The following is a 72,089-nucleotide window of genomic DNA, read 5'->3' on the forward strand; positions in this document are numbered from 1 at the left end:
AGTCCAATCATCATTCTTCTTTGAAGAGAAAACAGAAGCAAAACTAGGAGTATAGTCTCCTTGTCAGTACCATGATCCCACCTACCCTAACAGTAGTCCTGTCCCTTCTCTTGACCCTAACAGAGCTAAAACAATGACAATGAAAATTAAAACGCAACATTTTTGTTGTCCGTAGCATTCATCAATAGTTTTTGCTCCTTCTGACCTTTAGAACTTCTGATAGAATTTTTTCACAATTCTCACATATTCCTTTCTTTCTTAAAACCCTGCACTTGTTTCTTGAACTCTAGGAAGATAAGGTTCTGTGATCATCCCTGAACACATGACTTTGTCCCTACACTGCACCTTCACACACACACACACACACACACACACACACACACAACCAGACAACTTACCTTTGCCTTCTCAAGTAAGGGAGACTCACTATTCTAATGACCTAAGGGTCTGCTTGTTTGAATGTCTGCCCAATGGCCATTAGCTATTTGATCCCAAAGCAGCTAGAAAGCCAAATTTCACTTACTAGAGTATTTTATCTTTATTGATATGCATTATGATTGCACCTCTGTAGAGGTAATGCTCCAGAAACATTACGTATGTTCATATAAGATCCATGAGCCATTTCAGATTATAAAAAACGTACTACTTTTATGGAATTCAAACCAGTTCATTAACTTTGCATTGCATAAAACTATCAGGTTAGGATTTTTAATTGAACAGGTTTGAACTTTCCTGGTGGCTACTTTTCCATTCTATAATAAAATGTTACCTTATCATCTAAGAATACACAGACTTGCACATGCACAACCCTGCACAATTAGAAGCAGGGAGCCTATTCCCATAATGAGCTCATGTGAATAAGGCACCTTTGGGGAAGACATTACCTACTCTTGGTCACTTCAGGAGAGCAATTCATTTCACATCACCTGAGCCCATGTTTGATTCCTCTTTGAATGCTGTAGCATTGAGTACTATATTGTACCAACATTTGCCAACACAAGTGACTTTAAAAGGTTTTTTCATGAGTTGATCACACTACATTTTAAGAAATCTGTAATAGCCTCTGGTAGGGTAAAACTACCACTTAACTAAATGGTTAACTTTCTTTTTTAATATATCTATTTCCTTAAAAGGAAGCAGGAAATAATAGATTGCCTTTGAAGACTTCCTTTTGATAATTTCTACCCTAAGTGAACATCGGGAGTGAGCCATTTTTTAAAAGCAAACCCAATTTTATAATAAACATATTATTAGACATGCTATACATTTTACATGAAACATTTTGTCAGACCCTCTGTATCCCAGTGCTAAACTCCCTTGCATATATGTTTTGTATAGATTATGTATGTTTATGAAACCCTATTGCCTCAGGGACACAAGAATGCAAGACAGAAATTGAAATTTTTTGTATCAGAATGGTAACTGTGATGCAGTGCTATTGGCCTCCTTGCTGCACCTTACAAAAAACATTCTGTCAAGTGCCTGAACATTACATTGGCTGTCCCCCCGACACCTGAAATTCTCTCCTCTTGAAATCCACATCTTAGCTTCCCTAAATTCATTCAAATATCAGCTTTTCAAGAAGCTTTTTGCTGAACCTTCAAGAAATTTTTTGCTAAACCTCCTTAATGTTGGTATTTTCCTGTTCAGCTTTTCTCCAAGTTATCCCTTATATATCTTGTATGTAAATAACTGTTAACATGTTATCTCTTGCATGAAAATATTAGAACTTTAAGGGAAGGGATCTTTTTTTTCCTTTTCTTTGAATCATCAGAGCTTAGGATTTGTACCATGGTATTGCTTAATAGACTGCTCTGAATGATAATTAAAACTGTAGTGCTGATATAATAACTGGAACACTCCCCACTCACCATTTTACCTTTTCAAAACTTCTGTGGCTGTAACAAACAAGAGATGAGATGAGCAAAAGGAAAATGAAAGTGCAATTCCCCTCTTCCTTCTCAGTCAGTAGCCAGAATGTAATTTCTATATGATTACTAGATTTCTTTAAGCTGTTCATAATTTCTGAGTTCATAATAAGTTAAGGGCTATTCCTTTATATCAAATCATGGCCAGTCATAACTGTTACGCATTTCTTTCTGTTATCAGTTTGAGAACACAATACTTTTAACAGAGAAGGGTCATAAATGATTGTGACACACACCAAAAAACAAGATTGATGTTTGAATATCCCTATGATATTGTCCTTGTGATGGAGGCTCTGACCTATAGTCATGAGAATGCCTTATGGTTCTGACTTTTTGTAAATAACTCATAAACTATTTAAAGTAGAAGACATTAAGTAACCAGACTTATTTTATGTAAACAATCTTGGTGAAGGTAAGTGCACTCAGACAGAGTTCATTGTCATCATTATTTCTTTTCTTTTTAAACTCTTTGTTTCTAGTGTGCAATAGGTTAGAGGTGTCAATTAAGGTCAAGTCATATCCTCTAAACAGGATAATGAAGAAAATGAGAAAAAAAATCAATGTATTCAAATTCCAGTGTTGGAGAGTTCAATTAGAGTGAATACTTCTTCCCTTACTTTTTGCTTTCCAACTTATATCTGCAAACAGCCAGAGTGCATCACCTACTGGTAAAGCATGCATGCATGCATGCATGCATGCATGCATGTATGTATATATGTATATATATAATGTATGTATATATATGTATGTGTGTGTATAAGTACATGTGTATGGGTATGTATGTATATCTCTACAATCTCTCTCTCTCTCTTTCAATCTTTCCCTCCCTCCCTCCCTTTGTGTCTCTCACCTTTTCACATGTCCCTTGAAGTAGAATATATAATCTCCTTTAGGACAGGTACTGTTTCACTTTTGTCTTTGTATCCTGAGTCATTACCACAATGCCTAACAAATAGAATGTGATTAATAAATGAATATTCATCCATCATTGATTGACTGATCAAAATTAGGATCACAATGAAAATTATCCAAAAAGAATGGATTCCCTGCGAAGAATACCCTGGTTCCTACATACTTGATCTAGCTTCCTTCAGAGCTTTGCTGAAGACTGGCTTCTTCCATTACTCTTTTCACAACTACCCCTACCTGAATCTGGTTACCACAGTCATTTGAATATATTCTCAACATTTTTGTATATATGATGACAGCCCAATTACCTACAGGTCAATCCTTCAGCAACCTTACAATACATTTCCAGGAAATAAATGAAGAACAATATCCTCTGAGCATCCAAAACACCAGTATCATAAAGCACTTAATTCAATGTATGAGTTTTAAGAAGTTTGGTAACTTCATTCCAAGGACCACAGAAGCAGAAACTTTTATTTGGGATATAGAACACAGGCAGATATAATATGAAAAGAGACATTGAAAAGACACAGTGATAATAGAAATGACAGCTGCACCTGATTTTGAGGCAGAAAACTTAAAAGCATTCAGATGGCTGTACAATTAATTAAACAAATATCTATTAAAAGTTTACGTACTACAAACAGGACTAGACACTGGAATTATAGAATTTTAATTAGTAGAGACTTTAATAATCGTTTAGTCCAACTCTTACTCAAAGAATGAATGTCGTCCATAAAACATCTGGCAAAGGTCATTCAACTTGTTTGAAGAATTTCAGTAATGAGGAGCTCACTCCTTTCTTAAGCAAATAATCTTATTTCTGGATTTCCTTAAAATTTGCATTTCCTTAAAACAAAGAGTCCAGGGGCAATTGAACAATCAGATGAAGGCCCATAGAAGCAGAAGGTTCTTCTGTGGTTAAAGGGTATACAAAAGAAATGGATGAGATTTCATTACAGCATGCCACTTTAAAGGCATTTTCTTGGGATTTTTCTCAGTCTGGAGACTCTGCATCAAAGAATTCTCCTTAGTATTACTCTAATTGCCAAGAGATTTTTCTCAGTACTAAGTAAAAATGTGCCTCCCTATAACATTCCCATTTAGTAAATTACTTTTGTCTTCTTGCAATTAAAATAGTGAAAATGATTATTAGATTCAATAAGTAACAGGATATGAAATAAGCATCTAAAAACCATACACTCCATATAACACAAATAAAGCCAGGAAAGAAGAGATACAAAAAGAAACTGCATTCAAAAAGTTAAAGAACATATAAAATATCTGTAGGTCAAGCAACCAAGAATATTTGCATTACGACAGCTATAAAACACTTTACAGAAATAAAGACAGGCTTTAAAAGTTGAAAGGTAGTAGTTGTTCATGGTTGGGTCATACTAATGTAACAAAAATTAAAATGCTCCTTAAATTAATTTACAGGTTCTTTAACATAGCAATGAAGCTCCAACAGGTTACTTTAACAGAATAAAAAAAAAATCAATAAAATTCACCTGGAGGAAAAAAATATCAAAAATCTCAAGGGAAATCTTTTTTTTTTTTTAAGTGAGAAAGAAAGGTAGTCAAACTGTATTATAAAGCAATAAACATAAAAATATTTCAGTACTGGTAAAAATAGATTAGTGGATTGCATGGATTGTATGAACTTCAAAAGACCCAGAATCAAATGACCACTGTAATACCTAGCATTTACATAACACTTTAACATTTTTAAAGCATGTCACATGTACCAATTCTTTTGATCTTCTTAACATCATAATCTAGGTCAGGGGTGGGGAGCTTGTAGCCTCAAGACCACCTGTGGTCTTCTAGGTCCTTGGGTGTGACCTTCTGACTGAGTCCAAGTTTTACAGAACAAATTCTTTTATTGAGGGGACTTGTTCTGTGAAGTTTAGATTCAGTCAAAGGGCCATGCTTGAGCACCTAGAGGGCCACTATGGCCTCAAAGCTGCAGGTTCTCCATCCCTGATCTAGATGCTGTTTTTTTGATACCAATTTTGCAGATAAAGAAACAGAAGTGTAGCAATGATTTAACACACTGAGGAGATTCCTTTAATATGGAGACTCCAAGATGAGGAAAATCCTAAGATAATTCCTTTAAAGTGGCATGCCATAATGAAACCTCATCCATTTCTCTTGTATACTTTCTAACCATGAAAGAATCCTCTGCTCCCTATAGTCTTTTGTCTGACTGTTCTGTTGTCTGTTGCTCCTGGACCCTTTATTTTAAGGAAATACACAAAACATGTTTACTCCTTCATTCCTCTCTAGACTTTCCATATTTCTTTCTCCACTATTCCCTATGAACCTTCTCACTCTGGAGCATCCTTCTACCACAATCCTATCTCTGCCTGGAAGAGCTCTCCACCCCTGCAGGTTTTTCCTCTAATTGGTCAGTCCAGTCATGGTCAGGTCTTCATTCCTGTTTGGACTCCTCTCCTGCATCTCCAGACTTCTTTCTCCAAAATTCTCTTATGTAAGTACCTTACTTCCCCCTCCTTTCTAGCTTTCTTTCAAGTGTTGTTGCCTTATTCCCACTAGAAAGAAAGCTCCCTAATGGCAGGAATAAAAACACACATGCATTCATACATGTATGTGAGTATGTATGCATTCATTCCTAATATAATGTCTGGCGCATATTACATGCTTAATAAGGTCTTGTTGACTCCACTTGAGAAATGTACATGATTTGTCTAAGATCACAGAGCTGATGCATAACTGAGGTAGCATTTGAATTCAGGACCTTTCTGATTCCAAGTCATATACTCTATGCCATTTACCTGCAAGAAAACTGTTAGGGGAAAAGAAAACTCAACAACTTCAAATACTGGGATAAAGATAATTCAAGAAAATTTTTTTGGAAAAATGGAAAGCATTGTCATAAAAACACACCAATATATCATACCATATACCAAAATAAGGTCCTAAGGTCCAAATATAGAAAAGATCTAAATATATAAAGTCATGTCAAAAATATCTTAGAGAAGTCAGGGAGATAGTGGATTCTACAACTACAGATAAGACTTCTTAACCAAACAAGGATTGTAGAGAATCACAGCACCCTATGTATATATTTGATGATGTAAAACTGGACAGTTTCTTCATAAACAAAATAAATGGTGCTAAAAATTAAGAAGGGAAAAGTTAACTGGAAAAAATCTTTACTGTAAATTTCTATGAAAAAGTTGGTAACTAAAATAAATAGATAATGCATATAAATAGCTGATTTGTACATAATTGCTTACATGTTGTTCTCCCAGATTAGACTATGAGCTCCTTGAGGGCAGGGACTGTATTTTGCCTTTCTTTGTATTTCCATTGTTTAGCACAGGGCCTGAAACACAAAAGGTTCCTCATAAATGTTATTGTCTGACTGAACTGTAAGAGGAAATGCATAGTGAAAGGATATGAGCCAACAGATAACAAAAGGAGAAAGGTAAGCTATAAACAATCACATGGAAAAGACATTCCAACTCATAAGTACGAAAAATACAAATTAAAATAACTCTCATTTCAGTGTACACCTAGCAGATTAGAAAATAAAACAGAAGGAAAATGACAAGTGTTGGATGAGGCTCTATAGGGCAAAAATGCTTATGCAGAGCTATCACAAAGTCCAAACATTCTGAATGTAATTCAGAATTACACCCCAAAGTCACAAAATTGTGAATAAAGCGTTGATCTAGTCATGTCACTACTTGGCTTATACCACAAAGAGCTGAAAGTAAAGAAAAGGAAGAATCTATAGGTACAAAAATACTCAAAACAGCACTTTTTGCTAAAACAGACATCTAGGAAGAAAGCTGACGATTAGAAAGTGGCAGAACAAATTACAGAACATACATGTAATGGAATTGTTTTATCATTTTTTTTTATAAAATGCATTTTTTGTAAGAAATTTTGAAAGGAACAAAACCAGAGAAATCTAGGAGGATTTGCACGAACTGATACAATGTGAAGTAAGTAAAACTAAGAGAATGGTTTGTACAATGACTAAAACACTTTAAAAAAACCAGTAAAATACTTTTAAATGAATACTAACATAATGATCATTTATAATTCTGCAATACTAATGATAGATAAATCAGGTTTCCTACCTCTTGGCAGAAAGAAAATTTACTAGGGATTCAGAATGAGACACACATTTGCAGACACATTTACCATATGAATGTGTTGTGTCTGGATATACTTAATGAGTACAAGGAAAGACTTTTATTTAGTGTTTTGTTTTGTTGTTGTTTTTTTTTTCTGAAGTAGGGAGTTAGCAATATTTGTGGGAAAGAATGATATTGATAGTGAATATGATAGTGAAATGAAGAAAAAGGAAAAGAACATTAATGAACCTTTAAATAGGAATTTTTGGAAGGTGATAAAAAAGAGGGTTGTTTTAGAACTACCAAGTTATATTTAAAAAAACAAAACTGTATTAAATTTACAGTTTCACATATAATCCCCCTTTTTTGTTCTTTGCTAATTGGAATGTTGATGTTCATTGATATTTATTAATCATATTACAGAAAAGAAAACTTATTTTGAAAATATCTAGGAGTAAGGAAAGACCTAATGGAAGAGGTAGAAATTAGCCTTTAGTCTTAAAATGTGCTAAGAGTTCAGAGAAGTAGAAAATGAGGCAAAACAGAACCAGGCATAGGGGCACAGTCTGTGAAAAAACATAAAATCATGTACGCAGAACAGCACACAAGCCTTTTTTGGCTGGAATAAACATTGAGCAAAGGGGTAATCATATGAAATCAATCTAGAAAAATCAATTAAAATCAAATTGTCAAGGACTTTGAATGCCAAAGAGATAACTTTGTATTTTTTCCTAGAGGAAATAAGGAACCAATGATGTTTCCTGAAAAGATGGGTGGCATGTTTGCAACCATGATTTGAAAATATTATTTCAGCAGTTGTGTACATGATTCACTGGAGTGCTAAGAGACTCAAGGAAAATGGATCAATTATTAGGTTATTTCAATAGTCCAAGTAAAATCTGATTACACAAACCAAGATGGTGAGTGGAGAGAAGAGGATAGATGTGATTGATTTTTGGCAAGAGATGTAACAAAATGTATGATTCTCAGATTGTGAACCTTCAGTTATTGGAAAGGTGGTGGTATCCGTAAGAGAATTAGTAAAATCAGGAAGATAGATGGATTTGGAGTGGGGGTGGGGAAAGATTCCACAATAATAATACGGGTAGTGGAAAATTGTTGAAGTAGAAGTAGCCACAAGGGGCCAGTATTACAGTCACCTACAGCTAGGACAAAGAGAGCTCATTACATGGACCATATTACGTTATTCCATAAGTGGGTAGAAATCTAGTCCTGTTATCGCCATAGACAGAGTTATAGCATGCTTCCAATCTTTGGAAATAGGCAAGCCCATTCCATTACTTTAGAATATATTATTAAAACATAGTCACATATTTAAATGTTTCAAATCAATTTAACTACTAATGTGGCAATGCTATTAACATGCAACGGTGTTTCCCAAATGTGTAGGTGCTTCAGTAACAAATGTTATGGCAAAAGGAAAAGAGGGGAAATGCAAAAAGAAGAGAAAGTAGGAAAAAAAGAAGGGAAGGAGAAGATCAGTAATCTGATAGAAGGAAAAATGTGAAGAGTAAAGGAGTCCAGAACAGGATAGTTTCTGCCTAACTCTCTGAGTATATTTTTCATTATTCCCATCCGCATGCTCTTTATTCCAAACAAATTGCCTTAATCTTCTCTGAACTCAGCCTCCTATCTCCTGCCCTCTGTGCATAGGCTGTTCATCGTGCTTATAATCCATACTCCTCTCCGTATTTCTGCATCTGTGGACTCTTAGCTTCCTTTAAGGGTCAGACCAAGTTCTACTTTCTATGAGAAGTCTTTCCTGATTTCCCCTGGATGTTAATGTTTTCACCTTCCTCAAAATACCTTGTCCTTATTTGTCCTTGGAAATATTGTCTTCCTCAACCTTGTATATTTGAATCTTCTGTAGAGCTATTTTTTTTGTTTTGTCTATTTCCAGAACCAAAAGATTGCTCTGTGCGTTTGTGTGTGTGTGTGTGTGTATGTGTGTGTAACAGGAGTTGATCTTGTCAATTCAGTTGATAAAGTCACACCTGATAAGGTTTTAATGTATAAAGAAAATGTGTGCACCTTGATTCCTTTCTTAAATATGGAAACTTCTCTGACTGAGTTAAGAAAGGAACAAATTCATTAGAAGAAAAATTTGCCCATGTTTCAGAGGGCTTTAAACAGGTAAACCCTAAAGAAGTAGAATTAGTCCAGGCTCAGTTTACCAAAAGAGGATTCAGGAGAGAGAGAATGGAATCTCTCTTGCTTCCCTCTGCCCCACATCAGTCATGCAGCTTTGAATGCGAACACTAGGAAATCCTACATCTACTGGTGAACAGAGGTACACACTCTAAATGGGCATGGGATCAGATATACAGATAATCAAGAAAGGCAGCAGCTTCAAAAATTGTGATTCGGGTAAATATGGCAGGCAGCTAGGTGGTGCATTAGATAAAAAACTGGATCTAGAATCAGAAAGACGAGAGTTCAAATTAGTCCTCCGACACTTACCAGCTGCGTGATTCTGGTCAAGTCACTTAACATGCTTGTTTTAATCCACTGGAGAAGGAAATGGCAAACGACTCCAATATCTTGGTCAAGAAAACCTGAAATGAGTTTATGAAGACTCAGACACACTTGAAATGGCTGGAAAACAACGAATAGACACCAGATACTGATGCGAAAGAACAGAAGACCCGAGGAGCCCTTGCTGAGCAATTCTCCTAGCAGAGCCCTGGTACACAAGATATTCCCTTGAGAGGACAATACTAGCAGAGAAGGGACCTAGGCCATAAGGTATCATGACATGTAAGGTCCCTTTTTTTATCCAGCATATGCAGCTTAGTACCACTATGTAGTACTTTAGGTTTTGGCCCTATTTTTCCCACAAACACATTTGTGTCTTGTGGAACAGTGCCACATAGATTTATGGGAGGAAAGACTGTTCTTCCTATACCATTTTAGTAAGGACGTTGGCTAAAAGTTTAGCAATGTATTTACCATTTTGGTACTTGTATCCTGGTTGATTGTTAATAATGAATATACTTGTAGGGGCTCATGCACTAGGAATACAAATGTATTAAGAAATTATGTGTGTTAAGAATGCTAATAAACAGGATAATCTCCTTAGAACCCAAGATAACAACAATCCCTTGGGGATCTAGCCTGTGAATGTAAGTACAAGTTAGAGAAACCTAAGGACTTCTATTCCTGTGTATATATAGATTCACTGCAGCATACCATATTTCTGTACATGTGTAGTAGGAACTTTGTATACAGTAAATACTAAGTGTGATGAATGGATATAGAGGAGCAGAAAAGAACAGAGGAGAGAGAGAGAAACAAAGCAGCATGGTCAAGAAAAACTCCTATAAGTTGTCAATAACCTAATTCAGACCAAAAAAAAAAAATGGTTCCTAACATGGAATCATTTATGTTTTCACTTTTAATCACTTTGATTTAACAAATATTGGTTATTCATTCACTTTATGCCAGTCATTGTACTAGGTGCAGAGGATAGAAAGACAAAAATAATTGTCCTTAGTATTAAGAATTTTACTTTCTATGGCAAGGAATAATACATGTACACAAGTACGAAATTAAGAAGTCTATACAGAGGTTCTCAAAATGGGTAGTACTGCCCCCTGTTGGGTGCTGGAATAATCTGGGGGGCAGTAGTAGTTTCACTGCAATTAGAGGGCATTGAAGAAAAATAAAGGGGCAGTGGAAACCTACGGAAAGAAGAAAAGAAAATTTTGAAAAACCATTCATACATGTTTCATCTGTTGCATAACAAAGTTAGTCAGTGGTTACATTATTTTCCAAATTAATACAGGAAGTACAAGTTATAACCAATCAATGGTCAAGTCCAGCAACCCACCTTAAGAAGCAAGTTTTGGCAGTTGAGCGTGTTGAGCATTGTCAGGAAGTCCAGCATGCGCTGACAGGAATAAGTTCATGTAATGACTTGTCTATAATATGATACTATATGGTTACATGAAGCAATATTGTGTCATCAAAATGTTACTGCGGAAAAAAAAAACACAAACCTGCAATAAACTATTAAATTTAAGATGTATCATCTAAACATACACACACACACATATGTATATAATATTTAAATGACATAATTTAAAAAAAAAATTAAAGGGTTAAAGAAAGCAAATTTCTGGAGAGGGCATTGAGTAATTTGTTTTGAAAGGGGTGGTAGGCTAAATTAAATTTGGGAACTCTGGTCTATTCTTTCTACATGAGTTCTATCATGATGAAAGGAAAGGATTCAAATGCTCCCTCAGCTATACACGGGCTTTATGAATATCCTCAGTGCTCTTGGCAGCCCCTTAAAAGTTTATATTTCAGAGAAGTTACCCACTTGCACAAGTAGAGGGACTTTCTTTGTCTAGGAATACCCTACAAAAAAGAAAACCCCCAGTCCAGGATCTACCCCTGACCCTATCCCCACAGAAAGTAATAGTAGAGGTAAAAATGACTTATGTAGGAGGTAACCCCTGAACTAAGTTTAAAGGGAGTCATGAATTCTGTGAGGAAAGAGAGAGAGGGTTGTAGGCATGAAGGAGTAGAAAGAATGAAAGTGGAACGTCAAGTGTATGTGATATGGCTAGCTGGCCAGTTTAACTAAAATGGAAGGGTATATGAAGGATGGGAATATATAAAAAGATCAGAAAGATGGATGAGAGTCAAATTGTAGAAGGTTTTAAATGACAGAGAAATTTGTATTTTATCCTAGAGCTAATAGGGAATGGTGTATATGTAAATATGAGGGAGAAAAAGATAGAGAGTTAGACAATCATGTCTGTGCTTTAGGAGTATCACTGGCAGCTATATAGAAGATAATTTGGAGGTTATTGCAAGAGTCTCAGTGTGAGGTAATCAGGGCCTGAGTGAGGATAGAGACTGTAGGAATATAGAGAATTGAATGGATTAGAGGACTTTAAGACTTGGTGATGGTTTTTTAAAAGAAGGTGTGGGAGAAGGGAAAATCAAGCATGGGTGATAATATACAGGTAGGATAATATGTAGATAAATATGGGTGAATATGTAAACGGGCAATAGAAATTGGGATGTTTGGGAGAAAGATGAGTTTAGGATGAAAAATAATGACTTATGCTTTTGATATAGTGAGTTTGAAATGCCTGTGGAGAATCTGGGCCGTTGGTATTACAAGACTAGAATTCAGGGTAGAAATTGGAACTATATATATATATATATATATATACATATATATATATATATGTATATACACACACACATATATATGTGTATATATACATATATACACACATACGTGTGTGTATATGTACATATGTATACATATGCATATATACATACATAGATAAATATATGTGTGTGTATGTATGTATGCATGTATCTGCTGAGTCCTCTTTATAGTTGATAAATATTTAGGAGATAGCGATATCACTATGGAAGAGAATATGAACCTAAAAGATTGAGCTACTCAGAAAGTAGCTTGGCATATGCCAACACTTTGTTGGCATGAAGAGGAAGAGGAAGAGGAGAAGAGTGGTGAGGATGATGAAATACTATTATAGGAAAAGAGACTAAAGAATGTTCAGATAGGAAAAAAACAAAGAGAAAGTAGAGTCACAAAATCCAAGGGAAGATTGATTATCTGGGAGGAAGAGGTGGTTGACAGAGCAAAAGCTTCAGATCAAAAAAGGAAGGAAATTAAGAAAAGTCCATCAAATATAACTGTTAATAGATGATTTGCAACTTTGGAAAGAACAGTGTCAATATGTTAGTTGGGTCATAAACCAGAATACAAAAGGTTAAGTAGTGAATAGGATGGACACAGACAGAGAAAAAGAACGTAAACAATCCATTATAGGTATTTGGCTATAAGAGAAAGGAACATAAGATAATAATTTGAGAAATGTCAGAGGTAAGTGAAAGGTGTTAAGAATTGCACAGAACTGGACATGTTTGATAAAGTCACTAGATAAGGAGAGACTAAAGGAGGAGATGAGTTTGTGAAGGGATTAATCTTAAGAAGAAGGCATGTATCTTCTTCAGTGCCTAGAGCAAATGAGGAGAGAATGGTGGATGATGAAGATGAATTTTGAATTGTAGAATAATAAAGAAGTGGGAGTTCAAGTTGGATGGAATTTATTTTCTGAGTTAAAAAAAAGGAGAAAAGACTGCTGAAATAGGAGATAGAGGTAGTGTAGGAGATCTGAAGAAAAGATAATGTTTGGAATAACATGTGTGTTGTTGTTGAGGCATTTTTTAAGTTGTGTACAATTCTTTGTGACCCTGTCTGGGAGTTTTCTTGACAAATATACTAGAGAGGTTTGCCATTTCCTTCTCCAGCTCATTTTACAAATGAGGAACTGGGACAAATAAGGTTAATTGACTTACCACGGTCACACGGCTACTAAGTGTTCAAGGCCAGATTTGAACTCATGAAGAGGAGTCTCCCTCACTCAAGGGTAGGTACTCTCTCCAGCTATGCCATCTACCTCCCCTGATCTCTGTGTATAGTATAATAGAACATCAGTCAGAGGGGGGGGAAACGGATGATGGTGAGGACCCAGTTCAAAGTAACCAACCCAATAATAGAGATGAAAAGGCTATATGGCTTTTTCATGAAAACAGAGAAAAGCAGGAAATGAGAAAGCATACAAAGGAAGAAATACAAAAAAAAGAAAAAACCCTGAATAGTTTCATACTGCTCTTTAATGTTGTTGGAGCAAAGAAATGCAAGAATCCTTCAGTCCTTCCCTAATCTTATATTTAAAAAATGAAAAAATCAAAATTATTACTAAATTTTGATAATGTAAATACTAGAACATAACTGATTTGAACATTCTAGAGATTTTTTAAAAAATGAAAGCATATTTAATGAGGTAAAAGATGGTAAAATGAAATTCTTTACCACCTTTTGGGAACATACACAACAGACATGTGGGTGCATTTCATATCCACATAATGAGTGAAAAATTCAATCGATCGTGTGCCACTGAGGTATTTTAGTTGTACAAGTGCAAAATTCTAGTACTTGGACATATCCTGATAATTGCCTAGATCATTTTTATTATCCAAATATCTGATATAATAGAGACATAAGGTTTTTTTTTTAACTTTTTAAACTTGGGAACAGCCTCAAAGAATGACATAACACAAATCTGTAAATTTATCAATTGCTGTTACATTTTCTATAAAATAACTAAATCATTCTACTCAGAAATTTTTCCCTTTTATTTTTGCAAAAAAAAAATGACAAACTCCAACACAGCCAAATCTACTCTTTCTTAAATTTTACTCATGAATAGCCAGTGCTTTCCCAAAAACTAAACATCTGTGTCAACACTGAAAAGAAAATCTAAGTCGTTGGTCGACATAAAGATGATTATAAAATTCAGGCTAAAATGTTGATGCTTCCAAATTTCTGAATATCTGGCTTTTTAGACAAATTTTTAAAACATCTGGATGATTGGTATCCTGTAAAACAAATATTCATTTTTCCCTCAGTATCTGGCACTATATAAACATGGTAAGTAAATAAGACTTTCTGCTTAATTATGTCACTTTTTTTTGCTTTCTAAACATTTCAGTAGTAGATCATATATCACCATGCATGTATCATCAATTCAATTCCCATATTGCCTTTATACAATAGAAAGGTAGAAAAAGTCCTCCTGAATTACCTACTTGTTCCCAACACAGAATGTTGGTCAACATTAGGTCTGAAACAGAAAGTAGTAGGCACGTTTTTTAAGATATCTATGACTCTTTAAGCAAGGCAAGACAAAAGTTAGAGGAATGAGTATTATGACAAGTCTAGATGAGAGAAGAGATGGTAAAGATGCCTTTAGTTCTCTGTCTCTATAGGTTTAAGAGAAATAGAGAGGAAAGAAAGACCATACCCAAGAAACTGAGGAACTGTTGCTAGGTAACAATGCAGAAGAGAAGATGGACTGAGTAGTTGGTAGCACTGCTATTTTTTTTTTCTTTTGTACCTTCAGTTATAGGATGCAAAGTTGACTAGACTGCAATATCTACTATCTCATTAGTTTCTAAGGGAAAATTACATAATTTGTTTCCTGTTATAATTTAATTTCTAGGTACTATACAGTTTTTTATTTAAAAGTATCATGAGGACTGATCCTGGGGGGAAAAATTATAACATAACTGATAGGTCTAGTTCCTCTAGTCTTCCATTCCTTGACTTTTTCTCTTCTCAGTAGCATTCTCTTACCTCTATCCCTTCAGGTGCCTGTGATCCTCATGCTCTGTATAACTCTATTCTCTAACAATGTCTGGGCCCAAAAAAATTAATTAATTTCCAATAAATATAAATTACTGAGCAACTCTAACGAGTCACTCACAACAAGGGCACTTAAGTTTTAACAGAGGACAAATTTTTTATAGAGAGAAAAGAAGGGAGGAAGGATTGGCTAGAAGAAGGAAGGAAGGAAGGAAGGAAGGAAGGAAGGAAGGAAGGAAGGAAGGAAGGAAGGAAGGAAGGAAGGGAGGGAGGGAAGGAAGAAGGGAGGAAGGGGGGAGGGAAAGAAAATTTAAAAATAAAGAATAACTAGCATTTGCATATCATGTGAAGATTTGCAAAACCTTTGAATATATTATCTCACAGACAAAATTATCTTGTATTTATATAACTATTTTGCACATGATTATATATGGGCATGTTTTCTTCTCCCATTAGGATGTAAACTATTTAATGGTAGAAACTATGCTATTTTTTTCTTTGAATTACCACTGCCTAGCAGGACCTGGAACTTAGGAGATGTTTAATAAATGGTTATTGATTCATTGCTTAAGAGAATGCACAAAGAGAGAAAGAAAAGGAGCACCCCAAAATTGGACAGTTCTGTCCCTAGTGAAGCACTGGCCCTTCTTTTCAGTTTGAGCTGAAAACATCTACAGAGTCAGAAAAGCATTGAACAGCACACGCACAACAAAGATGTAACTAGAATGAAATTTCTGCCACTCATGACCAAAATAATAATAAAGGAAAGGGAAAAAATCCTTCCTACATTAATACCAAGTAAATAATACATTATAGTGCAATATTATTTTTGAATGTGTAAACATATATTGTATGCCACAGAATGGAGCCTTGAAGTGTTCTGAATCTATATGCCTAGAGTATGAGATTGGAAAGCCAGAAAGCATATTACATTTTTTTGGCTGGGAACTGATCTACTTCTCTCTTTCATACAGTGCACGCTGTTTTATGCTGGCACAATGTTGGCATTTAAAAAACATTAAGTAATAAGAATAATATTTTACGTGTGGAATAGCTACTTCTATTGACAGCTCTGTCAATATGCACTGTATCAGCTGTCATCAAAGCTTTCAATTAATGGAAATGTTTCCTTTGTCCATTGAGATGCAGATTTTCAGATAGCATGTGGGGAGATGCACACATAAATCTAGCTAGAAGCCATTATGTGAATTGAATGTACATGTGGAATCTCCTGGAGATGTAGTTAAGACAGAGGAAAGCGATTGAGGTGATGTGGTAATTTAAAAATAATTCAATTTCAGAATCACCTTTGAAAGGGAATCATTTATGGGAAGAAAGGTGAGGCTAATTACTGCCTACTACCTTCCACCACATGACTACCAGCACCACCACTGACATCACTACTACTACCACCATCACTGCTGCTGCCACCATCATCACCACCTGCTCTATTTCCCACCCCTGGCTTTTTTGTGCTCGAGCATTCTTCTCTGTTTTAGTTAAAATACTGACAAGGAAACTACCAGCCTTATGTTAGGAACTGCACATGGAATTTGTAATGTTAAGCCTAACAGCTGATCATATGATAGAGAAGTAGAAGAGGACAAAAAAACTATGCCATTAACCATGCAAATTTGTGCCACATCTGTACTAAATTGTCATTTGCATGAATACAGCTAAGCCAAGCAGGATTACTGTCATTAGAGCTTTGCTGTTTGCACTGCTATATCGTACTTAAGGCTGTGTGGGTGTTTCCATTTATAATGCCGTCCCCCCTTCTTTTTCAGGGGTTTATAATTTGGCAGTAATAATTTGCTTTTGGATGAAACATTACTACAAGTTCTCAGTGGGGGAGCAATTTTTAATTACAAAATTGGATTCAAATTGGTTCAGCCATATTTTAGAAGGAGGAAAGCATTTCTACTCTTTTAACAAAGAAATCATGGTGTGGGCTCTTTTCTTCTTTTTCCCTGGATGGACTTTGGAGGAATTTAGTATTTGGCTTTTTTTACAGTTCAAAATGCAAAAGTAGGAAAACTGACTTTGGCACAATGATTTTAATTTGTTAATTGTGTTTTATCTAATATAAGAATCTCAATGCCATTTTAAAAAACACATCCTAGTACTTGAAAAACTTTCCAAGAAAGTCATTTGAAGTAAATATTTTGCCAACAGCTTGCATCATAACAGCTTTTCATGAAACACACACACACACACAGATCTTCGCCACAGGTCTTAGCCTCAAAGATATACTGTGTTAGGGATCAGCACTGAAAAATAGCTTTAATCAGTGTTACATAGTCAGGGAGGGTTGGCAAACAGCTGCAGCAGTTGGAGCAGGCTGGCAAGACGCTGCAGGGAGTAGAGGGGCAAAGGCTTTGGGCTAAAGGTGAGAAAAAGAGACAGAGCTGCATATAACAGGATCTCCCAACCTGCAGCTGCATTTCCAAGGCAAAGAACCCGATTCACATGGCGGACTGTTAAGTCATGCATTGGTCCTCTTAGCTACCTACCAGTATAAGCATGACCTCCCTCAGGAACAATCTTTAAAGAAATAATGTCATCTGCATGTGCATTCTTTCACTCTCCTGTGTATTTTCCTGCTATAAATGGAAATTGGACCAATGGTGATCAATATCATTTGTATTTATAAGGGTTCTTTTTCATTCTTCTATAAAAGGATGCTCATGAGTTATCTTTTTATGTTAAATGGTTTGTTGAGAACTCTAATGCTGGAGTCATACATGTACAAATGTATACAAGCATAGGGTGAATCTTTTAGTCAAAAAGAATCAGTACACCATTCACCAGCTTTATAAATAATGAAAATTCTCATTTGAAATGTTTGGGAGCCCTTAGAATAAAGAATATTAATAGAAAAAGAATAATCATTCTTCATAAAACTTTTTTTAATACCAAAAATTCTAATCACTCCTGTCCATTTCACTGAATCCTTTGCCTTTCGAAGGTTGAAGTCAAAAGAGTTGTACATTTTATCTCAAGTTTTTAATTTGAGATAGGATTACTCAAACTCATGGCAGACTAGATAGAATGAGCACTCATTGGACTAGGAAGCAAGAGGCTAGAACTGTAGTTCCAGATTTTCCACTAACTAGCTATGTGATAATTGAACAGTGCTACCACCTATCTGACCCTCAGTCTTCTCACATTTAAAATGAAAATATTGAACTGATGCTTTGTGAGGTCTTGTCTAACTCTATGATGTTATGGATTGATACCATAGCAATTGCTATTATCCTAACACCATCTAGATGGAATTAAGTTCCATGGAGATTTTAAAAATGAAATTGTATAGAAGGGAATTCTCTTGAGATTTACAAGATTTCATGCCCAATCTAATCACTTAGATCACTAGAGACTTCTTTCGTTGTATAATTCAGGTGAACTCCAAGGATGATTTATGATGGAGTCCAAATTTCTTGGGAATTTTTTACTGACAATTTCTATTCTTTCAAAAAAAAAAAAAAAAAAAAGGTCACAAATACTTCTGATCACCCATAAGCTCACCTCACTTAACCAGCTCTTCCAGAAGTGATATTATACATTGATTCACCAAATAGTCGTGGAGTGCTAGGTATAAAGTTATACTCAGAAACTTCTGATGTAAGACACAGAGTAAGGTGCACCAATGACACAGCAGAGCTTAAATTAAGTGTTATGGGAATGCAGAGAGACAATGAAGAACTCAAGCTCTTATGCGTGAGGTATCATACTCAGCACTTCTCAAATAGTATCTCATTTGATCCTCATGATGACTCTGGGAGGAAGGTGCTTTTAATATTCTCATTTTGCATTTCCAAAACCAGAGGCAAACTGAAGTTAAGTGACTAGCCCAGGGTCACACAGCAATTAGTAACTGCCTGAGGCTGGATTTGTACTGAGATGTTCCTGCCTCCTGGACCAGCATTTTAATCATTGAACCACACTCTCAGCTGAGGCCGTTAGGCAAGACATAATGGGAAAAAAAACCTTGCTATTTTGAGCCATGCATTGAATGGTGGTTGGCATTATTACCAATGAAGATGAAAGACAAGGAAATTGAAGATGAGAAAACAGCATGAAAAATAGCATGCATATAGAGAAATCAGACTGTGAAGTAATTGATAAGTAACGCAAAACAGTGGCAGTGAACTCATGTAGGAGACATTAGGGGTGATAACACTGGAAAGTTAGTTTGGTGCCAAATTGTCATAGGCTGTGAATATCTCAATAAGTAAGGTAAAATTTTTGGATTTTATTTAACATAAGTAAAGAGGAAAAGTGTCTTAGAAGGAGAATGTTACAATAACAACATTGGTTTAGGAAAAGTTCAAAATGCCTAAGGTTCTGGGTTGGGGTTGGGGTATGGGGTCAGGTGGAGAGGACAGTGAGAGAATGATAGACACTGAACTAGATTAGAGGCTATTTCAAAAGTCCACAGATAAGGCAGTAAAGGCCTGATCCAGGGCAGAGGTATTAAGAATGTAAGGACGACAGAGATCTAGAGACACTTTGCTATGAGATCTCTGACTGTCCTTGTTATTGTCAGTATTTCAACAATTTATTTAAATGTGAAAAAGCTGCCTCCTAGTAACATAAAAGAAAAAAAGAAATATGTGGAGTGTTAGGTATATCACTGTTAGGTATCATGTTCTCCTGAATATGAGCTTCTCCCCAATATGCTTTTACAAAGCCAGAGGAGGTCTATAGCTTTCTCTTTTGCCTCCCTGCAGTTCCAACAAGTATCATTATCTCTAATCCCAGGCTTGCTCTTCCTGCTGGGCATCCAATAGGTATTAAAGATAGCTTTCTGCAGTATTAACTGAAGCCCTCAGTCCAGTGTAGGCCTGTTGATATTTTGCCACATTCTCAACCATCTTTTTTTCATTAGCTCTTTGGCATTTATCCCAATTCTTTAAATTCTGAAAAAACAGGTTCCCTTGACCTCTATTTGGAACACACTATTGCTGCATGTTGCTTTAGTCTGAGAATTGGTGCAGGGGAAGCTGTGTATTAAATCCTCATTTCACCAGTTCTTGTTTCTGCATTTTATATGTCTTTAAAGGCATCATAATGCTGACAGTAATAATAGTGATAAATGGCATAAAACGATTACAACTTAACATTTCAATTCCAAAGTCAGGATACACCTTGGATAGAATATGGAATTATCATAGTATCTGCTTAGAAGGTTTATCTCAACTCTGTAACAGGACCTTAAAAGAGTTTATGACCTATAATGTAACATTATATAAAGAACGCTCCATTTGCATATATACACTGATTATTTGGGTGACTCATCCAAACGAAGAAGCTTGTTGAATTAATAGGACCATGTTATTTCATGATAATGGTATAGATGTTTCTGAATTTTGATAAATATCCAGATGAAAGTTTTAAAAAGTCACTTAATTAGCTAGATGTTTCCAGACATCTGGATGAAAAAGTTTTAAAAAGCTACAGTCATTACTGAGGTTTTTAGTGCCATTCCAATTCTATTTTTCCTGAGAATTTATATGATGAATAGATAAATAGATGGGTGAATGAATCAAGCATTTATTAAGCACTATGTGCAAAATGCTATGCTGAGGACTGGTAGTAGAAATAAATAAGTAACACAATTTCTACTCTGTAAGAGCTCACTTTCTAATGTGAAGAAAAATACATGCTACAGTCTAATCCCAGGTAAAGCTAAATATTCCTGCCTGGGTGAGTATCGGTATAGTGTCAGTATCCTACAGTAGAATATTGGACCAAGAGACAGGACAACTGTCTGTTTGAGATAACTATTAGTTTTTTGTCACTTTGAGGGTCACCTGACCTCTTAAGTACCATTGGAAACTCCCAAGTTCTTCTATACTAATTCATAGATAGTTTATAATGTTTGTCGGTAAAGGGAGTTCAAGCTCTAGGAGTTCCCCCTATTGATGAAATCACAGATTATTCACATGTAATTTAAAAGGATATATGTATATGCAAACATATGGAGTGATTATTGCTTTATGGTAAAACCTATGTAGCATGTATCATCATTCATGGTGCTACCATTTTACTAAAAATGAGAAATATATAATAATTTAATAAAAAATTATAAAGAATGGAGAATTTATTGTTTAACCTAAGACATGATAGAACACAAAAAGTGGCATTTATTATTGAAAACATGTTATTATTAGATATGATGATGATATAATGGTGATTATATGTAGTGTGAAATGCCTGGTTTCTAGTTTCAGAAGAATCGATCCAGGATGTTCTGTAGTCTGACAGAGGGAAAAACTTGCTTCATTTACCAGTACTGCAGAGGGAATGGTCAAATTCTTCTACCTCTAACTAAACTCATGAGAAGCTTTTCTTTTAGGGTTTATGGCCAAATGTTGTCTTCTTTCTGAGGGAATCAGGATGAACAAGCTATACTGTTTTAAATCTATCATTTACAATGACAAAAAAAAGTATATTTTGCCTATGTTTATTCTGCATCATATTAAAAAAAATGTCTAAAATCTCATGCCTTCAGACATTTATGTATGTATGTTTATATGTGTGTGTGCATTCTGATCAATGAAACCTGACAAACATGTGTTATCCCTTTATTCCTCCTCATGGCTGACTTGTGACCAGGTGGGGACAACCCCTGTAGAAAGCTGAAAGCTCACAGTGGAGCTGGGTTTCCTTTCTTACCAGTTCAAGTTACACGAAAAGAAATTCTCTTTAATAATGCACTACTTCATGTGGTAAAAATGTGTCCAAAATAGTTTAAAATAATAGAATTCTAAGAATCAAAGGAAGGGGTAGGAGGAGGCAGTTTAAAAAATTACTGGAATTTTCTTCTCCTCTATTGCAGATTTATAACTTGAACCATCAAGGCACACCAGGAACAGATGTACAATATAGTATTTTTCTCCAAGTAAGTTTTGTCAAAATTACCACACTTACCACCAGCACACTTATTAATTTTCTCTATATGTATTTCCATGGCTCCTTTCACCAAAAAGCGATGTCCTCTGACAGAAAGACAATTTCTAATCATAAGAGAGGAAGAAAGGTGGTTTGGAATGGGGCGGAGGGGAGGCCTGTGAGAATCCAGAGATTGACTCCTAGCTGCTGAGTCCTGGCTACTCTCCTATCAAACAATCCTTTCGAGAACCTCATCACTGAAGTCAGTTTCTGCAGAAGTAATTTACAAGTTATGAAACAATCCTAATGCTTTGCCTTAAATGAAAAAAAGACATAGAACATTGCATACCTAATATCATTTCCTAATTATACTAATATCATTTCCAAGCCCTGCATATTTTACTAGGATACTTCTGAATTACAGATTATTATAACTTGAATTGTGATGAGATAGCAAGCCCATTTCATTTTCTAATAGATGATGAGATTACTATGTATATTGTACACCTACCTAATCATGGGGAAAATAACCTTAATATGGATTTCAAGAAGTCCACTATCGTCGTACTAACTCTTACCTTCTAAAGGTGTTCATTTAATTTGTGTAGTTTTATAAGTTCTATCTGTACCCTGTACTGCCATCACTGACAGCGCCAAAGTCAGCATATGAATGTGCATCAATTTATGTAGACAAAGCGATCTTTACTCATGCAAATTAACCAAATTAGTTGTACAGTAGCATAATATATGCCCTCCAATGTTCCTCTGCATGTGCAAATGTGGGTTTTGTACACAAATGGGCACATTTGCAATTTTGCAGGTGCTAATTTGGAAACTACTTTCAAATACATGATGCATCATTTCTTTTTCAAAGAGAGATGGGTATGTTATCCTCAAAATTGAATTTTGTAGTGCAAATTATATTTCATTCTAAAGATCCATTGAAGGGTATGCATTTATATCAATTGTGACGACTTCCTTGGCCTAAAAATCCTGAAAGAACTAGATGTATTTGGCGTTATTTTTCTTTGTAACTTCAGTGCACAATATCTTTTCAGGATAAGTAAACAGTTGGCAAGGAACTCCCTCTTGTGGTCAAACATTCTTAATTAGGAAAAGAGAATTGCCCTCAACCGATGGTCTGGATTATTAAAACATGGGTCACTTGAAACCATTAAGATTAACAATATTGATATAAGTGGTTTTACTGAAGCAATTCATTGCAAATTAGAACTGAATTCTGAAACATATGCTCTTAATTTTCCCTGAAACATCAGAATTTGCACCACTGCTGAGCATCAATCGACTTGGAAATACAAATTCCAGTTTGTGGTGGGTATTTTGTTGTTTTTTTTTTTTTTTCTGAATTTTGCAGCAATTCTTTAAGTAGATCTCCTTCAGACATGACGAGAGTCCAAGGACTTAATGAAATGAGTCAGTAAATAATTCCACTTGCTATCTTACTAATCTCTACACTTTGGTTCTTAAAAAGGAAATTAGAAACATGTCTAAAACTGCAGGATTGCTGAATATTCCTGAGAGGGGCAGGATTAACATTTCCCATATGATGTTAACTACTCCTCTGCCAGACTGCATTGAGGAACAAAGTCTTATCATCAAGGGCAATAAATGCCTGACCTCAAAGCAAGAATTTCCTAAATACCTAAATTATGGATATGGCAAATTACCAGAAACATAATAAAGCTGACAAATTGCAATATTTTCTGATCCTGATCATTTGACTTGAATGCCGCCTCCAACCACTTCAGAAAATTGGTATTAAACAGACACTATCTGTCCCTCTACTCAGTATGTAATTTATTTCTATTGTAGCAAATTAAAACCTGATGTGATGAAGCATAGGATTTAACTCATCATGTGACAGGACATCAAAGGTCTGAGGCAAGGCCTGCTCTCAGATTCGCAGATTGGATTTTTACTTGCTGTTCAAATACTAATGATGCAATCTGTGTTTGGGAGGGGGTAGCAAAATGGGGAGTGATACCCAGAAACCCTATCCCAACTCTTACACACACACACACACACACACACACACACACACACACACACACACACACACACGCCTACCTTCTTTCATTAATGATTTTTACAGTGAGAAAATGAGGGTAAAATGAAGTAAAATAAAACCATTATTAAAAATATATGTGCTGATCATGTAAGTTTCACCACTTTGTGCAAGAAATACAAACGTGACGAGAGCTATTTCTGCAGATGAACATGTTCCAACATTTCTTTGCCTCCATACATAAAAACAGTCTATTAATCACGAGTCAAATGATGTTCTTATGCTTCCTTTGTACAAAATGCATCCTCATATACATGGGAAGACAAAGTGGTTTGTCTTTATATGTCTATTCCTATATAGAGATTGTTCTTAAAGTTAGAGCTCTATTAAGTGGGCTATTTAAGCAGACCATACTTTGAACCCCAGTTGGACTTGCATAATCATTAAGTAGCTTTTTTAGATTGGGTAATGTTTCTCATCCAATCATAGCCCAAACACAGTTATTTTTCTTTTGATTTAATCAAATGTTTTGTAGTTAAGGCTATAAGTCCCATACAGGGCACAAACCCCAAATTTAGAAACAAACACACACACACACACACACACACACACACACACATCAGTCAAGAATGCTAGGATTCCTCCCGAATCATATCAGATGATGTGTGTCTTCAAAAATCTTATTAGGGGAACTTATGCAGGATATTTATCCAGGATATTTTGATGAATCCGTATTTTCATTGGTATGGAACTTTGTATGTCTCATGCTGGGAAATTCCTATCTATGTTTTTTTTTTTTTCCCTATAAACTGCCCATAAAGGCAACAGACCTCTCTGTCATTCTTTTTTTAATATGTTGAGAATACCAATGTACCATGTGGACTGTCCATGTATCGTGTCCTGTATGACAAAATGAGATAAATCTCCCACCGCACTTGCTGTGCTTTAAAGAACTATACATCAGTGTCAACTCTTACATGACCACCTGATTTTCCATTTATACAACATTCTATGATGCTTTTATGCTATTTCTCTTACACAAATCATTCTTGGTAAATGTTCTGTGCCCTACATTATACCTATTATACATCTGCACTGCAAAATCTGTAGCCCAAACTCCTTCCACTTATTTCTATGTCAAAATCATTGTCCATCTCTGGTTCATTACTAAGATGTTTAACATATGTAGGTCTCATGATCTCTATCACAAATGAACCCTAAGAGAACTATGCCAGGTTGAAGGCACCCACTCTAATATAAAACTCACAAGCCCTCACTGATGTTTTTAATATTACTTAACAAAAAGTAGAACATATTAAGTGACAAGAAAGGGTCCTCTTCCCTTACAGAAAGATATTGTCTTCCATACATTGCCAAATAATTAGTAGTAAGTGTATACATATTAATAAAACAAGCTTGGCAAAGAAATATGTAATAATAATTCAACCTAAAACATTTATTAGGTACCACTATGTGCTAGGGACTGGACTGGGGCTGGGGATACAGGAATATAAAATGAAGCAATACCTACGCTCAAGGAGATTACATTCAAATGGAAAAGGCAATGAATCCATATATAAGATCATACAGAAGAAACATAAAACAAATAAATGCCAAGAAAGGAGTTAAATAGAAGCTATAGTTTGAGAAGGCAGGCTCTAATAGCTGGAATTTGGCTACAATGTTCCTAGGAGTTTTCCTTTAGGAATCTCTTTCAGGAAGTGATCAGTGAATTCTTTCAATATTTATTTTGCCATCTGATTCTAGAATATCAGGGCAGTTTTCCTGTGTAATTTCATGAAAGATGATATCTATGCTCTTTTGTTGATCATGGCTTTCAAGTAGTCCCATAATTTTTAAATTGTCTATCCTAGATGTATTTTCTAGGTCGGTTGTTTTTTCAATGAGATATTTCACATGATTTTCTATTTTTTTGGTGTTGTTTTGTATTTCTTGGTTTCTCATAAAGTCCTTAGCTTCTATCTGCTCTGTTCTGTTTTTTAAAGAACAATTTTCTTCAGTGAGCTATTGAACCTCCTTTTCCATTTGTCCCATTCTGCTTTTTGGACCTCTTTTGCCAATTGAGTTAGCCTATTTTTAAAGGTGTTATTTTCTTCAGCATTTTTTGGGTCTCCCGTAGCAAGCTGTTGACTTGCTTTTCATGATTTTCTTCCATTACTTTCATTTCTCTTCCCAATTTTTCCTCCACCTCTCTTACTTGGTTTTCAAAATTCTTTTTGAGCTCTTCCATGGCCTGAGACCATTGCGTATTTATTTTGTAGGTTTTGGATGCAGAAACCTTGATTTCTTCTGATGGTATGCATTGTTCTACTTCATATGCAAGGATGGAAGAAAATACCTGTTCACCAAGAAAGTAATCTTCTATAGTCTTATTTTTTCACCTTTTGGGGGGGGCATTTTCCCAGCCAGTTATTTGACTTTTGAGTTTTTTGTCCAGACAAAGGTATACTCTGGGGACCTGTAAGCTCTCAGTTCCTCCAAAGTGGCACAATCAAGGGAGAGGAGTTTACTTCTCTCCTGGCCTGAGCACTGTTCTGAGAGCAACCAACAACTTTTCTGCCCAGAATCTGCAAGTAGAATTCCCTCTCCATAATCAACTCCAGCTCCATCACACTAGCATTACTCCTCACCCCAGGGCAGAAATCAGGGCTGAGATTCAGATCAATGGCTCAATTCCCCCAGAGGATTTAGGCAGAAGGTTCCAAAAATGGTCACTGCTACTGCAGTGATTGCTGCAGGAAGTCAAGACCATGCTGCCCTCTCCTGGGTGAAGGAGCTCTCACACTGACCTTTGTAGATGCCTGTGGTGTTTGCGAGTTGAGCAATTTGGGAACTGCTGCTGCTAGTGGCACCCTGAGGCCTGTTCCAGGTCCTGTCCCTGCCACGCTGCACGGCCCATGCTGGATTGCTCTCTGCTTGGCTCCCAGTGTGATAGACCTTTGCTGTTGGCCTTCTAGGATCTCCTGGGCTGGAAATCTCCTTCACTCTGTCATTTTGTGGCTTCTGCTGCTCTAGAATTTGTTTAGAGTCACTTTTTACAGGTATTTTATGGGCTATGTGTAGAGCTTCTACAGGTTCATCTTTCTACTCTGCCATCTTGGCTCCACCCCCCTACGCTCTGAGAAAGTCTTTAAAAGCTAAACAAAAGTTTATGTAATATATTAGAGACAATAAGGCAAAACAGGGATTAATTGAATAGATGAATGGCACAATAAGATCTATATATAAGCAAAATGATGTTGGTAGCAGTGTAGGGGATGGACAAGATGATGAGACTTGAGATGAGATCAATTAGGTGATTACTGCAATAATTTAGGCAAGAGGCTACTAACTGGATATGTGGCTTGAGAGATGCCATTGTTACATACTTGGGAGACTGAAAGGATGGTGATGTGTTTGACAAAAAATAGGAAAATTTGGGAGAGGAGAGAGATTAGAGGGAAAAATTAAAAAGTTCAATTTTGGACATATTGAACAAATTTCATATGTCACTGCAATATCCAGTTCAAAATATTCAACAGGTAATTAGTGAGTATAGGACTGAAGTTCAAGGAAAAGATAGGTGAGAGAGGATATATAGATAGTAGATATAGATATAATGCATGTATGTAAATGTATATATATGTACGTATGAATATATATACACATATACATATGCATGTGTGTAAAATAAATGAGTCATGTACATAGAGATTATAGTTTAAACAGAGCTGGTGAAGATACCAAATTTACAGAAGATGAAGAACAATCTAGAGTTGAGTAGATATGCCTTCTCTCTGTTTTCTATTATTATCATCCCATATACCATAGGTAGTAATTCTATTCCTCCTATGATCCTTCTATTTTCCTCAATAATGCTTTGAAAAGATTGCTTTATTTCCCTTAGATTTTTTTCAATAGCTTCAGTTGAATAAAGGAAGTATTGCTCACAATAATCTTTAAGGTCCATTGTATCCAAATTTTATATTGATCCTTCATTACTTATCCTTGCTTTCATCCTCTTTAGTTATATTTTTAAAATGCAGATTAGTCAATAAATTATCTACAAAATCCCATTTAGTAGAGTCAGGAAAGGAACTTAATAGAGCTTTAACTGGTTTAGTCCAAGGTAATTGGTCTCAGGCTCCTTTGGCCTTATGTCCTTTGAGTGATTCACTCTTTAATAGCAAACACTCAGAATACAACAAAAATCACGTCATCTTTATCTGAAGACAAAAATTCCTTATAAAAATACAAATAATAAACACAATTTGAGTAAAGCAGGAAAGTCCTAAGGGCAAATCGTCAGTTGGTCAAGCAGAGTTGAAGCAAGAAGTGAGAAAAAGGGGAAATAGCTTCACCATGTCTCAGATCATCAAGTTGATATGGCAAGTTCTGTGTTTTTGGATCATTCTTTAAAGGACTTATTGAGTCAGGCAATGATTCAGCTTCTTATTAGCATATTCACTTCAAGATTGCTGCACTCTTCCTTCCCATAAATTCTCTACTAGTGCAGATGCTTGCTGGGCCTTTATCTTTACTGAAAGCAAAAGTTCTCTGGTTTATCCTGCTCCTGGAGGCTTCTAACCACCAAGATTCTTCAGTTTCTCCTTTAAGCTGTGAAAACCATTTCCCATCAGCTCCCCTAAAGATAAAGAGGTACATTTTCACATATTTACCACCATGTCTTCTTATAATTCTTCACCAGACACATTTTTTTGATACTTGTTGGAATTATTTAGGTTTTTTTTGTATCTTTAAAATTTCATTCTTGATAATGCCACATTCTTCCTTGGTTTCATTCCCTGAAGAATGTTTTTGTATACCATCCCACCAATCCTATTCCTGAACCCTTCAAAATCTTCTTTCCAAAGATCTAGTATGTGCTAGGGTATATGTTCCTCATTCTCTATATTCTAAGTTCTAGTGATCACTTCCTCAGCCTCACAGCCCCTATCATTTCTAATTAAACAAATAGTTCTTGCTACTTGGTAAAAATCTGATCCGGATGAATTCCTCTCTTGCTTTACTGAGAAAAGCAAAGTTATCTGATAATAGCTTTCTCAACTTTTCCTATCACATAAAAATTGACTATGCTATCCACCAACCATATTCTTTAGGACTTTCTCAGAGAAAGAAGTGTCCTTTCTTTTTTCCTAATTAATCTTTCCACCTGTGCTGAAGTTCCAACCATGTAATACCTCCTCCAGAAACTTGTTCCATCAATCATTACATTTTTATTACATTTTCAATTTACTCCTCTATTGCTTCCTTCCCTCCCGGTAGATGTGGCCAAGTATCCTTTATCCTTAATTAAATATTCCTCAGTCCTGCTCCACTTTTAAGCCACTATCCTATCATTCATTTGAACATCAAAGAGGACAGAAGACAATCACATAAGGAAAACCATATCCTCCAATGGGAACAGTAAGGCCACCTCTGGAAACTGAGAATTCAATTGAGTCTCAAAGAAAATAAGGTGACATTCCATCCTCTATATGAAGATTTTACCTATCTACCACCCATCTTCTCCCTTCTGTTGCTAGTGACTTCCCTTCTAAGATGTCCTTCTACTCACTGTATAGGTCTTAGTTATTTTGCAGTTTGGCTCCCCCCTTAGAATGTAAGCTCCCTGAGAGGGGAACTGGATTTTTGCCTTTGCAGTTCCAGCACTTAGCATAACTACTGTCGTATTAAAGACTAAAAAAAACAAGATAGATTGACTGACTTGTTGATGCTCACTGCCTCTATAACCTTATTTATGACTCTCTTTTCAACCCCTAATAATCTGGTTTCCACTCAATAATCAGCAACTAATTGCCCAATCTGCTGACTTTCCATAATTGTATTTATCCTTTCCCTCTTTATAGCATTTGTTCTCATTCTTTGGTCCCTTCCTGAAGTTCTCTTTTAGATAACAGCTCACACTCTTGCCTCTCTGGCAATTTCTACCCAGTCTCTGTCATTAATTCCTTCCTCTTATCTCTTAAAGGCAGGTATATAGGGCTCTTCCTTTTACTTGTTACTCTCTTTCTATCCATCTCATCCATACTGGTTCATAATTTCCCCAGCTTTCTTGATATTCACCATTTTATATTATGGTAATGTTCTATTCCATTCGTATACCATAACTTGTTGAATCATTCCATGGGTATCTATTATGTTTCCAGGTCTTTACATTTATAAAAAGTGCTACTGGAGGGGCAGAGCTAAGGTGGTGGAGCAGAAGCAGGGATCTGCTTGAGCTCTCCCCCCAAAGCCATTAAAATACCTGTAAAAATGACTCTAAACAAATTCTAGAGCAGCAGAAGCCACAAAATGACAGAGTGAAACAGAATTCCAGTCCAAGACAGCCTGGAAGGCCAACAGGAAGGGTCTATCACATTGGACTCAAAGAGTAGTATAGCCCAACATGGGCCACATGGCCCAGACAGAAGTGGAACAGGCTTCAGGGTGCAGAATCACAGACAGTTTCTGTGTTTCAAATTTCTCAACCCCAAAATACCAAACATAGTAGAAAAGGTCAGTAAGAAAACTTTCACATGGGTGAGAGGGGAGCATGGCCTGGCCTCAAGCCCAGTCCCAACCTCAGGGCAACAGCAGCCACTGCTGCATCAGCAGTCGCTTCTAGAGCTCTCAACCTCCAGATCCTGGGGAAATCGAGGGCTGATCTGGGTCTCAGTACTGAACAGTGGTCCTGGTGTGGGTAGGAGTACTATAGTGGAGGAGGTGGTGGTGGCTTTGGAGAGGGAATCCCTACTCACAATTCCAGGGCAGAAAAGAATGCTTTTGGTGGCTCACAGTCCACAGGGAAGGATAGGAGAGGTGTAATAAATGTAATTTATTGACATCCTTGACTATGCTACCTTAGAGAAATGGAAAACTTACAGGTCCCTAGAAATATCTCAGTGAACAGCTGCATAAAACCTCTGAAGTATAGGGTAGTATCCCCTTAACTTGACAAAACTGAAGAGCAAAGCATACAGTTGGAGGAAGACCAAGGCATAAAACTAGAGGAAGACAGCAAGGTCAAGGTGCCTACATCCAAAGCCTCCAAAAAATATGCAATAATCTCAGGCGATGGAAGAGCTCAAAAAAAGATTTTGGAAATCAAGTAAGAGAGATAAGATTGAGAAGAGAAATGAGAGCAATGCAAGGAAATCATGTAAAACAGGTCAATAGCTCGCTAAAGGAGACCCAAAAAGTACTGAAGAAATTAACACTTTTAAAAACAGACTAACTCAAATGGCAAAAGAGGTCCAAAAAGTCAATGAGGAGAAGAAGGCTTTAAAAAGCAGAATGGGACAAATGGAAAAAGAGGACCAAACGCTCACTGAAGAAAATAGTTCTTTAAAAATTAGAATGAAGCAGATGGAAGCTAATGACTTTATGAGAAATTATAAAACAAAACCAAAAGAATGAAAAAATAGAAGACAATGTGAAATATCTCATTGGAAAAAGAACTGACCTGGAAAACAGATAATTTAAAAATTATTGCTGTACCAGAAAACCATGATCAACAAAACAGCCTCGACATTACCTTTCAATAAATTATCAGGGAAAACTGCCCTGATATTCTATACCCAGAGGGTAAACTAAAAATGGAAAGAATTCACCAATCACTTCCTGAAAGAGACCTCAAATGGAAAACACCTGCGTATATTGTAGCCAAATTCCAGAGTTCCCAGGTCAAGGAGAAAATATTACAAACAGCCAGAAAGAAACAATTCAAGAATTGTGGAAACACAATGAGGATAATGCAAGATTTAGCAGCTTCTATACTAGGGGATCTAAGGGCTTGGAATATGATATTCCAGAAGTCAAAGGAGCTAGAATTACAATCAAGAATCACTTACCCAGCAAATCTGAGTATATGTCAGAGGAAAAAATAGAATTTCAATGAAACAGAGGACTTCCAAGCACTCTTGTTGAAAAGATCAGAGCTGAATAGAAAATTTGACTTTCAAATATAAGAATGAAGAGAAACATGCAAGGTTAATAGGAAAGAGAAGTCTTAAGAAACTCATTAAAAAACTGAACTATTTACATTCCTACATGGAAAGATGTTATTTGTAACTCATGAGGTCTTTTTCAGTATTAGGGTAGTGTGTGTGTGTGTGTGTGTGTGTGTGTGTGTGTATGTGTGTGTATACACATATATGTATGTATTTAGGTATGTATGGGTATGTATGTGTATATTTTAAAAAATAAAATTTACTGTTGAATGGAATGTGCTAGGCGTAAGAGAAAAGGAGAGGTTGGAATGTAGCAAATCATCTCACATAAAAGAGCCAAGAAAGAGCTTCTGCGGTGAAGGGGAAGATGAGGGAGATGAAAGGAAATATGTGATACTTATTCTCATGGTATTTGGCTTAAGGAGGGAATAACGCATGCTCAATTGGTTGTGGAAATCTATTTTACCCTGCAGGAAGGCAGGAGGACAGGGTATAGGAGAGGGAAGATAACAGAAGGGATGGCAAATTGGGGAAAAGGATAATCAGAAGTTAACACTATTGTGGGAGGACAGGACAAGGGAGAGAATGGAATAAATGGAGGGCAGGATAGGACAGAGGGAAATGTGGTTAGTCTTTCACAACATAACTATTAGGGAAGTATTTTTCATGGCTACACTTGTATGACCTAAATTGAATTGCTTGCTTTCTCCATGAAGGTAGGTGGGGAGGGAGGAAGGAAGAGAATATGGAACTCAAAGCTTTAATAATGAATGCTAAAAATCATTTTAGTATGCAACTGGGCAATAAGATGCACAAGAAATGGGGTACAGGCAATCTATTTTGTCCTACAGGAAAACAGAGGGGAAGGGAATGGAAGGGGGGGTAATTGGAAGACAAACTGGAGGAAGGGGTAGATGGGTATATGCTGTCCTGGGGTGGGGGTTGAAGAGAGATGGGGAGAAAATTTTGAATTCAAATTCTTGTGGAAGTGAATGTTGAGAACTAAAAAAAATAAATAAATTACATACTTTTTAAAAAGTGCTACTGGGGAAGCTACATAGTATAATGGTTAGAGCATTGGCCCATAGTCAGGAGGACCTGAGTTCAAATCTGGTCTCAAACACCTGACACTTACCAGCTGTGTGCTCCTGAGCAAGTCACTTATCCTTGATTGCTATACAAAAGAAAAAGTGCTACTGCAAGTATTTGGTGGTTATGGGACCTTCCTATTCAGCACTGAACTTCTTGAGCATTTCAAGGACAAAAGATGATATCTATTTTAGCTATATTCTCAATGTAATTCCAAATTGTTTTCTAGAATTTGGTCAATTCAGAGTTCTATCTCTGGTAAGTAGCATGCTTAATATTCCATAACCCTTCCAACATTTACTATTTCCATATTTTGTTATTTTTCACCAATTTATTTTTTATTTTATTTTTTTTAATTTATGAAATAACAAGCATTACTATGACATAGTAGAATAAAGATGATTGCACATGAAACTGCTAAACTGTCATATACAACTGGCTATTTCTTGTAAATACAGACATGCCATTGGAATTAAACATTCATTCCTCTGTGTTCCCAGATTTTAATTGTGCTACTTCTTTCCACTTTTGTCTTCTTGTCTTGTTGATATTTGCAAATATGGTTTCTCTTCCATAATATACAGGAAGTAAGCTCCTTCAGGTACAGACCTGGTTTTATTCATTATTTCCCTCTCTACAATGCTTAGAGAAGTATTTCTTCCATGCTCAAATACTTCTGTGAAACAAACTACCCACATTAAATAGAAAAGGAGACAAACTTGAACATACAAGTGTTTGGATGATGAAAATTCTCAAATACTTTTCATTTCATAATCAAAATCTTTCAGAGTAGGAATGAAAACATATCAGATAGCAACATTACTTTGGAAGAACATTCCTGGTGACACAAGCCAAATCAATGGACACTGGGTCATTTTAGGGGTTTTCTCTGTGAAAAAGTTTCTCCTTAGAGTACTTGAAATTATTGTGCAGTCTTAGCGTTTTGTGTTTTGTTTTGTTTTTTGGGTGGAGACCATGGCTCTCATGGGTCTCTTCCTCTGGTTTAAAGTGGTCCCTCAGTTGTAAATGATCAAACTGCTCCCTGAATGGGCCACTTATATGAAGGCATTTTGTCTAGAAAAAGGAATGAAATCAAGTGCTTCATGCCACACCAGGGATCAAATATGCTCCAATAGGTAAGTCACTGGCCCGAGGATGTAAAATCTTCTGTACTTTCATTTTGCTCACATGCTTTACTATATGGAAGTGTACAGTTGAACCTCATTAACTTCAAATTCAGGGAACCTTAAAAATTCACAGAAATGGATTCAAATAATTATATATCTCATTTTAACTGAAATTGAGCAAGTCCTTAACTATTCTACTTCTCTTGTTAAAGAAGCTGTGAATGACATTGGTTATTTGTCAATGGAGAGAGGCTGAAATGGAAATAAAAAGTAATAGAAATATAACCACTTAAAATCTTACCCTCCTCCTCTCTATTTATTGATGAATGGAGGTCATTCACCGATTACTGTTACAATGTACAATAAATAAATGAATGAATATCTTTGGCTTTTGATTCATGAAACTAAATATGTCACTTTATAAAGGAGATAGTTTTTTTGAATACCCATACGAAAAATATATTAAGCATGTATCTTGAACCCAGAGGAGAGAGGTTGAAATATACTCTTCTACATTCTATGGAGAAATGGGGGACTATTTACTTGGAATATTGAAAAGGCTATCAGACATGATGGCCAAGTCTACTGGTTTTGTTTAACAGTTTTATATTGTTATAAAAAAAGAGTTCTGGAGAGTCTGACTGTAACTTTTTTAAAAGTATTAATAATATATGCACATTAAAAAACTGTGAATCAGTGCTTGAAATGATCATATTTCTTGTCTCTCAAGTCTAAGGAAGGATAATATATAAACTGATGGAAGATGAAACAATTTTTTTGGTTTCTTAAGGCCTCTTTAGTTTCCTAAAACCTCATATAGATTTATTGGTCCTAAAAGTTTAGGCAAAAAAAGTGGTTACTACAAGTAAATATAGAGATTTAAGAAATAGTGTTTATTTTTCTAGACCTGTGATTTTATCATCAGAGACACTTCTTCTACAAGTGAGTATCAGCAATTTGAGAATTGCCTGGGGGCACAGAGAGGTTATGTGACTTAACTAGTCACAAAGCCAGTATGTACTTAGACAGAACTTAAACCATAATCTTGTTTACTCTGAAGGCAGCGTTCTACTCACTGTACCATGCAGCCTTTCTGGAAATCTAGGTAGATTCTTATACTTCTTAATATCATTGGGAGCAGGATTCCAGTTGGGCAATAAAAAATAGAAAGGAAATAAATATTTATTATGAGATTTATTAAGTGAAAGCAATAAAATAAGCACTTTACAAACATTGTCTCATTTGATCCTCACAAGTAACTGAGGAGGTAGGTTCTATTATTATCCCCATTTTATAGATGAGAAAACCAAGGCAGACAAAGGATAAATGACTTGCACAGAGTCACACAACTAATGAATGTCTGAGACTGCATTTGAACTCAAGTCTTTCTGACTCAAGGCTCATTGTTCTATTCATTATGTCACCTAGCTGCCAATAGCTATTAGCTTTTAATATTTATTGATAAGTAGAACTGTTGGGTATACTGTTCCAGAGTCCCTCCTTTGGTTACTGTGTTTCTCAGTGTTTTGCAGAAAATGAACTCTCCTTGGGTCTTTTTACTGCTCTAGGAGTGTTGTGGGAATATCGGTGGTGCTTTTAAAACTTCATCAAACATTGCATTGATGCAGAATTGCACTTGGCCAAGAGAAATGGGAGAAAAAGACAGGGAAAAAATAGAGAGGGTGAATGAGGGAGGGAGGGAGGGAGAGAGAGAGAGAGAGAGAGAGAGAGAGAGAGAGAGAAAGAGAGAGAGAGAGAGAGAGAGAGAGAGAGATCATTCACAACAGTCTCAAGGTAAAAGACCATGCAAACCTATAAAAATTTGTGTCAAATGGTCTATAGACCTTACTTTCTTGAAACACACTTTCCCCATTGTTGCTAGACATAATTCTGGGAAAGTGAGCATTTGTAACTGGACATGAGAATCAAATCAATGGCATAAATGTAGGTAGAAAAGGGGCAAAACTATCCCTGTTTGCTAATATCATGTTGGATATTTAGAAAACCCCAGAGAATCAACAAAAACCATAAGAAAATTAATTGAGGCAATTAATAATAACAATAAAGCAGCAAGATACAAAATAAACACACAAAACTCATCAGTATTTCTATACAGGAATACTGAAATACTGAAGAAAATAATAGAAAGGGAAGACCCTTTCAAAACATAGCAAGATTCACAAAACAGCTTGGAGCTAATTTATCAAAGTAAAATCAAGATATATGTAATAAATAAGAAATGTATTTACAAATATAATTACAGAACCTTCCTCAAAGAAATAAAGACCATTTTAGATAATCAAAAGAATATTCAGGGTTCCTTATTTGGCTATATAATAAAAATGATGCTACTAGTGAGAAGATGAAAATAGTAGGAATAATGGGAGAATACTGATATGAAATGTCAAGTTTCAAAACTCTTTTATAACTAGATTTTTTTAAATGAATAGTAGGTCCCTGGAAAAGACCAGATGAAGAATCAGAAACAAATGAACCCAGTATTTGAAAAGCAAAGGAACAAAAATTATTTAAGGAAGTCTTTTCCATTTGAAAGCAAGTGTTTGGAAAACTGGAAAGTATTCTGGAAGAAATTAGATATAGACCAACATTTTACACAATGTGTTCTAAGAAGTTCAAAATGAATACATTAACTGAATTTTAAAGGGCATACCATCAAAAGAGCATCACATCAAGGAAATTCCATAGTTATGACTAAGAGGAAAATACAAGACAAAACAGAGGATAGATGCAAAAATAGAATGCAAAATAGAAAATTTTGATTACTAACAAAATCAATTCAAACAGTATATGAGGGAAACTGTAAAATCATTTTTGATGATATACCCAAGATGAGTAAAAAATATAAAATATTTAAGAGCAACAGTAGTTCTGTAATGGATAATTTATCAAAATAAATTATTTTCAAAAGAAGTATTTTAAACTATTAACAGCCATTTGAAGATTTCTCCAAATCAGTAATAATAAAAGGACTGCAAAACAATCAAAAATCCCTCTTCACCCAGAAAATTGAAAAAAATGACAAAATATGGTAATAGTGTTTAAGAGGAAATTAAAATACAGACACATTAGTGCACTAATGTGAAGTCATTCAACCACTGGAGAGCAGTCTGGAATTATGCTAAAAAAAGTGGTTGAAATATCTATCCAGTATGACACAAGCATCCCAATGATAGGCATACGACCCAAGAATGTCAAAGAGAGAAGGGGCCATATATAAGTCAAGATATTTACAATAATGCTTTTTATAGTAGCAAAGAAATGGAAAATGTCACTGTCCATTGAGTAGGTTTGTGATACATGAATGTAATGGAATATTATTCTTATATAAGAAATGATATCCCTAAAGAACACAGCTAAGAATGGGAAAACTTTCTTATTCTTTGTTACCTTTCTGAGTAGGGAAAAAAGAAGTGACATTTATGTAAAGAAGAAAAATATTTTTTTTTCTGAAAAGGAAAGGAAAAATAACTGATTTACTTCTTCGTTGTCTTCTACCTACATACAATGTGCAATCACCTCTAAAATCATTAATTTATGTCCTCTCAAGTACTACAAGGAGAAGTAACTAAATGATGATCAAATATTGAGAGACAGAGAGAGAGAGAGAGACAGAGAGAGACAGAGAGAGAGACAGAGAGAGAGAGAGAGAGAGAGAGAGAGAGAGAGAGAGAGAGGAGAGAGAGAGAGAGAGAAGTTTCCATACTCCTTTATGCTTTTCTCTAGAGATAACGTAGAAGTAAGCCTATCATTCTGGATACAACTTCATTTCAGATACAACATATTTCTGTCTTCTGGCTCCATTTATAGTATGAATGCTAGATAGATAGATATATATATGCTTCCATTTTTCCACTTGCATACCACCTTACTGGCCACTTACAGAAAGCTTGAACACTAAGAGTACTAACAATTAGACAGTGCTTGTAGATGATCTAAAAACCATGTGGTTCTGAAAATCCTTTTCAATCCATTTAACTATTCTGCCACCATCACTATAAGCAAAGAAGGGGACCACACAAGAATGAGGCTATTTTATATTTTTATCACTGAGGTCAAACAAGTAATCACTTACTGTCTAAACCTTGATATACTTAGCAATGCTTCTCCTCAGAAACTGACATGTTCTGTCTCTGAGCCACAATATTTGAAGGTTTTCCAGCTTGTCAGACATTGCCAGAATTTTCACTCCACTATATTCATCAGGGTTCTTGAACTCAGGGTCACCTTCACAGCATGATAATACTTTTACTTTCTTTATGCACAATAAAAGCAATTTGAAGCTTTCTAAGAAGAATAAGTCCAATAAACCTATTAGAAAATTTTTGAAATAATTAGAAAATTTAAATGTACAGATGATAACAGATGACATTATTGAATTTATTGAATTAAATTCCCCCTCCTCTCCTCTCTTTGGAAGAACCCATATAAATGAAATTCCTTTGAATTTAAATAGCTTAGTATAATGAGAAAAAATATGAACTAAATTCTAGTCTTCTAAACTTTAGCCTGAAAATGTTTTAGGTAAAAATCTCCATTAGGAATAACAAGAGCACTCTGGCCTAAAATAACTGAATCCTTATGGCACATATTATCAAGACAATTCCATTAGGTTCTTAATCAAATATGCATGTGATTTGAGGTCATATGTGACTGCTGACTTGATGGATGATTTTTACAATGCTTGTAGAATTGGCAGGGAAGATGAGAACTAGAGGTTGTGAAAAAACAAAATACATAAATAAAATTCTATCCAAAAGTGCAAAGAAAGAAAGAAGGAAGGGTAAGTTAATGGAAGAAAGAATGGAAGAAAAAGAAAAGAAAAAGGAATGAGGAAGAGATAGAGCTGATTTACTGCTGCATTGTATTCATGTCTTCTACTTGTCATATGTCCCCAAGTTTTCGGCATTGCGTTATATATAAAATTAAAATAATACTTTAAATATTAAAATAAAAATGTGGAAAAAAGCATTGGAGTAGGAATTAGGAAAAAAGCATTGGAGTAGGAATTAGGATACCTGAATTCTAGCTCTGGCTTTCACTACCTGTGTGGTCAAGGGTAAGTAAGTGACACAACAATGGACAGAGTGTTGGATCTGGATTCAAGAAGACCTGAGTTCAACTCTGCTCTCAGACTCTTACTAAGTCAGAAAGAGTTGGACACAATTGAAATAACTGAACAACAACAACACCCATGTGGTGACAATATCTCTGGTTCTCATTTTATTACATTTACAATAATAGGATCTGACTAGGTAATTTTTATTGAACAATAAGATACAACATTATAGTACTTCTGCCTCTTGCGTATCTAATACAGTTCACTAATCAACTTTCTTTTTTAATCCAGTTTTAATTTATTTGTTATTAATTATACATCATTAATATATTGCAGAAGAGTATGATATTTCACACTATTAGCCCCCTCTTCTTTTCCATATTTTAAAAATTATTTCTTTTAAAATTCATGATCTTCTCATAAAGATGGGAAAAGGCTCCACATGTACAAAAATATTTATAGCTGCTATTTTTGTGGTGACCAAGAACTGGAAATTGAGTGAATGGCCATCATTTGGGGAATCCTGAACAACTTGTGGTATATGAATATAATGCAATACTATTGTACTATAAGAAATGATGAACAGGTGGACTTCAGAAAAACCTGGAAAGACTTATATGAACTGATGCTGAGTGAAATGAGCAGAACCAAGAGAACATTGCATACAGTAACATCCACAGGGTATGAGGACTGTTTATGATAGATTTAGACCTTCATAGCAATGCAAGGACTTAAAATATTCACAACGAACTCTTAATGCAAAATGCCATCCACATCCAGGGAAAGAACTATGGAATCAAAATGCACAATGAAGCAGACTATATTCTCTTGTGTTATGTTTTGTTTAGGTTTGATTTTTCTCATGGTTTCTCCCATTTGTGTTAATTCTTCTATGCAACATGAGCAATGTGAAAATGTGTTTAATAAGAATGTATGTGTAGAAGCCACGTAAGATTTCATGTGATCTCAGGGAGGGAGGGGGAAGGGAGAGGGAGAAAATAAAAAACTTATGGAAGTGATGGTTGAAAACTGAAAACAGATAAATTAACTATGAAAAAAGATTCTTGATCTTCCCCTACAAAAACATGGAATTTTGTTTTCTAATTCTTTAAAATTTTGGAAGTTTAATTATACAACTCTGAATTACAAAACAATTTAGTAATTAAATTATATAGAAATTTGTAAAAAATAATTTTGTCATTTATATTATTTTGGCACAACTGAACCATGCACAATTATCCAATCATTTATCTAACTTTGTTAGTACAACAACTACTTGTTTTCCCAAAAAATTCTAAGGTGCATGTCAGAGTATTTTTAATTCCTGTCATTTTTTATCATCTACTCTAAAAGAGAGTGTCATTTTGTCTTAAGATTTTCATCATTTTTGCACAAAAAATCAGTTCCCCTTAACTGTTATTGAGATTCACTTCCATAATATAATTTTCCTCTATTTATTTTTCCACCTTTTTATGGATGAAATTATCATTAGAGCAATAAAAATATTATTTACTGTTCTGCTACACAAAGAATTCTTTCAGATATCTGGATTATTGAAGTTTTCCATCACTACTGTATCACGTCTGTGTGTTAGAATTGCCCTCTGTTTCTCAAACTCTTATTTTGTGTTCAGGTAGTCATTCTTTTAACCCTTCCCCTCAAAAAAAAAGAAAGAAAACTTCTCCTTCACTCTCCATTGGCTTTTACCCTTGAGGCAGTTAGGTATTGTAGTGGATACAGTGATGAATTTGGAATTAGAAGAGACTTGAGATTGTTTACACTCTCAGAAACTCATTAGTATAAGCCTGGACAGGTTATTTAATCTCTCACCCACAGTTTCCTCATCTGTAAAATGGGAATAAAACAGCACTTATTATAAGAACAGCTGGTGTTTACATAGTGCTTGTTATGTGCCAAGTGCTGTGTAAGCATTTTATGATTACTATTTCATTTCACCCTCAAAGCAATACTGGGAGGTAAGTATTGTTATCATCCCAATTTTACAAATGGAGAAACTGGGACAAACAGAAGTTAAGCAACTTGGTGAAGGTCATAAAGCCAGTTAAGCATCTGAGGCCAAATTTGAACTCAGATCTTCTTGATTCCAGGCCCAGCTCTCTATCTTCTATACCACCTAGCTGCTTTAGCCCACCAGCTCGAGAGGGACAGATGAGAAAATATATATGAAGCACTTTACACACACCTCAAATGCCATATAAACGCTAATTCTGAAGAACAAGGAGAAGAAAGGAAGGAAGGAAGAGAAGAAGGAAGGAAGGAAGGAAGGAAGGAAGGAAGGAAGGAAGGAAGGAAGGAAGGAAGGAAGGAAGGAAGGAAGGAAGGAAGGAAGGAAGAAAGGAAGGAAGGAAGGAAGGGAGGGAGGAAGGAAGGAAGGAGGGAAGGAAGGATAAAGAGAAAGAAAGAAAGAAAGAAAGAAAGAAAGAAAGAAAGAAAGAAAGAAAGAAAGAAAGAAAGAAAGAAAGAAAGAAAGGAAGGAAGGAAGGAAGGAAGGAAGGAAGGAAGGAAGGAAGGAAGGAAGGAAGGAAGGAAGAAAGAAAGAAAGAAAGAAAGAAAGAAAGAAAGAAAGAAAGAAAGAAAGAAAGAAAGAAGCCAAATGTTCTCAACTGTACTTCATCCTCTAATTCCTAGATTTAACCACAGGAATACATTTTCTTAATATAAAATGATTTTTCCAATCATTTCAAGCATTGTCTATACTCTATATTGTCATTTTTGAATAAGCTATACCTCTGGAAACAGTTCTGTCAGGGGTTTCATTCCACCAAGGCTTGGTGACATTTATAGGATTTTTTAATAAATATCTTTGTTTCAGGACTTCTTGTTCCTCTTGTTACCTCTTCTTTGTGCTTTGGGCATCTGGGTGTGTATATTTTACATATTATTTACACGTATATGTATTTGTACACATAGACATATATACCTACGCATGTGCATGTATTCTCTCGTCATGTATAACATATGTATGAGTATATATACAATGTGTATATACATAAGCATGTGTACATGTATACACACATATTTGTGTGTGTATGTGTGTGTGTGTGTGTGTGGTTTTATTCCTGCTGCTCTCCTAAATCTTCTGAATTTCTGGACCTCTAATGTTTATTATCCACTTATTATAGCCAACCTCTATGGCATCTACATTAGTGGATTTACATAGGCTATCTCTCTTCTCCCCAATCCTTTTTTAGATTAAAACCTTCTTTATTAGATTTGTACAACTTCAGGAAAAATATACTTTTACAAGATTTTGGTATTTATAGTCTGTAATTGGTCAGACATCTGTCATTCCTATATTAGTAGCTGTCATCCAGAAATCCAAATCCCATTCTCAGACATTACACCCTTAATCAACTGTTCACTACAAATATTTTTTCTTCCCAGGGCAGCTAGGTGGTACAGTGGATAGAGCACCAGTGCAGGAGTCACCTCAGACACTTGACACTCACTAGCTGTGTGACCTTGGGCAAGTCACTTAACTCCAATTGCCTCATCCTGGGTCATCTCCAGTCATCCTGATGAATATCTGGTCACTGGATTGAGATGGCTCTGGAGGAGAAGTGAGGCTGGTGCACAGCCCTCCCTCATTCAAAAGCAAAGTCAAGTGCAAGTCATTTATTTCTTGATTCTCTAAAAACATATTCAAACATATTTATATTATTATAATTCAGGAACTCCCAGGAAACTATTTGGATACCTTTCTAAAAAAATTTTTCTGGATAGCAGAAGATTTTATCTAAGTTAGTCAATAATGATGGATACTCTTTCAACAAAAGAATGTCTCCCCTTATTGTACTTACCTTATGTGTTTAGCATTTTCAGCATTTTATATAAAGAATCCACATACAATCATTCACTTACTTTTTGTTATAAAACCTGTAGTGTTGGATATGTCTTTCGCTTTTTGACTTGTTTTTCACTATTGAATCCTTCTATTTTGGCAAATCATGATGTTTAAAAATATATTTCCAATAATTCTAAAATTAACCATGACTCATTTTATTAATCAAGCCTTCAAATTTCATTATGTAAACATTTCTTCACTGAAACAGCATAAGCACCTGCTTCTATTTACATGACAAAAAGCTTAAAATTCCAATTATAAACCCTTACAAGTCCATTTCTGTTTTTAAATATTATAAAAATAATATTGCTGTCAGAATCTTGGAAATTTACTAGGGTTATTTTCTCATTCTAGAATCATCAAAGGTCCAATTCAGTCAAAATTTTAAGAAATTTTCTTAATATCTCCTAAAGTTCTACTCTGATTCCTTGTGACAATGTCAAAGTTCAAAAATACTATTCCAGTGTCTTGTTAAATTTTACTCTTTTAAATTGAATACTTTAAAATCTTTATTTCTTTTTGTTTAATTTGTGTATTTTAGTAATTAATCATTTATTCCCTTTAAGATCTTGGATTTGCTAATTCTTTGTATTCCCTTATTTACTTTCTTCATTTCTTTTCAAAAATGGAATGTCCCTCTCTTTTTCTCTCTGTCTCTATCTCTCTATCTCATTCTGTCTCTAGGTCTGTCTGCCTCTTTCTTTCACACACACACTCACACACACACACACACACATACACACAAACACATACAGACACATACCTAGAGAGGCTGTGGGAATAACAAGGAATAAACTTCACTTCAACAAGGACAAGTCACACCAGAAATACCTCATTTTGTTTTCTAATAAGCTTACTAAACTAGCAAATTCTGTAGAAATAATTAGTCCCAATATTAACAAATTCATACTAATATCTTAATAGATTATGAAATGTGGAATAGATATTAATATAATAATGTGGATTTAGAACGGGTTGAATCATTAGATTCAGGGTACTTGCTAATTTTTCAAAGTCAACTTGAAAGGTCCTTATTGAATATCCCAGGGAAATGTGCTTGACCTTCTACTATTTAAGATTTCTATCCATGACTTGGATAAAGACATAAATGGTATGTGCATCAAATCTGCAGATGATAGAATCTTGAGAAGAGTTAACACACAAATGGCAAGATCCAAAAAAGATGATGATAGACTAGACTATTGGATTGACCTTAATAAATGCAAATCCTTACACTTGAGTTCAAAAATCAATTTCTTATGTACAAGATGGAAGAATATAGTTAGATAGTAGTTACTCTGTAAAAGATCTGGGGGCTTGGGTGAACTGTAATCTTATTATAAATGTGCAGAGTAATATGACAGTCAAAGAAAGGCAATACTTCCTTAGATTGCCTAGATTCCAAGAAATGAGGCATAACTTCCAGAAATAATGAGGTGATAATCCCTAATCAGACCACATGTAGAATATTATATTCTGTTCTATGTACCACTCTTCTTTAAGAAGACCATAAGATTGCAGAGCATTCAAAAGAGAAGAATGAGACCTACTGCTACTGGGACTGCCAACACTTCAACTCTCTCCAAAGTATATCTTCTCAGCTATACCATACTCTCTCACAGTCCCCTGGACAAGGTGAGATAAAACCAAAGAAACAAATGAATAGACATCTTCCCATCACTTCAGAAGATTGACTCCAATTGCTCAGTATCTCTTATCTTCTACGTCCCTATACAATTTCCCTCTCTGCCACCCCCCCAATACCCAATCCCAAAATATTGAGTTGGTAGTGAGAGATTTAAATTATAACAATATCAATTTGATTGTTTCTTCTGAATCATTATTCCCTCAGATACTGTTTTGCCTAAAACTAGTATCTGTTTTCATTCTAGTTCTTGATAGTGTAAAAGTTTTGTTTTGATTTTGTCTCACCCCAGACTTCTCCAAGCAATACTCTTGTCTTGCCATAGTAGCACAAAACCATTTTTATCATTGTTCTTCTGCCCTCATTAGCTACACTTTTGTCCTTGTATGTATGTATGTATGTGTATTTCTCTTGTTTGAGGCATTCACGTATAGAAGAACCTGCTGACCTCTCATTTCTTTTGAAGAAATGAATCAAATATCATCTTCATGTTCAAAATCCATAGTCTTTTTTTATGATGAAGAGGTTTCATGTGGAATTATGTATTTATACTAGGGTGCATCTCACTCATCTTTCTCTCTTCCCTTTAAGAATAACACAGATATGCACAAATATGTATGTGTGTATACATACAAACTATATCTACAGCTACAGTGATCTATCTGTGTGTAATATACATGCATACATATGAATGCCTACATATATACATATACGTAAATATGTATACATGCATATACATATATATACACACATATCACACATATGTCATAAATTATTTTAGTTACTTTTCTTAATAGCTTCATGTCAAGTTACCAACTGAAATAATTGTTATTTATCATTGAAACATAAGGTTTTGTTAGGGGGGGGTTCCCCATCAGCAATTTTTGGATGCTACTTATTAGCACTTTCCAGTTCTGAATCTTAAAGGCAATTTTTTATCTATTATCCCCTGCAGAATGTTATTCTAACTTTTAAATTTCATCATCTCTCAACTCCCCAGATCTATGATCCTTAAATCATCTTTGCTTATCCTAGCTCTAAAATTAATTTCACTTGTGTAAACTTCACATTTTTATCCAGTGTTGTTTTCTTTTTATTCTGTTCTGCCATACTTTTTTCATTTTTGTATTTTTGAATTATGAATTTGCCATATATTTTTTCTGTATCTCGGGTACTTTGAAGAGTCTCAGTAGACTCTTACATTGAAAAAACACATCAACTCTTATTACCCATCTGACTTTTGGCAAATCACAACCTCGTCATCTGTAAAATGATAGGTGGAGGGAGGTGGGGTTTCTAAAGTCTTATTTCAAATCTATGATCATCTGATTCTCAGTGACCAAATATCATCTAAATCTATGACACCATGCATTTTGCATTCTAAATTTCCTATAATCTTGTTTGTCTTATTGGTTCTTTCAGAGCTCTGATTTTCACTTAATTTAGGCACTCATTATATCCATATGTATTCTTTTAGATTTCAAACAATCCTGGACTTTCTCTTGTTTTATCATTCCTTATGTCCCATGGAATTTATTTTCTCCTTTCTTTATCATTTGGTAAAGTTTGAAGTTAGAATTTGATGTCTTTTTCCATAACTTCATGACATTTAGGTTATGTTCTTTTCTAGACTGTTTTTTTTTTTCTTTTGAGAATCTTATGACTGGGTTTTTCTTCTTACAAACTTGGCTTATCCCCACGTTTGGTAGGTTGACCTAAACATTGTCCAGTCTTTCTCTTCTAATCAGCTAGACTTTTATCAATCTCCTATACCCAATGCATTTTTCCCCATCCAGGAAATCAGCTAAGCGATTTAAAGTCTTTTTATTGTTTAAGGGTGAGAGGAATGAGTTCATTAGGATGTCTGCCTTAGGAAAACTCTATAGGGAAGAGGACTGCATTGTGTTTATAATGACTTCTCTCAGCACTGAAAGACCTTATACTCTAGATCGGGGTGGGGAATCTGAGATCTCAAGGCCACATGTATATATGTAGCCCTCTAGGTCCTCAAGTGCAGCCCTCTAATTGAATCCAAACTTCACAGAACAGCAAATCCCCTTAATAAAAGAATTTGTTTTGTAAAACTTGGACTCAGTCAAAAGACCACACCCAAGAATCTAGACGGTCACATTCGGCCTGGAGGCCACAGGTTTCCTACCCTGTTCTAGATGGTTCTTCACTACAGATTCTATCTGCTCCTTCGCAGCCGGACCATAGGTTAGTCTGAGTCATTGATAAGATAAGAGAAGAAAGAGGCTACCTTAAACAAATCTGGTGAGGCAAGCTTTCTGGATTGTTCACAGGTGTGGAATGTAGTGCTTGTGTTTGGTGGAAATGGCACATTCACACACATAGTACTCCACCATTATTTCAGATAGCTTTATGTTGTACGGAAATATTCCACTATCATCTAGACCAAACTTCTGTCACTAACTTCCAATTAATGTATACACAATAGCTTAGAAATGTCCCACAAATTTAAAAAAAAATGATGGTCTAGATACCCAAAACAGATATTTCATAAAGGGAAGATTCAGTCATATTAAGAAAATCGGACTTTCCCTCTAGAAAAGAGTCTCTTTGCTTTTGATGAAAGTAGTGTCAAATACTGTAAAGATAATTGATCACTATTTTAATACCACTCAAATTTGACCATTCTTAAATACAAGGACATGGATTATAAGAACTTCGGGCTCTTACTTTAGATCACACAATATCACAACTTGCAGGAATGTGAGATCACGTACTTCATTGTCCAAGCATTCATAAAAAAAAATAATAATTTCCCTTGAAATATTATTATTGATGATGCAAAAATGGATAGATAGCAAAAATATGAAACAGAGACAGAAAGTCAGAGAGATATCCAATTTAATTCAGCAAGAATTAAAATTCAGCAAGATTAAAATTCAGCAAGAATTCATTAAAAATATATATATATTTTTTTAAGTTCCAACTCCACCAGAGGGAGCACAGTGCACCAATTTTGTGTGTCAAATGAAAACTTTATTCCTATATAAAGTCTGGCTAAAAGGGAAGTATATGTCTTTGATAATATTCATGAGAATGTTGACAAAATAAAGTGCAGAAGACAATTAAATTATACTTTAATGAGATAGGTGTGTCAATATCTTTAAAATACTCTCTAACTCAAACTTGAAAGTTTGTAAAATGAGGTATATAATTTTTTAATAATATATTTCAATATAATTGGTTTCCTTTGTAATCCAATGTATTTATGCCTATAGCATTGAGGCTCCATGAATCTGCCAAAGGGGACACAAATATGACACAAACAAAGGTCAGGATTTCATCTGAGTCTAACCAATCTAAATTAAGTAGAAAGTACAGAAGACACAATTCAATCATATTCTAATTAGGCACATAAGTGTCAATATCTTGAAAGTGTTCCTCTAAACTAAATTTGCATTTTTAAAACAAGAAAAACCTTGCCTAAATGTCTGAAAAAATGACAAGTGTCATGCAGAGTGTGAGTAAGCAAATGCATCCATAATCTTCTTCCAATTTAATTTCCTACATATAAAAATGAAAGATCAAAATATATGCTATAATTAGCAGCATTTTGCATTCATATATATATAAGCATATTAGTGAATTCACCTTCAAAATTACAAGCCAATTTCTTTTATCAACTTATAAACACATGGCCTGCTATTGCAATGCCCTACAGATCTTTCTAATTTATAGCAAGTATATTTCCCAAATGGATACCATAAGAGCATCAGTTGCAACAATTGGGTTGCTGGTGGCTCAGTAGACAGAGCTATGGGACTGGAGTCAGGATGGTCTGAGTTTAAATCCATCCTCAGACACGGATTAGCTGGATGATGCAGGGCAAGCCATTTGACATCTGCCTCAGTTTCCTCCTCTTTAAAACTAAACTCTATACTCAAATTCTCAAAGTTATAACAAATAAACACAACTTCCACAGATTGAGTAATATATAGATGCATATACCTCTATCGACATTCCAAGCATATATACACACATATGCATATGTATATGTGTAAATAGTTAAAAATGTGAAATTATTAAAAATATTGTTGAATTCATAGGAGTCTTTTGCAATGCACTTTTTTCAATTAACATGCAAGAATTATTTTGTAGGGGGGCTTTTGGTCTGTGAATTTTTTGAAAGTCAAAAAGAGATTCTTCATACTAAAAAAGTTTGAGAACCACTGACTTAAAGAATACGAAGCACATATTTCCTTAACATATTTTCTTTATTTAAATGGTCAGATTTTCAAAATTGAACTTTAAAATGTTATGCATTTATTTCTCTGAGTCATGCATATGCAGATATTTCCATATGTTATAATGATGTCTCAACTGTGGATTTAACTAATACAATAATTTCCATAAAGCCATCATCTAGTCTACTATTGAAATTCTGCAAATACAAGATGAAATCATTGGGACTGAACCCATAATGGATAAAATTTTACTTAGTTCATAGGAATATTAAGATCTACTCAGCACAGATAACAGAAACCAAGAAAAATATATCAAGGGCTTTTACTTTGTTTTGAACAAGCTATTATCTCTCATTTCTGCCCTATTTTCTTACATTTCCTTTTATATTTTCTCTCTTCTTTCATGTCTCCTTCACTTTCAACATTTTCAAATGAAAGCAAGAATACAATGTGTTCTAAAAAAAGAGTGGCACCAAGTAAAAATGATGATTACATAATTACAACTCAGTTTATGCTTCTTCAGTATTTTCGGGCTTATGGCTTCCTTAGTTGGTTGGTGACTTCCTCAGAGGCGGACCACATCCACTATATATAACTTGGCAGACAATTTCCTTAATCCATGGGGTAAAAACAAAACACAACAAAACATGTACCTCTTAGTGTCCAGTTTTCTGGTCATGAGTCTCTCCACCCAAAACTAGGTTTGTCTTTGAATAACGTGCACCATTAAATAAAAAGTCTATGTTTGACAAGAATCTTCAGAACTTGTACAAAACTCCCCTAAACTTGAATAATGTATAGTTTCATCTAAAAAACTGAAGTGAGAAAATCAATAAACTGTGGACATTCTCCATAGATCAACAACAACAATGGGAAAAAAAGCAAACATATACAAGCGAAGAAAATTAAAAATAAAAACCATAGAAAGAAAAAAATGAACACAATATCATTACATTTTAAAAAATACTGTAAACCAATTAAAACACATTTAAGATTAGAAGCAAAAAAGTAAAAAATGAACACTAAAATTCCTTGAAAGAACCTCAAATTTGTAAATGATACCCAAAAGTGAAGTAAAAAACCTCAGAAAAACACAAGATTAACTTCTTCTGTCATTTAATGCCCACACATTCTGTTTCCAATCTATCTGTATAGACTTATTTCACATTATTTTTCCTCATGTGCTTTTTGTTCCAATATTCCAGCCTGTTTATTGTTACCCATATATGGCATTCTGGGCCCATATCCTTAGAGTACTTTCTTATTCTTTAGAATCCCTAATTTCCTTCAACATTCAATTGAGATACTAACTTTGGGATGAAACTCTTCATAATCCTCTCAAGTTGTTAGTTCTCTCTCCTTTTAAAATTTCTTTGGACTTATTTTGTCTATTTTCCATATGTGTCTATCTACTTATGTGTTGTTTCCTTCCATTAGAATGTGATTTCCTCAGAAGTAGTGATTTTATTTCTGTGTTTGCATTCTTTATACCTAGCATAGCACCTAGCCCATGATAGGTTCTTTAAATCTGATGAAGTGAATTGAAGTAGAGGAAAAAGACCTGACAACATTCAAGGATGAAATAGGAAGTACCACAAGCAGATGAAAGACAGAAAATACTAATACATATTTTAGTTTTACTTAATAAACTATTTTTACCATAAAAGACAACAGAGCTACTACATTTAGAATCTGACATGAGTGATTGACTAATTAATTGATTGAAGACTTAGATGTGATTCTTTCGAGACTAAAAAATGGTCACGTAGAAAAACAATGTGGGGAAAGCAGCCAAAGAACTGTAAGCAATAACATTTTGAAAATGATAGGCAATCATTTTTAAAGGTATCATAGAGAAGAAGATACTAAAGGTATAACATCTTGGATGTTATACTACCCCCTTACTCCCCCCAAAGTGAAAAAAAATGTCAGTAACTATCAACCCATCTGCCTACTTTTTACCCGTTTGAGTAAAATTCCTTTGTAATCAATCTACACATGCATCAACAACAGAAGCGCTTTTGCCAGTGATACTCCACAGCAAACCACATCTTTTTGGAAGCAGAATAGACTGAAAGACATAGAGACAAACATTGTTTCTTACTTTTTGACTGTAAAAACATTTCATTTGTTAGAGCAAAATACCCTCCTTAAAATGCTTCTCGAACAAGGTATCTCCTGTGTGTTTGTCACGAGCATACATGATTCCTTCAGATATTCATAAAAGGTGTATGCCCACACAAAATCCATATCCAAGAGGGATTTCCTGTAGATGATGAGATTTTTCAATTAATTTTGTCTTTTAGTTCCTAGTTCAGTGCTTGAAACATAGAAGGCAATACATGGATGATTGATCAAAGAATGATTGATGAAAGGAAATCAGGAAAGACTTAGAGGGACAAAATCATAAGAAATAGAATTGTGTAGACATAGACTATTCTTAAGTTTTTAAGTAAAAAATAAGGCAAAAGGTAGTAGACCTTTAAACTTCAAAAGAGAGAACAAAAACAATTTTTTTGCTGTTCTGTCATTTGATAAATCATTTTGTTCTGCTTTATTAGAGGCTAAGGATTTTGTGTTAGGGACCCCTGTACCTGGTAGAAATTTAATTTAGGGTCAGAATGGCAATAACCACAAAGAAGTGACAGAGAGGTGAATCAGACTGTGGGTATAGTTATAATCGGAGAGAAAGTGGCCCATTGACTGAAAGCCTGGTCCTTCCCCTATATTGGAAAGGTGGAGCCAGAGAAAGGGTCAGAATGAAAATGAGAAGATAATAAGGCAATGGAGGACCTCAGAGAATAGTTTCTGATGGAATAAAGGGCTCTACCACTCTTTTCTCCCATTCTCTGAATATTGGCATTGAAGAATAATGGTTCTCAGGTATTTGAATGTCAGGAACCCTTAATACTACTAAAAGTTGTTGAGGTTCCCAAAGAGTTTTTATTTATATGAGGTGTGTCTTTCAATACTTGCAATATTAGGAATCAAAATAGATAATTTTCAAGATTTATTCATTTATAAGTAATAATAATTTCCTTGCATGTTAGCATAAAGGACATATTTTTATGAAAAGTAGCTCTTTTCAAAAAAATGGTGAGAACGGTGGCATTGTTTTAGATGTTTGCAATCCTTTTTAATGCATGGCTTCTCTACCACTGTACACTCCTATCTGCTTCTGCATTAAATCTGTTGTGATACTGTTTTGGTTTAAGTATGTGAAGAAAATCCAGGCTCACGCAGATTTGTAGTTGCAAAAAGAACTATTATTATTATTATAGCCTTTTTATTCTTCTTTAATATTAAAAAATGAAACCATATCAATGAACTTTTAGTGCTCTGCTACATTAAAAGCCTTTGTCCTAGTTTGACTTTGAATAGGCCTTTTTACCCATGCATGATTTTATAACTTCATGCATTGATCATTTGCAAAATATTGGTCCACTGAGTTATATAGATCTTCCAAACATCCATTTCATTATATAACATCACAAAATTACATTTGTTAATAGCACCATTGCTCTCAGCAAAGAAGTCTTTGAGTATTGGGAAGCTGTCAAGTTTATGGTGTCAAAAACAAGCTTTTGAAAATATGTCTTTTCTCTTAAAAACTCAAATTTTATCATTTGCAACTAATTCTGTTCAGTTGTTTTCCTTGAAGTGACAGGCTTGTTTCATTCCTTTTTGAAAAAAAAATGTACACTAAATATCCAAATGTGAATGACCATAGCTTGTCTGTCTGTCCTTTCAAGTAAAAAATGGTGCTGCATGAAAAAAAAGAAGTAGACAGTTCAGCTTGCAACTCATTGCCACACAGGCTTTTCTTTGAGACAGCCATCAGATTTTAGTATACAATAGCAATACATTCCATATGCTTCTCATTTCAGCACACAGAATATTAAAAAGATGTATATTCAAGGGTGAAGATTAATAAATTTAATCATTTTTATTGTTTCATCAAATAAAGATATTGGAGTTTATTTGTTTGTTTTAAAAAAAAATACTCTAAGTGGGTGATGGTGAAGAATATGATGGCTACTAAGATAATTTGGTTCTATTGCCTTTTTTCATTCTAATGTACCCAAAGTTTTGCCCACTATTGCTTGGGCATTATCAGTGCAAATGTCAACACAGTTGTTTCAGTATAAATCATGAGAATCAAAAAAGTTATTCAATATTTGGAATGTTTTAGTATCACTTGTGTTTGTTGCCAAGTATTCCCATAAAAGACCTCTTTTAATGATTTGTTGGGACTAATACTGGACAAATATAAGCAAAACAATAAGTCCCAAGCAAAGTCCTTAGATTAGCCTTTTGTAATTCAACAATACAATTCTGCAGAAGATATATTAACCCAATCTTCATGTTTACAGCTAATCTTGAATTCAAGCATCATGTCACTTCTGGAAAACTTCAGTGAATACTTGTTAGAGAATGAAAGTGAAAAGAACGAATTATGTTAAATTCTAATAATTTTTAAGCTCATAGAACTCCTAAAAGCATCTTGGGGACAGCCAAGGGGCCAACTAACCAAGGGCAAAGGCTTTATTGCCCCATATGAGTTAAACTCTGCTTATATAATGACTGTGAAATGCCTTTGCTCCTTGTTAAGAATCCTGTTGAAGAAAGAAGTCTCCATTTGCTTTAAATTTCATGAGGGTTTTGCATATAGGTTAAATTCAGAATTTTTACTTTATTTTCATTTTCAGTTCCATATTCTCTCATTCCTTCCATCCTGTCCTCCCCTACTCATTGAGAAAGCAAGAAATATGATTATATATACATATATATAGTCAAGAAAAATGCATTTCCTCATTAGCCATATTCAAATAAATAAAATCAATAAATGGAGAAAATACTTCAATCTGTGCTCTGAGTCCATCGGTTTTCTATAAGGAGATACCTAATTAGTGGGTATCTCCTCAGTTTCTCATTTTTTACCACCAGAGAATGAGCTACTATAAATATTTTTGTACATGTAGATCCTTTTTCTTTGATCTCCTTTAGATTCAGACATATTGGTGATATTACTTGCTTAAAGGCTATGCAGTTTTACAGTCTGTTTGATACAGCTCCAAATTGTTTTCCAAGATGGTTGGATTAGTTCACCAACAGTGTATAAGTGTACCTATTTTCCCACCTCCCTTTCAGCAGTTGGCATTTTCTTTTTCTGTCATTTTAGTCTATTTGATGAACATGAAGAGGCACTTCACAATTAAAAATGTTTTTAAAAAGAACATTTAGGAACTTTAATGATATTAAAAGAAGCAAATTAAGGAACACATGCTGAAATTATGCTAAAATGATGCTAAAACTGACATACCTGAGGTGAAAAAATTGTAGAATGTCCATTTTTATTGAACTTTTGTTAAGAGTCACCTTCTACAATTTCTTTTCTCTAGCTTCCACTACCTTCCCTCCAAAAATAATTACTTTGTATTTTATACATATACTCTCTATATATACTTTTACATGTATATGTTGTCTCCTGGAATAGAATGTAAGCTTTTTGAGGTCAGGGATAGGTTCACTTCTGTCTTTGTCTTCCCAGCATTTAGCACAGTGCTAGGAAGTGTTTACTAAGTTCTTGCTTATGTATTACTAGAGGGCCCCCTCTGGCCTCTAAAGTTTGAAATCAACTGGGAATTGTATGTGAAGTAAATTTAGAAAGAATGATCAACCAAGCCCCTTGTCTCTGCCAATCCTCGAGCTACTTTTCTGGACTTTTTATATACAAATGAACGTCTGAAAGTCTGAAAATGGCATAATCTTGACAAGGTTCAAATGGCTCAATCAGTCTTAAAGGGGCAAAACTTTGTATGCTGTTTTGTATTACTCAGCCATTCTACTTGTAATTTCATCAAGTGGATTGGGAGGGACTCAACTTATTGGAGGTCTCTGATCAATATAACCCTGCTCTATATAGTCCAGAAAATGGTTCTCAAGATTTACATTTGGCATATTTTTGCACCTCTGTAGATAGTATAGATATATGTTAATAACGAAGTATCTATATTCAGTACAGTTTATTTGTTAGTGCTTTCAGAGACTTGACACAAACATGTTTAGGGTAAGAAAGTGGCACAATGGATACAATTGCTGGGCCCAGAGTCAGAAAAAATTCGCGTTTGAATCTGGCTTCAGACACATGTTAGCTACTCTACTCTCTCAGCTTCAGTTTCCTCCATTATAAGTTGGATTAAAAATAGCACCTACTTCCTAGGTCTGTTGTGAAGATAAAATGAGACATTTGTAAAATATCTTACAAACTTTAAAGTCTATATAAAGCTTAGTGATGATGGTGATGACGATCATGATAATGATAAAGATGATAACGGGGATGATGATATTTGGTTCAAACTACGAAAGACTTAGTGGTGAAACTCTTGACTAGCAGGTAAAGTAAAAAATATAGGACTAAAACATAAGACCATAGAAACATAACTTGATATCTTAGAAATCATTAAGTCCAATACTCTCATTTTACAGATAAGGAAACTAAGGCACAATGAGACTAAATAACTGGTTTAGGGTCATACCGCTAATAAGCACCAGTACAGCAGTCAAATTTAGATCTTCCTGATTGTAATGTAGGATTTTATGTACCATGTAATGATTTTAGGATATGTCTAGATGCTTTAGCCTAAGCAAGTGACAAAATACATCATATCAGTCAATATTTGTTTTCTAAGTCTATTATGATTTTCAGTTTGTGGAAAGGAAACAAATCAAAAATAAATTTTTTATGCATATCAAACCATGAGTAGTCTTCCTGATGTCATTCTTTCTGGTAACTGGGTACATTCTACAATATAAAAGCACAGTTGAGTTTCAGTGAAAGTTTTATGTAAAAATTTCAAGATATTAACTATTCAGAATCACAGAAAACCTCAATATAATAGTTATTTCTTACTAAGTTTTTTATAGTGCTATTTGGATAAATGGGATTTTTAAAAAGATACAAGTGATAGGAAAGTTGCATGAAGAAGGCAAGTTAAGTGGATTGACCTGAAGGAAAGAGGAATGAGCAATATTTAATTCAAGTGAGAAAATGGTTAGATGACCTAAAGATAGTTGAAATGGTATGTGTTGCTGTTCAGTCATTTCAGTCATGTGTGATGCTTCATGACCCCATCTGAGGTTTTTTTGGCAAAAATGCTACAATGGTTTGCCAGTTCTTTACGATTCATTTAACAGATGAGAAAAAATGAGGCAAGCAGGATTAAGTGACTTGCTCAGGGTTACACATACTAGTAAGTATTTGGGGTAAGATTTGAACTCAGATCAACCTGACTCTCGGTCTGGTGCTCTATCTACTACACCAATAAGCTGCCCACAGAATGATGTACATTGGCACAAAAATATATACCTGGGTAAATGAGAGAAGTCCTGAAAACGTGGCCCCTTCCAGTAGTTTGGAGGCCAAACACAAGGAATAAATAAAAATGATTAGCAGAAGATAATATATTGAGAGGAATAACAGATGAAAACAAAGGTGGAAAAAAAAGAGTCTGTAAAGTCTTTTGCTAAGGATTCCATTGAAATGAAAAGAATCAAAGAAGTATTGAGTGCTCAGTACTGCTAAGGATTTCTTTTCTCCTGAAAATCTTTTCTGGTATGGCTAGGCCACCTTCCCAGCATTTCTTATCATTAGTTTCCTTTATTCTGGACCTTTGATTGTTCCAGATGAATTTTGATATTATTTTTTCTAATTCTAGAACATAAGCTTCTAGTGGTTTGATTAGTATGGCACTGAAAAAGCAAATTAATTTAGGTACAGTTCTCATTTTTATTATATTAGTTTGGTCTACCCATGAGCACCTGATGTTTTTCCAATTATTTTGATCTGACTTTACTTGTGTGAAAAGTGTTTTGTAATTGTGTTCATATAGTTACTGGGTTTATCTTGGCAGGTAGACTCCCAAATATTTCATAGTGTCTACTGTAAAGTTAAATGCAATTTCTCTTTCTATCTCTTGCTATTGAAATTTGCTGGTAACATATAGAAAGGCATATGATTTATATGGGTTTATTTTATATCCTACAATTTTGCCAAAATTGTTTATTATTTCAAGTAGTTTTTTATTTGATTCTCTAAGTATATCATATTATCTGAAGATTGATAACTTAGTTTCTTCTTTGTATATTCTCATTCTTTCAATTTCTTTTTCTTCTCTTATTGCTAAAGTTAACATTTCTAGTACCATATTGAATAATGGTGGAGATAACGGACATTCTTGTTGCATCCCTGATCTTACTACTGAAAATGTATCTACCTTTTCCCCATTACATACAATGCTTGCTGATGGTTTTAGGTATGGACTACTTTTTATTTTAAGGAAGGCTCCATTTACTCCTGTGCTCTCCAATGTTTTCAATAGGAATGGGTGCTGTATTTTGTCAAAAGCCATTTCTGCCTCTATTCAGATAATCACATGGTTTCTGCCAGTTTTGTTGTGGATGTGATCAATAACGCTGATAGTTTTTCAAATATTGAACCAGACCTGCATTCCTAGTATAGATCCTACCTGAGCACAGCATATTATTCTTGTGATAAGTTGCTGTAATCTTTTGGCTACCTTATTTAAAATTTTTTGCATCCATATTCATTAGGGAAATGGATCTATAACTTTCTTTCTCTGTTTTGGCTCTTCTCAGGTTATATATTAGAAACACATTTGCATCATGAAAAGAATTTTGTAGAACTCCTTCTTTGCCAGTTTTCCCTAGTAGTCTGTATAGTATTGGAATCGATCGTTCTTTAAATGTTTGAAAGAATTCACTTGTAAACCCATCTGGCCCTGGAGATTTTCTTCCTAGGGAGGTTATTAATGGCTTATTCAATTTCTTTTTCTGGGATAGGGTCATTTAAGTATTTTACTTCTTCTTTTGTTAATATGGCAGTTTATATTTTTGTAAATGTTCAGCCATTTCAGTAAGATTCTCAAATTTATGGGCATTCAATCACACAATTGGAGAAAATAATTTATAATTAGTGTTTTAATTTCTTCTTCATTGGAGGTGAGTTCACTCTTCATTTTTGATGCTGGTAATTTGTTTTTTTTTTCTTTTTTTAATCAAATTGACCAAAAGCTTATCAACTTTATTGTTTTTTTTTCATAAAACCAACTCTTAGTTTTATGTATTAGTTCAATACTTTTCTTAATTTTAACTTTATTAATCTCTTTTCATTTTCAGTATTTCTATATTGATGTTTAATTGGGGATTTTCAATTTGTGCTTTTTCCAGCTTTCTCAGTTGCATGCCCAATTCATTGCTCTCCTCTTTCTCTATTTTATTCATGTAAGCATTCAGAGATATAAAACTTCCCCTAAGAACTGCTTTTGCAGCATCCCATAAGTTTTGACAGGTTGTCTTATGATTGTCATTCTCTTGAATGAAATTATTTAATTGGTTGTACGATTTGTTGTTTGACCCACTCATTCTTTATGATCAGATTATTTAGTTTCCAATTAATTTTTCGTTTATCTATCCATGACCATTTTTTACATATAATTTTTATTGAACCATGATCTGAAAAAGACTCATTGACTATTCCTGCCTTTGTTCACTAGATTGTCAGATTTTTATGCCCTAGTACCTGGTCAATTTTTGTGTATGTGCCATATACCACTGAGAAAAATGTATGTTCCTTTCTATTCCCATTCAGTTTTCATCAGAGGTCTATCACATCTACCTTTTCCACAATTCTATTCACCTCCTTAACTTCTTTCTTGTTCACTTTGAGGTTAGATTTATCAAGTTCAGAGGGGAGGAGGTTGAAACTATGGTATAGTTTCTTGTAAATGTGTGTCTTATAAACAACATAGTATAAGATTATGATTTTTAATCCATTCCACTATCCACCTCTGTTTTATGGAAGAGTTCATCCCATTCACATTCAGTTAGAATTACTATCTGTGCCTTTCTCTCCATTCTATTTCCCCCTTTATTTTTTATTTTTATTTCTCCCTTCTCCTCCTCAAGAGTTTTAATTTTGACCACCCCCTCCAGTAATCTTCCCTCCCTTCTATCAACCTCCCTCCCTTTTCCCTTACTACTTCTTCCCTCCCTTCTAAACACCCCATTCCTTTTCTTTCCCCTTTTGCTTCCTGCTGCCTGCAAGGCAAGTTAGATTTCTATACATAACTGAGTTTATTCCCTCCTTGACCTAAATCTGATGAGAGTAATGCTCAAACAATGATCATCTCCCTCACTTCTTTCCCACTGCTATAATATGTTTTTGTTCCTTTTCATGTGTGTAATTTACTCTTTTCTGCCTCCTTCTTTCCTCTTCTCCCATTAAAATCCCTTCATACCCTTTAATTATGTTTTTTATCTTCACATCAATTAATTTATACCCACTTCCTCTATCAATGTATATACCTTTTAAATGTCATAATAAATATACAATTCTCAAGATGAACAAGTATCATCTTCCCCTATAGGCATGTAAACAGTTTATCCATATTGAATAGCATTTTTTCTCCCTGTCTACCTTTTTATGCTTCTCTTGAGTCTTGTATTTAAAGATCAAATTTTCTATTGAACTCTGGTCTTTTCATCAGGAATGTCTGGAAATCCAATATTTCATTGAATGTCCATCTCCTTGCCTGAAAGATTATGTTCAATTTTGCTGGGTAATTGATTCTTGGTTGTAGTCCAAGCTCCTTTGTCTTATATAATATCATATTCCAGTTCCTCCAGTCTTTTCATGTAGAAGCTACAAAGGTCCTGTGTGATCCTGAATGTAGTTCTTCATAAATTTATATTGTTTCTTTTTGGCTTCTTGAAGTATTTTCTCCGTGATCTGATAGTTCTGGAATTTGGCAACGATATTCCTTGTTGTTTTCTTTGAGATCCCTTTCAGGAGGTGAATGGTTGATTCTTTCAATGACTATTTTCACCCCTGGATCTAGGTCTTCATGGAAGTTTTCCTTGATGATTTCTTCAGAGATATTGTCCAGGCTCTTTTTTTTCATTATGGCTTTCTGGTAGAATAATAACTCTTAGATTTTCTCTCCTGGATTTATTTTTCAGGTCAGTTGTTTTTCCGATGAGATATTTTACATTTTCTTCTATTTTGCCCTTCTTTAGATTTTGTATGACTGATTTTTGATGCCTCATAGAGTCATTAGTTTATACTTGTCTAATTCTAATTTTTAACAAATTGTTTCCTTTGGTTAGCTTTTGTACTTCCTTTTCTATTTGTCCAATTTTCCCAGTTATTCATTTGGGCAATTTAACTTTTTAAGGAGCTGGTTTTTTTAGTGAATTCTTTTTTTTTCATTTTGTCAATTGTTTCTTTTTAAATCATTGGACAATTTCTCCTCTACCTGTCTAATTTGGGTTTTAAAATTCTTCTTGAACTCTTTTAAAAATACTCTTTGGTACTGAGACCAGTTCATGTTCCTTTATGAGGTTTCAGATGTGAGCACAGTGCCAATGCTGTCCTCCTCTAAATTCATATTTTGATCTTCCCTGTCCCCATAGTAATATTCTAAGTTCTTTGATTTTCTCATTTGTTTCTTTCTCATGGTGATTGTCTTTTTCCTAGCTTTAAAAGTAGATATCTGCTTCTAGGGCACAGGGGGCTCTGTCCCAAGCTGTTTTTGTTTTGTTTTGTTTTGTTTTCTGAGAGTTTGCGACCTGGTTTCTGGCTTTCTGTGTTGTGGCCTCTGGTGCTTTCAGTTAGAAGCTATATAATGCTGCAGCTTACTTGATGTTGAGCTGACTGGTGCATGCCAAGGCTGAGGCCAGGTGAGATCTTTCTGAGTTTTCCTGGGGTTACACTGAAGCTCCTGGTGTGAGTTGTGGGGGAGGGGTGGTCTGGCCATGGGGAGTCTCCTCCTCCCATGGGTTTGTTTTAGAGCACACGTAAGCTCAGTGGCTGGTGAATCCCATCTGTGATGGTGTCTGCCAAATTCCCCTGGCTGTTCTAAGGTTGCCTGTATTCCTATTGTTGGCACTTACCAGCTCCATCCTACAGAGGTTCAGGCTCTTCTGCTGGTCCAATGAGGTGGTGCTTACATTGAAGCTTCAAGTCCTGCCCTGATCCCCTTCAGTCATAACAAGAGGGACCTTTCCAAGTGTTCTCCCTAGCTTCCCAAGCTAAAAGACTTTACCCCTTCTGCTGGCTCCACTATTCCAGGATATTTCCTGGGGCAATATTCTCTGGGTTTTTGAGGTCAACAAGGGGAAGATGAGAGCGCTCACAGTTTACTGTGCCATCTTAGCTCCTGGAAATTCAAGTAGGTGACTCTCACACATTTAGTCTGTAGGCTGATTGCCCCAGGAAAGGCTGCTACTGCTACTCTGGGCTCTGTGCTTCTCTGTCACTCAGTTCCACTGTACTTCTGTCTGATGAGGAGAGATTTGGGAATCCACACTGCTGCTTCTAATTCAGACTGCCTGGAGTTGGGCCTGCTCTGCTATGGCTATGGCAGAGTCTGTGCTGGTACAGCCTGGGTGCACTGTTCTCCCTCAACCTCATGCAATAGATTCTTCCCATCAACCTTCCAGCTGCCAGGGCTGGAAATCTGCCACACTTTGTCTCCTAGTGGATTCTTCCATTCTAAAATTTGTTCAGATTCACTTCTAGGATGTTTCTGAAGTAGCTTGTGAAAAAACTCAGATGAGTTCACACTTTTCACTCCGCCATGTTGTCTCTGCCCCCAGCAGTTGAAAGTCCTTTCAAGATCTTTGAATCCTGTATATAAGCCAAACAGATTAACTTAAACCTGGATTCTGCCCTGCCCAGTACTCCTCCAAATGTTCTCCATGCATGAAGTCTTTTGTAATCAACAAGGAAATGCTGAATAGGACAATATTACAGATGATTAGTGAATATATGTATATTAAGCCCATGGTATCTCAAAACCTTCTGCTGGTACTACCCAGTTCTCAATTCTAAAACAATGTCAAATCGGTTTAAGGACAATAAGTTTGAATGGGAGATAGATCCTGAAATTTAGTAGACAAGGTTCAAATGAAGGTAAATATGTTGTTTTCATAGCTGTTGGTGAAAAAATGATTGGACATCTTCAGTACAGGACACAGGATAGAGCAAATTATGATAACATTTTATGTATTCTCAATGAAACTTAATAGATGCTCATTTTAAGTACCTTGTTCCCATAGCTGTGATGGAGCTTAGCAATGGCATACTTGGAAGATAAGCAAATATAAAGAAATTTACTCATAAACCTGAGTTTATGAAGAAGTGATGCTACTCAGCGATATTAGCTATCTATGTTAAGTAACAAACAAAAGCATTAATTTAGCTATTTTTCCCTTATTTTAGAATGCACTTGAGGTAAAAACACATATTGATATGAAATTTCTCAGGACCCATAAACAATTTTTACTCATTAAAAACTATTTGTTCTGATGTTATTTACTAAGCACACAAACTAGTTGGTAGTTGATTTATAAGAACCATTTTCCCTTTAAACTTAGTATTACTCCTTGGTTAGAACACTCACCTATTTAAACTTAATTATGCCAGAAAATGATTTGAAATAAAGTATGAAAAAGATCAAATACTTAAAAGAAAAAAAAGAAAGCTGCCTAACACATTTACTATAATACAAACCTCAGACAGTAAGAGGCACGATGAAAGAATATTAGGGGAGGAAAACACTAATTCACAGGAGACAATATTCCAGAAAAAGCCTAATGATAAAACTAGTCTCTATACTAATTGGTAGAGTGTATGCAATAATCAGTCACAAAATAAGCAGGGAGTAAGTAACTACTCTGTGGGTAGAGTACTGGACCTGAAATGAGGAAGACCGGGTGCAAATACAACCTCACACATTGACTAGCTTTATGACCTTGAGCAAGTCACTTAACTTCTGTTTGCATCAGTTTCCTCAACTATAAAATAGAGATAATTACAGCATCCAGTTCCCAGCGTTGTTATGAAGATCCAATGAGATGAACGTTCCAAAGTTCGCAGTGCCTGACACATAGTAGGTGCTTTGTAAATGTTAACTATTACTATGTGCTGGGATATTTCTAATCATTGGGAGACAGAACCAAAAATGAATCAGGCTCTGTCCTCAAAAGTTTGCATTTTATCAAAGAAAACAACATGTACACAAGTATAGTCATAATGCATACATAATAATTACAAGGTATATATTGTCAGAAGATGGGAAGGTCTGATGAGGGGGTACTGCGTGATGAAGAAAAGCATAACAACAGATGTGACATTTGAGATGAGATTTGAAGAATCCTAAGAATTCCAAGGCAGCTAAGTGGTATAGAAGAGCCTGTGCCCTAGGGGGATGGAGCTGGTAGGTGCCAGCCCCAACTAAGGAGTGTCCTGAGTAAGGAAAACCTGAGTTCAAATCCAGCCTCAGAAATTTACTGGCTGGGTGACCCCAGGCAAGTCACTGAACCTCATTCACCTCAGTTTCCTCATCTATAAAATGAGCTAGAAAATGAAATGGCAAGCTACTCCAGTATCTTTGCCAAGAAAATCCCAAATGGGGTTACAGAGAGTCAGACACAATCAAAATGACTGAACAGCAAAAAGAATTTCAAAGGGTGAAGATGGGAGCAAGTATATTCTAGGTATATGTCAATCTGTGTGAAAGAAGGGAGATTGCAGATAGATTACGTGAGAAACAGCAAGCAGCCTAATTTATCTGATCTGTAGAATGCATGTAAAAAGCATTGTACAAGAATACTGAAAAAGCACATTGAAGCCAGATTGGAAAGGGCTTAAAATGCTAAACAGAGGAGTTTTGCTTGCATTCGTATCTCCCCCACTGGATTCTAAGCTTGTTGAAGGTGAGTCTTTTGTCTCTCTTTGTATCCCTACTGCTTACAATAGTGCCTTGCACATAGTAGGCATTTAGTAAATGTTTTTTGAATTGAAATTTGCATTTGATCCCATTTCAAGCTGCTTGAGTAGAGGTTCTTAACCAAAGTCCTTGAATATGTTCCTTTTTAAAAAAAAATAAATATTTTGATAACTTTATTTCAATATAATTTGTTTCCTTTGTAATTCCAAGTATGTTATTTTATGCATTTAAAAACATTATTTTGAGAATGGTTCTATAAACCATCAGATTACAAAAAAGGGTCTACAATACAAAAAGTTGAAGAACACTTGCTTTGGATTTTGTGACATGATTTAGATACTAGTGATTGGTCACTGGTTATCCCTTGCTCTTCATATAATTTATCTACATTTTTTTCCTCTCATATTTTTCTCTGATGACATTCTTTCGTATCTTTTTATTGGTGAGCTTTTTTCTTAAGGCCAAGGACGACGTTGGTTTTCATCTTTCTAGTCTCAAAAATCAGCACAGTGCCTTCCTTGTGTCTGGTGCCATACGTACATACATACATATGTACATACACACATGTACATATGTACACACATACATATATGTGTGTATGTATATATGTTGAATCAATGAAAAAGATTATCTCCATAGTAGATGCTAAGCTTTGAGACTTTACCTCGTATAAACTTTCTATTTCCTCAAGTGCCTAATAATAGATGCTTAACTTATTTATTTTTTGTTTGAGTAGAAATGAACTGCAAATAATTGAATCAAAACTTAGGAGAAAGGAGGAAGCAACCTACATATTTCTGTTTTGAATCTTTAACTCTAGTCTTTCCATTTCAGTGTACAAAATAAGAACTTGTACATGATAAAGGTACCCATCCAAAATGAGTTTAATATGACTCCATTAATAAGTGTGCAATAAGCCATGTTAAAATAGCACTAACAGCCACAGAATTGAGGAAATTTAGATTAAAGATATCTATCAAGGGAGTCTGAGAAAAAAGAATGATCTAAACTTGTTCCCAGCTCACCCCACTGTGCTAGAGAATTCTGGCAGCTTCATTGGAGCCATTTAAATTTCTTGAGGAAATAAATATTTAAGAACTCCATGATCTGTTTTTAGCAGCATCTAAATATAATATCAAGCTCTTTAAAAACAAACATTGTTTACCACATTTAAAAGCACCCATTTCATGATGTGTATTCCTTAGCTAGAAGACTTAAATGATCCCTTTCAGAAAGATTATGACATTTCAGGTGAGTGATTATTTGATATGCATACTAATTCTGAGACCATGTATTATTTATTATTGCCTCATCAGAACCTAGGGCTTACATTTTGTGGTTGACAGTACTGCAAGTAAGTAAATAAATAATAATAAAAATTTCCTCTCTTGTGCCCTCCCCTCCTGAGACCTTATCTGCCAACTTTCAGCCCAGATTGAATCTTTACAGCTGAGTTACAACCCATGAAAAACATCAGTTGGTAATGGAAATGCAGATACAGGCTTTAATTACAGTGGTGTTAACGGCACCATTATAATTAGAGATGTACTGACCCTCTTAACTGGGTTTGCTTTCAGAACATCAGGAGACAGCCTTCTTTTGCCAACCACTCATCAGATTCCTTTAATTCAGTAACAAATTAGTTGCTTAAAATACTTCCTGTGACTTTTAAGAAGTTCAATGCTATTTTGTATCATTGACTGACAGAATCCTGGAGATGGAAGATGAATTGAGGGGAATCGTTTAATTCATTCTACTAGTTCCCAGTAAGCATTATACCTAAAACATTGATCCCCCTTAATTTTCTTTCTATGTTTAAAGACATTCAGGGAAGTAAAGTCCTCCTTGACCTCCTAACACTTATTTCAGTAACATCCTGAATCCATTTCCTCTTATTCTCCCCACCAATGGAAATGGCAAACAGCTGGTCAGCATCCTCCTGAAAATCACTCAAGTTTCTGATTCAACCAACCCTCTCTACTCTCTCATCTCAAGACCAAAGGAGCCTAAATTTTATAATATCTGTTTTTCTAACCCTTTCATTATTTGTATTCTTTTTTTCCTTATGGATCTCTTCAAACCTTTGATATTCCTTTAAAAATACTAAGACCCTGTGGGTGGGCAGGGCCCTAGAGGAGTGGGTCCTGTAACTCCAGCAGGATATGGTAGAGGAAGAGAGGAAAGCCCATACAAAAAGCCCCAATTTTAAATGTGATATTGCAGGCTTTCTTTCTAGCTTTCTGTTTTTTCTTGTTTAGATACTAATCATTTTAATTCTTTCACTTTAATAAAAAAGCTACATTTTGATGGATGTTAGAAATTTATTGACCTAATATTTGTAAACGGTCTGTTTGGGTGAGTAAAAATATGTAAAGCAGAGTTTCGAAAAGGGAGAAAATCAAGCTTTTTTTTTTTTTTTAATGTAAAACATCCCTAAAGATGTGGCAGTGTACTTTGTGCCACTGAATTTTCGAAGAGTACCATTTTTTAAATTGTGCTTGAAATAAATACAAAAAACTAGCTATAAATATGATCTTTAATTTTGCCATGCATGCTTGAATCATATTAGGTCAGAGAATACACTTGCAAATTTAAGACTTTGACCTTTGAAAGATACTCTTCATTTGTGGGAAGATACTTTTCAAGGCAAGTTTTCTTTCCACAAATGGTTCTGGTTTTAAGGAAGTAATGGCTACTGAAAGAATAGTAATTATTTGCCTATCTTGCATTACACATTCTACAGCAATGAGGATAAGCTATCTTGGGTATTTTAGAGATGGTGATGTAAGTAGAGGCAGAACTGTAAATCTTCTGCAGGAATATGTATCAAGATTATGGAATGGGTTTTAGAACTGTTAGAGGGGGAGGAGAGAGGGCTGGCTGAGTTTGTTTTTTTTTTTTTTTTTAATAGCCCTATCCATGATTTTTACCCTATGCTTGGTGGTTTTTAAAGGTTGGGGAAAAACAGGTCATTTCATTCCTCCTTTTACCCTAAGACCAAACTCTAAAGAAAGTCTTGTATTGACTTCTCTTCCAAATTATAGACTATTAAATATGAAAAAGCAAAAAAATAAAAATGTTAAAGCTGAAACAATGAAAAATATGACCCAAAAGCCTGACCTATATATAATTCATTGGGGAAATTATTTTATGATTCTTCTCGATTGCTTCTTCAATATTTTGAAAGAGTTGCTTTTTCTTTACATAACTTCTATCCATGCAAGATTGAGACTCCTGTACTGAGTAATGCACTTTTCTTTGCCAAAAATCTTCATGAATTACTTTTTGACTTCTTGGTCAAAGGAAAAATAAATTATAAGTTAGTGGATAATATGGAGATGATCTTCTTTGAAGTGCACTAAGCCAGCCTTCAGTCTCATTATTGGGCCCATTCTTAGAACCTTTTTAGCTTTCTAGGTACATGGTTGTGATCTGGTGCTTAGATTTTTGAGAACCCAGGATCCCATGCCACAGTGACAATCACAATAGGATTTAAGTAGGGGGCCTGTATACAGTAATAAGATCAAAATAAATCTAGTTCTTTTTTTTTTCAATAGCAGATTTGATGATTCTTTTTAAACTTGTCCTCCACTAATTTCTTCTTTAAGATGTGCCAATATAACCATACTACATACCCAGGTCATTGAAACAAAAGGATTGTAAACAATGAACAGATGTGACCAGTTTAGTGTTGCAAAAAAATGAAATTATAACACAATCTAAAATTTAATTGTATGTCTGTCTAATCACCATTCTATTGATTTAATTATGAATTGCATTCATTATTGTTATTTTATGCTTAACTTTTCATAATTTTTCATTGTTGCTTCACTAGTTCTATATCATCTTTCCTTATTATGAAAGTAAGTCATTTTTCTTGATATCATGTACAGTTTAATTTGCAACACAGGTACATACATACACGCACAAACATATTACCCACACTTTAAAAGACAAAGGTATTGGAATAAATCACTAACAGCCAAGATTCTCTATGCCTGTGGTAGACCACATTTAAGCCTTAAAGGACAGAAATGAACATTTAATGAAATATCTGTCAGGCTTCTACTCTGTGCTAGATAATGTGTAAGGTGCTGAATTAATCTAGTGCTTTTAATGTTATAAGCAACATTTGTTTTACAGAGGTTAAAATTGATTTAGCAGCTGCTAGAATCAGGCAGAGATCCCAAATATCTATTTCTTCAAGAAATGTAAATGGCCCCAATGAAGCCCAAGGCTAAGTCTCCCTAGGTTCCTCCTAGTGAGTTCTATCTCCCCAATGCCCTATGCTGTACAGCCTGAAGCATCCTTAAGCCAGTTACTCTCCGGTTGGGTGCCCTCAAAGCAGCCACAAAGGCAAAGCTAAGAAACTGGATCAGTCTCCAAGGGAGCAGTAATGTGATCAGGACATGAGAGGTGGGTGCAATTGGGAAAGGGAAAGGGGAGAGTGAAAATGGATTCTCAGGTTTCTAGTAGACCAGAAGTTAACATATATCAGTGACATTAGTTTACAACAAACATGAAGAGAAATATAATACTTAGGAACTAGGTAATCCTGATCCCCTGATCAGAATTAATCATCTCTTTACACTTTATTAGAGGATCATGACTACTTTGACGCCATGCATTAGAAACTTAATATAGAGAGGAATCAATAAAAGGTAAGAAACTGGTTTTTAAAAGCTTGATGAATGAATCCAAATGAAAGGTCAAGGGACATGAGTTTATTTCACCTAGAAAAGGATCAAGAAAGATCCAGTAACCTTCTTGAAGCGTAAGAAAAAAAGATAAAGAGGTAGCCCTAAGATGCCATATAAATGATTTAGCTTAGACATTTGGAAGAACTTTAAAACTCTAAGGCTAATGAAAACCTGGGGTAAATGTACTAAGCAAGGAAATAAAATTATATTGAGAACTCTCATTTAAATGATTGGAACTTATATTTTCTGATAATTTAGAATATCCTTTTAAAGCTTTTCTAACAATTTCACTAAGACTATGGGGACCCACTGAATATACAATTTAGAACCTTCACAGAGTCCCACTCTGGCATTTCATTATGAAATCTGGGTTATCAGGACTCTGAGGTATCAAAGGGCATGCCCCCAGAACATAAGCTCCAGCAACTTCTCCAATCAATAGATAATGACTTCCTTCTGAGGACCAGTTTGGCTACATATGGAGATATCAACCACCATTCTTCTGATACTTAAAGATGAATTCTTTGGAATATAGAAGGAAAAATAAAGAATGAACCTTCAGTTTCTTCAGTGAAGAAATGGCAGAATAGCTATGTGAAAAGGGATCAATGAATAACCCTTTTTAAAGATTATCTGTAAACATTAAGCAAGCTGCTGTAAATCTAGATACGATATCCCCACATTTAGAGTGGAACATTACAGTCCCAGGAGTATTACATAATGAAGTAGAAATGCTGCCAAAGATAACAAAGATGGGAAGGACAACTAGACTAGACCAAGTATGCAGAGAGGAGGTCAATGCTCAAGGTTGATGCTTTGACGTATATATGAAGGGTAGATGGACACCAAAGACTTGGAAAATATCTTGGGATTTTTTAATATCTGAGATTTGTAAGGTTGGAAAAGTAGGAGGAAGGTGAAAGCCCAGATCTGTGTTTGCATTTGTGTCAGACAGAGGTATCAAAACACATAGCACTAGGGATACGTGCAGCCTACACAATTCCCAAGTACTGCCCAAACCAGGTTAAAATGTAATTGGGAAATATTTAACCAAATAAATTAAAATATATGTCAATATATTGTGGTATTTGTAGACCCCAGTTTCCTTCTGAGTTTAACACTACTGGTATAGGAAATTCCCAAGAATAAACTTCTTCTCCCACCACCCAAAGTGCCTAAGAGAATATCAATAACTGCTTACCTTTTTGATGATTTTCTCATCTCAACAAAATGTTTAGGAAAATAGTCCACACATATTGCGGGTATTTAAATGAAGTTATGAGAAGGGCATAAGCAGAACTTCATAGATTATTTTTTATTATTTTTACAGATATAAAATTGATTGAAATGTGTGGAGAAGATTCAAAGGTGTTTATTGTTTGTCAACTACAATCTAATAAAAAAACCGAGCTGTGTCAGGTGGCAAAATTATTCTTTCAAGGCTGGTCTCCAACTAGATATCTCCCATGCTTATGTCAAAATCATACATGATTCCTTGAAAGATTTATAACCAGATATAACTTTGTGTGATAATCATCTGATTTTTAACATCAGATGAAACATAAAATGAGGCAATGCAAGCAAACTTCCTGCCTCTATAATGAAATATAATGGTACAACAGAAAGCACTGGATTTGAAGTCAGGAGACTTGTGTTTGAAGTCTGGCTCCGTGCAATAGTGACTGTATCCCTATAGCTAGGTAGTACAATGAATAGAGTTCCAAAGACCTGTGTTCTAATCTGACTCCAGACACTTATCTGTGTGACTTTTCTAAGTCAATATGCATCCTGCAGGGATTCATGGTCTCCAGTTTCTTTCTGAGTTTGACACCACTGGGGTAGGAAACTCCCAAGAAGGAAATTCTACCCAATGCAGATGATCAACTACTCAGAGATTTGTTTTATTCTTATTTTTTTTAAATGTTTAAGTCACTTAATCTCTCTCTGCCTCAGTTTCCCTAACTATAAATAGAGATGATAAAAGCAACTACTTCCCAGAGTTGTTGTGAGGATCAAATGAAATAATATTTGTAAAGTGAGGAAGGAATGAAATAAGCACTCCCTCATCCAGTACCTGTTATATGTCAGGAACTCTACTTAGTGCTTTAGGAAGTAAATACTTGATTTCTCCCATCCTTTCCTTCTCTGGAACTCAGCAAAATGAAGGAGATGGACTAGAGAGAGGATTTCTGAGATCTACTCTCTTTATTTATCAATGATCTTGTGATCCCTTGTGTAATACACAATCCAAGTTGAGGAGAGATCCTCTAGATCTGTTGTAGTCTCCCATCTGTTTGCAGATGACATTGAACTCATTTCATGAAACCCCAGAATGCTGCAGTTTCATATATGAAATCTATCATCAACCCAAAGTTAAATCTTTCCATTTATACAAGAAAAAAATCTAAGAATATCTAAGACTATCATAGAAAGTTATACGGCCAAAATATAAAGCTAATCCTTTAGTACATGTATCTTAGGCTGACACTTTAAATGCACAATGACTTAGGCTTATAATTAAACAAGAAAGGGAGTGTGGGTTGGATTGCCTTGAGAAAGTGTGAAGTGCTTTTAATGAAGCCAGGCTTCTCCTTGAAACAAAACCCCATCCTTTTAACATCAATATTCTTCTAGTGGTGTAAAGTTACAAATCATGGAATATTATTATCTCTGAACAAGAGGAAAACATTGAGCTAGTTCTGTGGCATGAGCAGAGGATGATTGTCAGACAGTCTGCATACATTGGTGGGACTGTACGATGTCACCAGAACTAGAAAAAGGCTTTTATTGTAAAGTGAGGACACTTTCAAGGATCTGTGGAAATTTATGGACAAGAGTCACACAGAATGAAAGGATATGTATGAATTTGCAAGCCATATTGCTGGAAGAAGCAACCACTTTGGGGAAATCACAGATCCACTGATGTATTGTGGTACAGAAAACTTTTCTCAGTCAGTAACATCCTTATTAGTCAAGAAAAGAAAAATTAAAATGAATCCTGAGCACGTGATAATCTTGGGAAGGGGCAGAGATACCAGGATTAGGGAAGTGGGTAGAAGGGTACACAACTTTAGTTTATGTAGAGAAGGAACAGGAAAGGGACAAAGAATATAATTTCAGTGGATATCTACAAGGCAAAAAGCTAGGTCCTGTACGTAACTGGAAGAAGGCAATAATGCCCCGCATATTCTTCTCTAATCCTAAGAGATTAGAGCAACTAGCTGGCACAGGGGATAGAATACCAGGCCTGAAATCAGGAAGACACATCTTTCTGAGTTCAAATCTGGCCTCAGACACTTTAAAGTTGTATGACCCAGGACAAGTCACTTAAACCTATTTTTCCTCATTTCCTCTTCTATAAAATGAGCTGGAGAACAAAACGGTAAAATACATAGCACCTGGAGTAAAAACCAAACATGGGTTGACCGGACTGAAATAACTGAACAATTACAACAATTCCATGAGCTTCTAGTAGTAGTCGTTGTGTGTATGGCCAGGCTACACACATCAGAAGACT

This window comes from Notamacropus eugenii, chromosome 4 (assembly GCF_028372415.1).
Source record: "Notamacropus eugenii isolate mMacEug1 chromosome 4, mMacEug1.pri_v2, whole genome shotgun sequence".
Classification (NCBI taxonomy): domain Eukaryota; kingdom Metazoa; phylum Chordata; class Mammalia; order Diprotodontia; family Macropodidae; genus Notamacropus; species Notamacropus eugenii.